Source organism: Xenopus tropicalis, chromosome 1, assembly GCF_000004195.4.
Source record: "Xenopus tropicalis strain Nigerian chromosome 1, UCB_Xtro_10.0, whole genome shotgun sequence".
Taxonomy (NCBI): Eukaryota; Metazoa; Chordata; class Amphibia; order Anura; family Pipidae; genus Xenopus; species Xenopus tropicalis.
Genome location: NC_030677.2, coordinates 81408891 through 81480979, shown reverse-complemented (window position 1 = coordinate 81480979; position 72089 = coordinate 81408891). Strand labels below are relative to the sequence as shown.

At 39.9% G+C, this 72089-nt stretch overlaps 2 protein-coding genes across 2 annotated transcripts in view; both read right to left on the bottom strand.

Annotated features, from left to right (window-relative positions):
• The window catches only part of LOC105945457 (N-acylethanolamine-hydrolyzing acid amidase-like), a 114066-nt gene extending 91898 nt beyond the window's left edge, over nt 1-22168 (bottom strand). The window contains exons 1-4 of the mRNA XM_031903313.1: nt 21821-22168; nt 18844-19011; nt 18364-18490; nt 13108-13198 (exon numbers count right to left, since the gene is read on the bottom strand). Coding sequence (XP_031759173.1) covers nt 13108-13198; nt 18364-18490; nt 18844-19011; nt 21821-22005 — 571 coding nt within the window. The 5' untranslated portion in view covers nt 22006-22168. The remainder of the gene's footprint in view (nt 1-13107; nt 13199-18363; nt 18491-18843; nt 19012-21820) is intronic.
• An 8611-nt stretch (nt 22169-30779) lies between these two features.
• sdad1 (SDA1 domain containing 1) lies at nt 30780-50526 on the bottom strand. Its single transcript, NM_001102472.1, is given in 22 exon segments — nt 30780-31145; nt 32836-32997; nt 33620-33704; nt 35249-35442; nt 36156-36247; nt 36329-36458; nt 37209-37285; nt 37376-37473; nt 38395-38471; nt 40541-40599; nt 41109-41166; nt 42612-42715; nt 43845-43914; nt 44802-44903; nt 45000-45074; nt 45415-45472; nt 46190-46290; nt 46378-46449; nt 47320-47430; nt 48574-48672; nt 48836-48940; nt 50300-50526. Coding segments are annotated over 22 exon segments (2070 nt in total). The 5' UTR covers nt 50390-50526; the 3' UTR covers nt 30780-31094.
• Between the last annotated feature and the right edge of the window lie 21563 nt (nt 50527-72089).

Here is a 72089-nt window from a genome sequence, read left to right as displayed (position 1 = left end):
GCACACTTACACTTGCACACTTGCACACTTACACTTGCACACTTGCACACTTACACTTGCACACTTGCACACTTGCACACTTGCACACTTGCACTTGCACACTTGCACACTTGCACACTTACACTTGCACACTTGCACACTTGCACACTTGCACACTTGCACTTACACACTTACACTTGCACACTTACACTTGCACACTTACACTTGCACACTTACACTTACACTTGCACACTTGCACACTTGCACACTTGCACTTGCACACTTGCACACTTACACTTGCACACTTGCACACTTGCACACTTGCACACTTACACTTACACTTGCACACTTGCACACTTGCACACTTACACTTGCACACTTGCACACTTACACTTGCACACTTACACTTGCACACTTGCACACTTGCACACTTACACTTGCACTTGCACACTTGCACACTTGCACACTTACACTTGCACACTTGCACACTTACACTTGCACACTTACACTTGCACACTTGCACACTTGCACACTTACACTTGCACACTTGCACACTTGCACACTTACACTTGCACACTTACACTTGCACACTTACACTTGCACACTTACACTTGCACACTTACACTTGCACACTTACACTTGCACACTTGCACACTTGCACACTTACACTTGCACACTTGCACACTTGCACACTTGCACACTGCACTTGCACACTTGCACACTTGCACACGCACACTTGCACACTTGCACACGCACACTTGCACACTTGCCACACTTGCACACTTTGCACACTTACACTTGCACACCTTGCACACTTTGCACCACTTACACTTGCACACTTGCACACTTGCACACTTGCACACTTACACTGCACACTTGCACACTTGCACACTTACACTTGCACACTTGCACACTACACTTAGCACACTTGCACACTGCACACTATACACTTTGCACACTTGCAAACTTGCACACTTGCACACTTGCACTTGCACACTTGCACACTTGCACACGCACACTTGCACACTTGCACACTTGCACACTTGCACACTTGCACACTTGCACTTGCACACTTGCACACTTACACTTGCACACTTACACTTGCACACTTACACTTGCACACTTACACTTACACTTGCACACTTGCCACACTTGCACACTTGCACACTTACACTTGCACACTTACACTTGCACACTTGCACACTTGCACACTTACACTTGCACACTTGCACACTTACACTTGCACACTTACACTTACACTTGCACACTTGCACACTTGCACACTTGCACACTTGCACACTTGCACTTGCCACACTTGCACACTTGCACACTTGCACACTTGCACACTTGCACACTTACACTTGCACACTTGCACAACTTACACTTGCACACTTGCACACTTGCACACTTGCACACTTGCACACTTGCACACTTACACTTGCCACACTTGCACACTTACACTTGCACACTTGCACACTTGCACACTTGCACTTGCACACTTGCACACTTGCACACTTACACTTGCACACTTGCACACTTGCACACTTGCACTTGCACACTTGCACACTTACACTTGCACACTTGCACCACTTGCACACTTGCACACTTGCACACTTACACTTGCACACTTACACTTGCACACTTACACTTGCACACTTTGCACACTTACAACTTGCACACTTACACTTGCAACACTTGCACACTTGCACACTTACACTTGCACACTTGAACACTTGCACACTTGCACACTTGCACACTTGCACACTTGCACACTTGCACTTGCACACTTGCACTTGCACACTTGCACACTTACACTTGCACACTTGCACACTTTACACTTGCACACTTGCACACTTGCACACTTACACTTGCCACACTTACACTTGCACACTTACACTTGCACACTTGCACACTTGCACACTTACACTTGCACACTTGCACACTTGCACACTTGCACACTTAACACTTGCACACTTGCACACTTACACTTGCACACTTGCACACTTGCACACTTGCACACTTACACTTGCACACTTGCACACTTGCACACTTACACTTGCACACTTGCACACTTGCACACTTACACTTGCACACTTGCACACTTGCACACTTGCACACTTAACACTTTGCACACTTGCCACACTTGCACACTTACACTTGCACACTTGCACACTTACACTTGCACACTTGCACACTTGCACACTTACACTTGCACACTTGCAAACTTGCCACACTTGCACACTTGCACTTGCACACTTGCACACTTGCACACGCACACTTGCACACTTGCACACTTGCACACTTGCACACTTACACTTGCACACTTGCACACTTGCACACTTACACTTGCACACTTGCACACTTACACTTGCACACTTGCACACTTGCACACTTACACTTGCACACTTGCAAACTTGCACACTTGCACACTTGCACTTGCACCACTTGCACACTTGCACACGCACACTTGCACACTTGCACACTTGCACCACTTGCACACTGCACTTGCACACTTGCACACTTACACTTGCACACTTACACTTGCACACTTACACTTGGCACACTTACATCTTACACTTGCACACTTGCACACTTGCACACTTGCACACTTGCACACTTACACTTGCACACTTACACTTGCACACTTGCACACTTGCACACTTACACTTGCACACTTGCACACTTAACACTTGCACACTTACACTTACACTGCACACTTGCACACTTGCACACTTGCACACTTTGCACTTGCACACTTGCACACTTGCACACTTGCACACTTGCACACTTACACTGCACACTTGCACACTTACACTTGCACACTTGCACACTTGCACACTTACACTTGCACACTTGCACACTTTGCACACTTGCACACTTGCACACTTGCACACTTGCACACTTGCACACTTACACTTGCACACTTGCACACTTGCACACTTACACTTGCACACTTGCACACTTGCACACTTGCACACTTGCACTTGCACACTTGCCACACTTGCACACTTGCACACTTACACTTGCACACTTGCACACTTACACTTGCACACTTGCACACTTGCACACTTGCACTTGCACACTTGCACACTTGCACACTTACACTTGCACACTTGCACACTTGCACACTTGCACACTTGCACACTTACACTTGCACACTTACACTTGCACACTTGCACACTTACACTTGCACACTTACACTTGCACACTTGCACACTTGCACACTTACACTTGCACACTTGAACACTTGCACACTTGCACACTTGCACACTTGCACACTTGCACACTTGCACTTGCACACTTGCACTTGCACACTTGCACACTTACACTTGCACACTTGCACACTTACACTTGCACACTTACACTTGCACACTTGCACACTTGCACACTTACACTTGCACACTTGCACACTTGAACACTTGCACACTTGAACACTTGCACACTTGCACACTTGCACACTTGCACACGCACACTTGCACACTTGCACACTTGCACACTTACACTTGCACACTTACACTTACACTTACACTTACACTTGCACACTTGCACACTTGCACACTTGCACACTTGCACACTTACACTTGCACACTTACACTTGCACACTTGCACACTTACACTTGCACACTTACACTTGCACACTTGCACACTTGCACACTTACACTTGCACACTTGAACACTTGCACACTTGCACACTTGCACACTTGCACACTTGCACACTTACACTTGCACACTTGCACACTTGCACACTTGCACACTTGCACTTGCACACTTACACTTGCACACTTGCACACTTGCACACTTGCACACTTGCACACTTGCACACTTACACTTGCACACTTGCACACTTGCACTTGCACACTTGCACACTTACACTTGCACACTTGCACACTTACACTTGCACACTTGCACACGCACACTTGCACACTTGCACTTGCACACTTGCACACTTACACTTGCACACTTACACTTGCACACTTGCACACTTACACTTGCACACTTACACTTGCACACTTGCACACTTACACTTGCACACTTGCACACTTGCACACTTGCACACTTGCACACTTACACTTGCACACTTGCACTTGCACACTTGCACACTTACACTTGCACACTTGCACACTTGCACACTTGCACACTTACACTTGCACACTTGCACACTTGCACACGCACACTTGCACACGCACACTTGCACACGCACACTTGCACACGCACACTTGCACACGCACACTTGCCACACTTGCACACTTGCACACTTGCACACTTGCACACTTGCACACTTGCACACTTGCACACTTACACTTGCACACTTGCACTTGCACACTTGCACACTTACACTTGCACACTTACACTTGCACACTTACACTTGCACACTTGCACACGCACACTTGCACACTTGCACACTTGCACACTTGCACACTTACACTTGCACACTTGCACACTTACACTTGCACTTGCACACTTACACTTGCACACTTGCACACTTACACTTGCACACTTACACTTGCACACTTACACTTGCACACTTGCACACTTGCACACTTGCACACTTGCACACTTGCACACTTACACTTGCACACTTGCACACTTACACTTGCACACTTACACTTGCACACTTGCACACGCACACTTGCACACTTGCACACTTGCACTTGCACACTTGCACTTGCACACTTGCACTTGCACACTTGCACACTTGCACACTTGCACACTTACACTTGCACACTTACACTTGCACACTTACACTTGCACACTTACACTTGCACACTTGCACACTTGCACACTTGCACACTTACACTTGCACACTTACACTTGCACACGCACACTTGCACACTTGCACACTTACACTTGCACACTTACACTTGCACACTTACACTTGCACACTTACACTTGCACACTTGCACACTTACACTTGCACACTTACACTTGCACACTTACACTTGCACACTTGCACACTTGCACACTTACACTTGCACACTTACACTTGCACACTTACACTTGCACACTTACACTTGCACACTTGCACACTTACACTTGCACACTTACACTTGCACACTTGCACACTTACACTTGCACACTTACACTTGCACACTTACACTTGCACACTTGCACACTTACACTTGCACACTTGCACACTTGCACACTTACACTTGCACACTTGAACACTTGCACACTTGCACACTTGCACACTTACACTTGCACACTTACACTTGCACACTTGCACACTTACACTTGCACACTTACACTTGCACACTTACACTTGCACACTTACACTTACACTTGCACACTTGCACACTTGCACACTTGCACTTGCACACTTGCACACTTACACTTGCACACTTGCACACGCACACTTGCACACTTGCACACTTACACTTACACTTGCACACTTGCACACTTGCACACTTACACTTGCACACTTACACTTGCACACTTACACTTGCACACTTGCACACTTACACTTGCACACTTGCACACTTGCACACTTACACTTGCACACTTGAACACTTGCACACTTGCACACTTGCACACTTGCACACTTGCACTTGCACACTTGCACACTTACACTTGCACACTTGCACACTTACACTTGCACACTTACACTTGCACACTTGCACACTTACACTTGCACACTTGAACACTTGCACACTTGCACACTTGCACACTTGCACACTTACACTTGCACACTTGCACACTTACACTTGCACACTTACACTTGCACACTTGCACACTTGCACACTTGCACTTGCACTTGCACACTTGCACACTTGCACACTTGCACTTGCACACTTGCACACTTGCACACTTGCACACTTACACTTGCACACTTGCACACTTGCACACTTACACTTGCACACTTACACTTACACTTACACTTGCACACTTGCACACTTGCACACTTGCACACTTACACTTGCACACTTGCACACTTGCACACGCACACTTGCACACTTGCACTTGCACACTTACACTTGCACACTTGCACACTTACACTTGCACACTTGCACACTTGCACACTTACACTTGCACACTTGCACACTTGCACACTTACACTTGCACACTTACACTTGCACACTTACACTTGCACACTTACACTTGCACACTTGCACACTTGCACACTTACACTTGCACACTTGCACACTTGCACACTTGCACACTTACACTTGCACACTTGCACACTTGCACACGCACACTTGCACACTTGCACACGCACACTTGCACACTTGCACACTTGCACACTTGCACACTTGCACTTGCACACTTGCACACTTGCACACTTGCACACTTACACTTGCACACTTGCACACTTGCACACTTACACTTGCACACTTGCACACTTGCACACTTACACTTGCACACTTGCACACGCACACTTGCACACTTGCACACTTACACTTGCACACTTGCACACTTGCACACTTGCACACTTGCACTTGCACACTTGCACACTTGCACACTTACACTTGCACACTTGCACACTTGCACACTTGCACACTTGCACACTTGCACTTGCACACTTGCACACTTACACTTGCACACTTACACTTGCACACTTGCACACTTGCACACTTACACTTGCACACTTGCACACTTACACTTGCACACTTGCACACTTGCACACTTACACTTGCACACTTGCAAACTTGCACACTTGCACACTTGCACTTGCACACTTGCACACTTGCACACTTGCACACTTGCACACTTGCACACTTGCACACTTGCACACTTGCACACTTGCACTTGCACACTTGCACACTTACACTTGCACACTTACACTTGCACACTTACACTTACACTTGCACACTTGCACACTTGCACACTTGCACACTTACACTTGCACACTTACACTTGCACACTTGCACACTTGCACACTTACACTTGCACACTTGCACACTTACACTTGCACACTTACACTTACACTTGCACACTTGCACACTTGCACACTTGCACACTTGCACACTTGCACTTGCACACTTGCACACTTGCACACTTGCACACTTGCACACTTACACTTGCACACTTGCACACTTACACTTGCACACTTGCACACTTGCACACTTGCACACTTACACTTGCACACTTGCACACTTGCACACTTGCACACTTACACTTGCACACTTGCACACTTACACTTGCACACTTGCACACTTACACTTGCACACTTGCACACTTGCACACTTGCACTTGCACACTTGCACACTTGCACACTTACACTTGCACACTTGCACACTTGCACACTTGCACACTTGCACTTGCACACTTGCACACTTGCACACTTGCACACTTACACTTGCACACTTGCACACTTGCACACTTGCACACTTGCACACTTACACTTGCACACTTACACTTGCACACTTACACTTGCACACTTGCACACTTACACTTGCACACTTACACTTGCACACTTACACTTACACTTGCACACTTGCACACTTGCACACTTGCACACTTACACTTGCACACTTACACTTGCACACTTGCACACTTGCACACTTACACTTGCACACTTGCACACTTACACTTGCACACTTACACTTACACTTGCACACTTGCACACTTGCACACTTGCACACTTGCACACTTGCACTTGCACACTTGCACACTTGCACACTTGCACACTTGCACACTTACACTTGCACACTTGCACACTTACACTTGCACACTTGCACACTTGCACACTTACACTTGCACACTTGCACACTTGCACACTTGCACACTTACACTTGCACACTTGCACACTTACACTTGCACACTTGCACACTTACACTTGCACACTTGCACACTTGCACACTTGCACTTGCACACTTGCACACTTGCACACTTACACTTGCACACTTGCACACTTGCACACTTGCACACTTGCACTTGCACACTTGCACACTTGCACACTTGCACACTTACACTTGCACACTTGCACACTTGCACACTTGCACACTTGCACACTTACACTTGCACACTTACACTTGCACACTTACACTTGCACACTTGCACACTTACACTTGCACACTTACACTTGCACACTTGCACACTTGCACTTGCACACTTACACTTGCACACTTGAACACTTGCACACTTGCACACTTGCACACTTGCACACTTGCACACTTGCACTTGCACACTTGCACTTGCACACTTGCACACTTACACTTGCACACTTGCACACTTACACTTGCACACTTACACTTGCACACTTGCACACTTGCACACTTACACTTGCACACTTGCACACTTGCACACTTGCACACTTGCACACTTGCACACTTGCACACTTGCACACTTGCACACGCACACTTGCACACTTGCACACTTGCACACTTGCACACTTGCACACTTACACTTGCACACTTGCACACTTACACTTGCACACTTACACTTGCACACTTGCACACTTGCACACTTACACTTGCACACTTGCACACTTGCACACTTGCACACTTGCACACTTGCACACTTGCACACGCACACTTGCACACTTGCACACTTGCACACTTACACTTGCACACTTACACTTACACTTACACTTGCACACTTGCACACTTGCACACTTGCACACTTGCACACTTACACTTGCACACTTACACTTGCACACTTGCACACTTACACTTGCACACTTACACTTGCACACTTGCACACTTGCACACTTACACTTGCACACTTGCACACTTGCACACTTGCACACTTGCACACTTGCACACTTACACTTGCACACTTGCACACTTGCACACTTGCACACTTGCACACTTGCACTTGCACACTTACACTTGCACACTTGCACACTTACACTTGCACACTTGCACACTTACACTTACACTTGCACTTACACTTGCACACTTGCACACTTGCACACTTGCACACTTACACTTGCACACTTGCACACTTGCACACTTGCACACTTACACTTGCACACTTGCACACTTACACTTGCACACTTACACTTGCACACTTGCACACTTACACTTGCACACTTACACTTGCACACTTGCACACTTACACTTGCACACTTGAACACTTGCACACTTGCACACTTGCACACTTGCACACTTGCACACTTACACTTGCACACTTGCACACTTGCACACTTACACTTGCACACTTACACTTGCACACTTGCACACTTGCACACTTACACTTGCACACTTACACTTGCACACTTGCACACTTACACTTGCACTTGCACACTTGCACACTTGCACACTTGCACACTTACACTTGCACACTTGCACACTTGCACACTTACACTTGCACACTTACACTTGAACACTTGCACACTTACACTTACACTTGCACACTTGCACACTTGCACACTTGCACACGCACACTTACACTTGCACACTTGCACACTTACACTTGCACACTTGCACACTTGCACACTTGCACTTGCACACTTGCACTTGCACTTGCACACTTGCGCACTTGCGCACTTGCGCACTTGCACTTGCACTTGCACACTTGCACACTTACACTTGCACACTTGCACACTTACACTTGCACACTTGCACACTTACACTTGCACACTTACACTTGCACACTTGAACACTTGAACACTTGCACACTTGCACACTTGCACACTTGCACACTTACACTTGCACACTTGCACACTTGCACACTTACACTTGCACACTTACACTTACACTTACACTTGCACACTTGCACACTTGCACACTTGCACACTTACACTTGCACACTTACACTTGCACACTTACACTTGCACACTTACACTTGCACACTTGCACACTTACACTTGCACACTTGCACACTTGCACACTTGCACACTTGCACACTTGCACTTGCACACTTGCACACTTACACTTGCACACTTGCACACTTACACTTGCACACTTACACTTGCACACTTGCACTTGCACACTTGCACACTTACACTTGCACACTTGCACACTTACACTTGCACACTTACACTTGCACACTTGCACACTTGCACACTTGCACACTTACACTTGCACACTTGCACACTTGCACACTTGCACACTTACACTTGCACACTTACACTTGCACACTTACACTTACACACTTGCACACTTGCACACTTGCACACTTGCACACTTGCACTTGCACACTTACACTTACACTTACACTTGCACACTTGCACACTTGCACACTTGCACACTTGCACACTTGCACACTTGCACACTTGCACACTTACACTTGCACACTTGCACACTTACACTTGCACACTTACACTTGCACACTTGAACACTTGCACACTTACACTTGCACACTTGCACACTTGCACACTTGCACACTTGCACACTTACACTTGCACACTTGCACACTTGCACACTTGCACTTGCACACTTGCACACTTACACTTGCACACTTACACTTGCACACTTACACTTGCACACTTGCACACTTGCACACTTGCACACTTACACTTGCACACTTACACTTGCACACTTACACTTGCACACTTACACACTTGCACACTTGAACACTTGCACACTTGCACACTTACACTTGCACACTTGCACACTTGCACACTTACACTTGCACACTTGCACACTTACACTTGCACACTTACACTTGCACACTTGCACACTTGCACACTTACACTTGCACACTTGCACACTTACACTTGCACACTTACACTTGCACACTTACACTTGCACACTTACACTTGCACACTTACACTTGCACACTTACACTTGCGCACTTACACTTGCGCACTTGCGCACTTGCGCACTTGCACACTTGCACACTTGCACACGCACACTTGCACTACATAGGAGGTGCATAGCTATTGTGCTTAGCTATTCTTTTTAGAGTAAAATATTTTGACCAATAAAGTTATTTTGTTTAAACCTATAACAATTGCTAGGCAAAATAATTTTTGCAAATAGGAAGGGAAGAAAGATCACAAAAAGTTTCAATATGCCCCAAAACATTCCTTTTATTTACAGGACACATTGGTGTAATTTATAAACTTTTTTCAGTGCAGAATGATTCGCACAATGCACATATAAACCCTGCATATGTTTGTATTTGTAGAGCTGGACAAGATTGGTGTATTATATGTGCAAACATAATAGCGAATTTTTATTTGTGCTGGAAATGTCCTTAAGAGCTTTTTAAATATGTCATGATCACAAAATGCAAATATGATCACAAAATGCAAATATTTTATGTGCACACTACTGGGGTCATTTATAAACATTGCACATTGCACAATGTTATTCGTATACAGCAGTGCTGTCCAACTTCTACGGTGCCGAGGGCCGGAATTTCTCTAGCATACATGGTGGAGGGCCGCTAATGGAAGCCAGTTTTGACCACTCCCCTTTTTGAAACCACACCCACTTCAAACCACACCTATTTTATCACAATGGTGGTAGCACAGCAAAATCCCAAATGCTTGGTCCTTGCTGTGGGGATATCAACCATCATTCATATGTGAAAGAATTATGTCATATTAAGATATACCCTTAAATTCCATATGCCGCCTCCTCCTCCCCTGTGGATAGCAGAGCAACCCCCAGTACATAATTACACACCTTAGGGACCATTTAATGGCTATTTCCAACTGCTAACAAACTCCCACAACAAACCCCTGCTAGGTTCACCTCCCACAAGCAGCATAGGGCTAGCAGAGTATGGCACACACAGGCAGCACTCTGCCTGCCCTACCCTGCTTGTGTGTGCCATATTATGCCTGCCCTACCCTGCTTGTGTGTGCCATATTATGCCTGCCCTACCCTGCCTGGGTGTGCCATGCTCTGCCTTCCCTATGCTGCCTCTGTGTGCCATACTCTGCCTGCCCTACCCTGACTGTGTGTGTCATACTCTGCCTGCCCTACCCTTCCTGTGTGTGCCATACCCTCCCTGACCTATGCTACCTGTGTGTGCCATACTCTACCTGCCCTATGCTGGCTGTATGTGCCATACTCTGCCTACAGCACCTATGTCTGAGGTGTGAAGAAGTGAACAATGGGGGTGATTACAGTCTGAGCCTGAGGTGTGAACACTGCAGGGGGTGAACAATGCAGGTATTAAAAGGTGTGAAAAACACAGGGGATTACATGTTTAAACAATACAGAGGGATTACAGTCTGAATCTGAGGTGAGAACCATGCAGGGGGCCAGTTAATCTCAGTACTGATACCATTTAAAGCTTACTCAAATGTAAGCCATCAAAGCAGCCAGACAGGTGGGGTGCCACACAGAGGGGGGTCGCGGGCCGCCAGTTGGACAGCACTGGTATACAGTATGGTTGTTTTACATGTTTCCCCCTAAAAAATTAAGTTTGTATTGCTGTGTCCAGCTTTCTTTTTTTTGCAAGTAGCGGTGAGATTCACATTTAGGTTGAAAAAAAGACACATCCATCAAGTTCAGCCTTAATGCCTAAATACAGTATATCCTGCCTAACTGCTATTTGATCCAGAGAAAAACAAAAAACCCCATCTGAAGCCTCTCTAATTTGCCACAGAGAGAAAAAAATCCTTCCTGACCTCAAGATGGCAATTGGACCAGTCCCTGGATCAACTTGTACTAAGAGCTATCTCCCATAACCCTGTATTCCCTCACTTGCTAAAAAGCCATCCAACCCCTTCTTAAAGCTATCTAATGTATCAGCCAGTACGACTGTTTCAGGAAGTGAATTCCACAACGTCACACCTAACTGTAAGAAACCCTTTTCCAATATTTAGACGGAACCTACTTTCTTCTAATCGGAATGGGTGTCATCTTGTCTGTTGGAAGGACTTAGTAGACTTGAGATCCATATTATAGAAAGACCCTTTATCTGGAAAACATCAGGTCCTGATCACTCTAGATACTAGGTCCCATACCTCCTCACTCTGCTTTCCATTTAGTATATGTGTGAATTATAGCAAAGATTTAACAATTTCATGCATATTTTCAGACAGACCTAAGTAATTATTCTTTAGCCAGACAACATCATATCTCCTATAAATACATATAACAACATGAATAAAATATCTAGGGAGTTGGATGAATTTTTAATTTGGTGGAATGTGTATTGCCAAACTGTACTATGCCTTCTTAACTCTGTTCTCTTTGCTGAGAAGGTGGTAGATTTAACATTTACCAAAACTGTTGGTGGAAGAAAGGACAAAGCAAGAACACAGTTTAATAATGAAATATTTACCTCGTCCATTTGCTGCCACTGCAAATTTGTTAGGACTTTGCCCAGTAACAATTCCTACATAACCCACAAAGGTGGTTCCTGTATAAGCAATCTGGAATAAAACAAAGCATTACAATTACCCAGATATTAAGAAGAAAAAACAAAAGGTATCCTCATCAAAATCAACAGTTGTGGAGAAAATAAAGGTAATTTACTTACACCAGTGCAGTGTGCAAAGTGCAATGCGAGATGCAATTTGCCATGTAATTTTAATTAGAAGCAGTATTCCTCCTCCCCCACCCCTAATTCTAGCACAACTGGAATGAGGGGGGAGTTGCATCCGAAACAACTGTACTGAAAGTCAGTACTTTCCCTCAGAATAATTTCTGCATCTGAGTGCTGCATGTATTGATGCTGCCCGCTGTGGGAACACTGCAGCTACCTCAAGGCAGTGTAGGAAAATAGTGAAGTCTTGGCTGGAGGAGAGCTAGCTCCTGCTACATTGTTTCAAGAGTCAGAACCACAAAATTTGGTAGAATTTTGGTGTAATTCCAATTCGGTAACGAGATATAGACTTCTACATGTCTACAAAATTAAAAAAAAAAATCACATTTTCCATTATATAAACACACATACCAGAAACAAAAATTATTTTATGCACAAAAATACAACTGATTTCGAAAGTCCCATGTCCCATATATATGTATAGGTTTACCTAAGTATGTGGCATGTAGGGGCCCCAAAGTGAACATACCCCATATGATCTATCATTTCTGTCATTTCAGCTCCTGCAAAATCAACACATTTACATCATTATAAGTGGAATAAAGCTAGTATAAAGTACGCTCACCCCAGAAAGCCATATCTTTTTGGAAAGTACACATTCCCCTGAATTCAAAATGGGTACCCATGTCTATCTACTCCAAAGTACCAAGCCGCAAAGCTTTCCTAAAACTGGAAATTTTGATGACATTTCCAAAAATCCCCTCAAAGCTTCCACTTTGAAGCATCTTATCTCCCACACAGCATTAGGTACCAAGATAAAACACACTGAATTTGAATGCCAGGGGTCCACTGAACAGTTTGATGCTCAGTATGTATAGGTTTACCTAAGTATGTGCCATGTAGGGGCCCAAATGGGAACATACCCCCATATGATGTGTCATCCTTTATCCTTTATGTGGGATAATGCTACAAAAGTACGCTCACCCCAGAAAGCCATATATTTTTGGAAAGTACACATTCGCTCGAATCTATAATGGGTAAACATTTCCTTTTACTCCAAAGTACCAAGCTGCAAAGTGTTCCTAAGTTTGCTGATTTTTATGATATTTCAGAAAATCGTCTAAAAATGTTGCAGTTTGCCGCTTTTATCTCACACAATTTCTTGCGTACAAAGGCAAATCACCCCAAATAGGAACACCTAAGGTCTACTGAACAGTTTGATGCCCAATATGCATAGATATACCAAAGTCTGTGGTATGTACTGACCCCAAAATGAAAATAGCGCATATGGATTTCTCGCCTGTCAACTCAGCTTTTGCATACAGAGCCCCCTGTCAGCGTATTATGTGCTGTAACGCCCCAAAACTATACAGAAAAACCCAGAAAACCATATATTTTTGGAAAGTACACATTCTGACATATCCAACAAGGGTAAAGAATCCTTTCTACACAAAAGTACCAATCTGCAAAGCTTTCCTAAAGTTAGTGGTTATTATGTGCCGTAACTATACAGAAACCCCCCAGAAAACCATATATTTTTGGAAAGTACACATTCTGATGAATTCAAAGTAGGTAAAGTTATTTTTGTACACCAAAGTTACACCTGGCAAAGCTATGCTAAAAACAGATCAGGAACACTTATACAGGGATGAAAATGTAATAAAACCACAAAAATTGTGCAAATCAGCGAAACAACAAAATAAGTCACACAACAGTGTAATTAGTGGTCAGAATATCTGATCCAATAGTCACACTGTCAAAATAAACATTTTAGGGAAAATAAACTAAAAATGAGTGGTAAAATGGAAAAAAAAAATACAAAAAAAAAGTTTGTGTATACACATGTGTACATATGTAAAAGTAGTGTGACAGTATGTGTGTATATGAATGTATATAAGTGTAAAAAATGAAAACAAAAACAAAAAGTGCTAAATTGTGTGCTGTATGTAGGTATAAATGTATGTAAGTGTGTGTAAGTGTGTAAATGCAAAAAATAAAACACACTTACCTGTCCAGAAGCAGGGATCGCATGGCAGTCCATCCTGCTGCAGTCCTGGAGAGTGGGGGCGAAACCAGAAGCAGGGAGCAGGCAGAAGACGCAATGCGATCGCGTCTGCTGCTTAGGGGTCGGCCCTGCGACGATCGCGCCACAGGGCACACATGACAGCCCCCCTGGCTTGTTGCCCAGGGGGCTGTCATTGCTTAAAAAGCATGCCGCTTCTGCAGAGAGAATCTTTATCTGCCAAAAGACGTACGGCATACGTTGTTGGCAGATACAGCCTTTTCCTGCAATGACGTACGCCGTACGTCGTTGGCAGTTAAAGGGTAAACACTTGGGGGCAGATTTATTAAAGTTTGAGACAAGAGCTCTTATCTTATCAAATGGTGAACTCTAACATTCACCCATTGATAAATATGCTTTTAAAAACCGCACCAAAATGAATAGAAAGTGGGTGTCTTTTTTTGCGGCGAGCTCTAGTGTTATATTTTTATAAACCTGCCCCTCAATCTTGAATGCTAATTACATTTATTTCAGTTCTGTTTATTGCATTGTTCCCAGTATTTTATATTACAGTTTAATATGGATCATACATCACTGTGCAAACAGACAATACTAGACAAATAATATGTATACATACATTCTTGTTTTTAATAGTTTACCAGTTTGCTTTGTGGCAAGTAGCCGCACAGAATAAATATACAAAGGCACAGACAATTTCCTCTTTAGATAATGTATACTGTACTGAAATGCTGCTTTTGTAACTGAAAATATAGTTACTTAAAGTGAAATAGCATACTCCCATACAAAAGCCACACACAATTCAATTCTATGGAACATTTCTTTTCCTTACAGTGGGGAATCTGCCAGGTACAAAGGCTCTGCAAGGTAGTTTCTCCAGGCACACTCATATAAGAATTAACTTAAAGGGGTTGTTCACCTTTGAGTTAACTTTTAGTATGATATAGAGAGTAATATTCTGAAACAATTTGCAATTGGTCTTCATTTTTTATTTGTAGATTTTTAGTTATTTCACTTTTTGTCCAGCAGCTCTGCTGTTTTGGCTGCTGGGGTATTTGGCTGCTGGGGTCAGTGACCCCCATTTGAAAGCTGCAAATAGATAAAAAAAACTATAAGAAATAAATAATGAAGACCAATTGAAAAGCTGCTTAGAATAGGCAATAGACATTACCTGAATCACTTTAGACATAATGTAATGGCTTGTTTGCCAGAAGGAGAAAGGTTCCAAGTTATTTTTATTTATCCTTTGTGAAACACAGAGAACTGATTGAAGGAAATGGAGAGAGATACACCCTTGGGTCAGTATCAGTTTCCTCTTCCTGTGATATCTAACATATACTCCAGCATCTTTATTGTCTACATGCCTAACCTTTTATACATTCTAATTCCTGTGCCAAAAACTCATGTGCTGAGGACTAAACGCTGTTGTGAATTTTATAGATGATGAACTTTTGTGTCATTATTCTGACTTCTTCCACAAGAAGACTCATTCAGTATACTACACAGTACACTTTTCTGCATTGTTTGAGTCAGGGATGACATTTTGGGATTTTAACAGAATTTATTATTCATTTTATGCTAATATGTATATATGTATTTATAACTTTGTATGTACGGGTATGGGATCCCTTATCCGGAAACCTGTTATCCAGATTGATTTATTGTCTGCTCCAAGAATATGGGATCTTTCCTTTCTGATATCAGGACCAGGGGGTTTTCGGATAAGGGATCTTTCCGTAATTTGGATTCTCATATCTCCCGTACCTCTATAAGTCTAAAAAAATGCTCCAAGACCATGTGATGTACACCAAAAAAATGAGATATTATGAGACCAATGGCAGATTTGAATCAAACTATCTGTTAGAAAGGCATTATAGCTTTACTCATATGTTTCATATTCATCTGAACCCAATGAACATGTGCAGATATTTTAAAGGAGACATATTGGATAAACTAATATTGTAGGCAATTAAGAATAATATATGGTGCTGGTTTCACTTTGGGCTAAAATTGAATATTGTCTCCAAAAATGGCCCCTTTATTGGAGGTCCCTATAGATCCTCTCAGGTCTCAGCCAGTGTTTTAAAGGAAGGGTGGGCGTGTCCTAATGGTCTCTGCCAAAAGCACAGCAGGAGGGGGATAGCCAATCACAGCCCTGCAGTCATAGAAACAAAGACATGCTTCAGTTCCCTATCAGGTCAGCCTAGCTGCTGATTGGTTCCTATCCTACAGTGCAGTGTACTGAGAGCCGCCAGCTCCCCTGCAAATCCAGAGAATTCAGTCAGCATGAAGTAGAACAGATGGGCGGGACTGGTAGGATTTGGGGGAAAGTCTCAATATATCAGTCCAAAACACAACTTTTTATGTTTAGAGGAGTGTAATTCACTGGTACATTCTTAATTTTTACATGATATGTCTCCTTTAAACGGGAACCATACCCCCAGGCGCAAAAATCTCCCTTAACTATCATTGCCTAGACCCCTCCTCACCTCTTCCTTATTGCATAATTTTAACGTTTACACTCTGTCCCTAACGCTAACTGCTAGGTAAAAAATGCAAAGAAGCACAGATGCGCACCTTGCCGACATCATCTTCTTCTTCGGGTCTGTCCGCCGATATGAACCTGCTTGCGCATGCGCAGTTGGAGGTAGCAGGAAATCAGCTTCAACTGCGCATGCGCAAGCAGGTTCGTATCTGCGGAGAGACCCGAAGAGTCTTCAGTCGGTAAGAGGATGTCGGCGAGGTACGCGGCTGCACTTCTCTGCATTTTGAGCTAGCGGTTAGCGATAGGGACAGAGTGTAAACGTAAAAACTATGCGATAAGGGAGAGGTAAGTGGGGTCTAGGCAATGATATTTAAGGGGGCTTTTTGCACCCGGGGGTATAGTTCTTCTTTAAGGAACCCCTACAACAGTTGTGCAAGTAGAAGAAAGAAAGGCTAAGAAATCTTACTGCAGCTCTCTCACAAGGCATGGTAGAAAATTATTTTCATTAAAAAAACATATTTTGTAAAGAACTGTTAGTTTTTTTTACCTCTCCATTTTTTGTAAAGTCTACATCGATAGTCAGCTTTGCTAATAAGTCTGCAAACAGAAAGTCCATATTTCTTCCAAGGTAAACATTTCCTTTTTCATCTTCAGTTACTATGCTTGTGCAAAACCTGCAGAGCAATAAATACACACAAAAACTTTCTCTGGAGCGTTAATAATATTTTTACATTTAAAACAATATGTTTTTGTGTAGCTTAGCATTTTAGTTCTTTTGGTTCTTTTAGTTGTTTGGTTGAATTGAACCCAATGTTCCAGTTTGTAGTTTGCTTGAAAATGTCGGTTTGAGTAGGACAATTAAAGTAGGTCATATTTCACTGGAAGGAAGCTCAGGCTCTGTGGCTCTGTAGGAGCTTCTAGAATCTTATGACGCTTATTAGCTGGAAATGTTTTAGTGTTACATATTGTTTCTGAGAGAAACAGAACAGATACAATGTGTTATTTCAGGCAAGCACGTTCTACTTACATAGCAGCTTCATAGCCAAGATTTAGGATCACCACTTCCCCAGTGCTCATACCAAAAAATCGGGAAATACCACGAATCTCTCCTGCATAGGATTCATCAGCAAAAAAGGCCAAATACACCTTTGCTAATGGTCGAAGCATGTGTAGGGCCCATTTAGGTATTACTGTGCTAAAAATAAAAGAGCACATTTCAGTTGCTGGTTAACAAAGCAGGAACATTAGTAAACAGACTGGAACATATTTCATGTTTGCAAAAATTCTACATTGCCTTGCAAAGCATTTTAAAAGGGGTTGTTCACCTTCAATCTCCAATCTTATTAAACCACCAACAATGCTCTCAGCATTTTAGAAGCCATTTTTGATAAAAAAGTAAAAAGGTCAATGTAAAAGCTACTTTTTATATCTGTTAAATCATTCCTTCATCTGTCTCTCTGATCAGCTTTCTAAAGGGACGGGAGTGGCCTATTTTTAAACCTGACACACGGAGAACTTCCTATATGCTTACATCGCTTACAAGATGCTGTCAAAGTTCTTATTCACTCTCTCATGCTTGGACTACTGTTACAGTCTATTAATTGGCCCACCACTCCTGTCCATAATGAATACTGCTGCCAGGCTCATACACCTCAGCAATTGCTCCTCCTCTGCCAATTCCTGCACTAGTTCCCACTACCATTGAAAAAAATATTCAAACTTATGACCCTCACATAACTCTACCCCACCCGACATCTTTGAACTCATCTCTAGATACTAACCAAGCCACTTGGTACGCTCCTCTAGTGACCTGATCTTCAACTCCTCTCTTATTCCCTCCTCACACACTTGCATTCAAAACTTTGCAAGATTTTCCCCCCTTCTCTGGAATTTGCTCCTACAATCTGTCTGACTCTCCCAATCATTCTGCCTTTTAAAAAAATCTCTAAAAACACATTTAGAGAAGCTTACCCTAATTAAATTTAGCACAACCTCAGTAGGCTGACAAAAGCAATAACCTGTGCTACATCTCTTACATTGCTTAATTCTGATCTTGCCCATTACCATACCTTGTGCCTTTCCTATCCTAATAGATTGCAAACTTTTTTGGTCAGGGCCCTCTTCACTTCTTGTATTGGTTATTGGTTGCTTTGTTTGTAACTTTGTATGTCTAATATATAAACCAACTTACTGTACAGTTCTGCGGAAAATGTTGGCACTTCATAAAAACATGTTAATAATGTTTATACATTAATGTTTAAACATGTTAATACTGTTATAATGTTAATAATGTTGCTTAACTAGGTCTCTTAATGACAATTATACTGTTCCATTGAGAGGTACTTCATTTCAGGTGACTTACTGTATCCACAGTTGGACTGAGATCAGGGCTTTAACTGGGTGATTGTGGAACATTCATTTTGTTTTTATGTTACACAGACCTGGTGCTTTAGATTATGTCTTGCTAGATAATTGACTTATGTTTACATTTTGGGCCAGATTCAATTTATGAGAAAAGCTTATCTTCTAATTCAATTCCAGACTTTACCATAAAGCCAGATGCAATTCAATGAGAGAAACATCTTACTGTTTATTGCATAAAAACTCTATTAAAGTCTATGGGGGAAAAAAGTGGTAATGAGTTACGAGAAATGTTTTTTCTCCTCAACTTGAATGTTGTCCATAAGTTTTCTCGTGATAAACCATTAAATAACAATTTCTCATGGAACTGAACCTGGACCTTTATTTTTATTTCTACAGGCCTGGAACGGGTTATTTCATTGTCATTTATTTTATTTAAACAATATGCCTCACAGCCAGAGGTTGAGATTTTTGGGGGGCTCATTATATATGAATGTTTAGTAGTTGATCTCTTTTTCAGGAGGCCAAGTTTTCCTTATTTATGCTCATTTACAGTATACCAGCATATGTCACTGTGTGTGTTATTTTTATGGTGTGGGTAGTATTAGGTTTGTGCCAGACATGTTACCTTAAATTTTGGTTAAAAGCTCTGTTTTGGTCTGATACTGTATATCTAGAATGGGACAGTCTTTTGCTTTTTTGCAAACTCCAACAGCCAGAGCTATGCAAAGGCCATTATCAGGACAACTCCTGCCCGGAGGCAATGCTCCACAGGTTACCAGGGATGGCAAAGAAAGTGGCTAAATTATATTCTATAAACAGTAATTTCAGCTATTGTAGTGCAGAGAGCAAAATTATGCTCTCTGAACTAGATATGGCCTACCCTCACCCCTTTAGGCAGGCCCGGATTTGTGAAATGGCCTAGGGCGGCATGCCACCCCGCTGCACCAAAATATTAACGTTTTTCTTGCATACGGAGCAATGGGGACCTCTCCCCCACTGCTCCGTATGCAATTGAAAAGACCTGCGCATGTGCGATCGCTAGTGCGCGCACACCGTTCGCGTGTGGGGCACGGGGAGGGCGACGGACAGGGGGCGGCCTCGGGGCTCCCGGCTTACAAATCCGTCCCTGCCTGTAGGGTTGCAAACATGGCAAGTGTTTGAGGTGGGGGAGGCAACATTGGCATGGTCACCTCAGAGCAGTATGGGGTATAATTATCCCTGGTCTTTCTATGGTTCAATCATACTAACCAAAGAAAAGAAGTCATGTGGTTTATCATGTGAAATCATATGGACAAGATTCAATTTGAGGAGAAAAAAACTTTTCTCCTTATTCAGTCCCAGATTCTTCCTGTAGACATCAATAGAGTTTTCACATGATAAACAGTGAGATAAGTTTTTCTGAATTGAATTACATCTCAGATTGAATCTCATCCATAAGTTTTCACATTTTCACATAATAAACCTTTTTCTCACTGAATTGCCATTCGTATTAACCAAACAATGTTTGGTTTCAATGTTTCAAAATAAAAATGCCACAGAATAGGAAATATGCCCAATGTATAGCTTCTGCTACTTTAATATATACATATGCTAGCTGCCACTCTGCTACCCTCCCCCAAATAAGTTGAAAATGCACTTACTCCAAAATCATCTTCACCTTTTCTTGTATCTCTGTGCGGTTGTAATTTTCTAATACAGGTTCCCAGCGTTTCTCTGGGGGATCATCCAGGCTGATGCTATAGTGAGGGGCTTCTACATTCTTGATGTGGTAGGGAAAAGAGAAAGCACAGGACCCCAAAAAAAGGAGCAAAAAAACCCTGGCCATTGATCATCAAGTGAATGAGAAGTGATAAGAGTTTTGGAGCAAGTCCCGATGCGAAGACTCAATTCTGATTATGGGAAACTGAATGGACTGTAAAAGTAAGGGAGGACTGAGGGAGGATCTTAATGTAAAAGCAACATTCAGGAACAGAGTATTCTTGTTATCTTTTCCAGGTTTGCCTCTTGCCTTAATACATTCAGCAAGTTTCACTTTTCCAGCAGTATCCAGGAAAAGCAGCCACTATGATTTCATTCTAAACTTCCTTTGGAAAGCACTTATGTGGAACAAATAGTTTGCTTAGAAAAAGCAAAATGCTTCGAACCAAAGGCAAATTATGAATTGCTCAAATTGACTTGTATTTTCATGACAGTTATGCTGAATATTTAAGATCATTTAACCCCTAGCCAGCCACAGTATAAAATGTTCCATTTTACCTACAGCTGTTTGCATCTGCTTACATTCATGTGAATAGTTCATGCAAAAAGATTTTTCAACACAAATAAAGCCATGGGCTCCCACAGAAGGGTAAAAAAATACTTTGCTCCAATGTTTGGTAAATAATTATTTTGACTATAAAAACATTAAATGTTAAGTTACAGGAAAGAAGTTCCCTGAAGGTGTTTTGGCACTACTAGTGGAGGCAGCGTGTCTGAGATTTTTAAACATACAGTTAAATCAATATGCAGTTTAATGCCTGGTCTTGCCTGTGTTTTATGTGGTTTTATCCCATTCAGGAAGACTAATTGGCTCCTGATAAAAATGACCATGAAGATTGCTCCACTGGGGCAGGGACTGGAGATATGTGATGAATATCTGAGGGAATATATTGGTTGGCTATATAAAGCATAATCATTAATATGACCTCTTTCAGTGTGTACATCCTTCAAATTAGTAATAGATTATTGCCTCTTCCAGTATGTGTATCAGTACATTTCCAAGAAGCTGCCTTTAAAAGACTCTCTCCAAGAGGCACAGCAGCGAAGAGGAAGAATGACCCCCTAGGGTAATATTAGATGAAACATTTCAACATTCAAGTGGTTTTAGGTTTGATGGTGGCAAAACACTAAAAGGTAACCCTGCATAGGCTATGTAGCCTATAAAGGCTATTAAAATGTTATAAGTGCAAGTCTTAATACTAGATATGCATATCAAATAAAAGACTTTATTAACGGTAAGACAATGGGAGTAATCTATGTGGCTAAGTGGGATTTTCCCAATATGTGGGCAAAACATTTATGGAATTGCAACATATGGCACCTTTATAGATTTCAAGGAGATGCTGTTATTAAGATATAAGCAGAATTTTTCAAATTAAAATTGAAAGGCAGTAAGATTCTTTGAAATATAAAATGTAAGCCTAGGGAGCATAAAAAAAGGTATTGAGAAATTATTAAAGAAAGAATGCAGATTGATTTATAGATTGAAATTAGGAGGCCCCTGGAGGTGTGAATGAAGGTTTCCCCTTTTATCCAAAAAATGAAAAAGTCTTTGTGAGGTTTGACATATCGTATACTCTTATACTCTGAAGCTTAGAATATTATACTCCATTTTAAAATGTATCTCCATTTTGTAACTGCTAACTGCAAGGCTTGACATCCCGTAATAGTTGTTTCTCCCAAGTAGTACCCTTGCATGACTTGCACCTTACGAAATACATGTTATGAAAAACTTTATCTTATCTGCTCGCTGATGCATCCCATACTCCCTGTTTACTCCTTACATTCCTGCACTGGTCATCCTTGAAGCTAAGGTGGTCTCTTTCTATTTTTTGCAATACATTCCTTTGTATTTGCACATACACAAAAGGTATAAAAGCTAAGAGCACGCAGAAATAAATTGAACAAGTTTGAACTGCCTCCGTGGTTGTGTCCTTTGTCCTGGCAGGAGAGCTCCCACAGGTCCCTACACTTTGGGGCACATTTACTAACCCACGAACGGGCCGAATGCGTCCGATTGCGTTTTTTTCGTAATGATCGGTAATTTTGCGATTTTTTTCATATTTTTGCGTTTTTTTCGGCGTCTTTCCATTTTTTGCGTAAAAACGCGAGTTTTTTGTAGCCATTGCGAAAGTTGCGCGAAGTCGCGATTTTTTCGTAGCGTTAAAACTTGCGCGAAACGTTGCGCCCTTCAAGTTTTAACGCTACGAAAAAGGCGCGACTTTGCGCGCAAGTGTTAACGGTACCAAAAAATCGCGACTTTGCGCAACTTTCGTAATGGCTACGAAAAACTCGCGTTTTTACGCAAAAATCGTAAAGACGCCGAAAAAATCGCAAAAAATACGAAAAAGTCGCAAAATGTTCGTTTCCAATCGGAATTTTTCCAATTCGGATTCGAAATCGTGTCTTAGTAAATCAGCCCCTTTGAGTCAGGAACACTAACAGTGGTGAGAAAAATGATGAAGTATATGATTCCTGCTAAAACAAGAATTTTACAGAATCGACAGCCATTGCCGGGGGGCAAAGACAGGGTAGGGCCACAAGGGTGGTCATCATCCAAGGATGGAGTAGCCCGCACCGGGGCCTTCTTTAGGCGAGTTTCGTGTATCCATTGGTTGCTGTCAGACGTCAAGATGGCTGTGGTAGGATCTCTGTAGGGGGTGTTCCACCTTTCTTTGGATGGAGTCTCCGTATGAGCATGATATCTCCTGGTTCATCCGGATGTGTAAGTTCCTGTGAAGGAATAGAAAATGAGAGAGAAACATCATCGTAGTGACCATTCAAAACCTTTCAATTCAGTTACATATTGTTCCCATATCTGATCCAAATCGCCTGGTACAATTACCATGGAAGTCCTTGTCCACGAAGTGGGAAAGGGTCTACCCATTAGAATTTCAAACAGGCACAATTTGGTGCTAGCATGTGGAGTCATGCATATCGCAGCTAGCACAGCAGGTAAATATTGCTCCCATTTTTTTAATGTTCCGTTTGTGCATTTCCTTTACTTGTCTTTTATTGTTCTATTCATCCTTTCGACTACTCCTGAACTAGATGGATTGTTCAGAATGTGGAGTTTCCAAGTTACTTGCACTCATTTTACTAAATTCTTTTTAGCCATAGAAGTAAATGCCGGCCCCTGATCAATATCTATAGTGTTGGGACATCCCCATCTGGGAATTATTTCTTTGCAGAGATTTTAGAATCTGTTTTTAAATCTTCCTTTCTCGTGGGGAAGAATTCAGGCCATCGACTGTATCTGCCTACTGTGACAAGGAGGTATTGATACCCTCCAGTTGTGGCGTATGAGTAAAATCTATCTGTAACCACTGAAGTAGCATTTGCGGTGGTGGTAAATGCTGATGTTTCACAGGACTGGGTGTAATGTTATTCTGTTATACACCTGTCAAGTTGCTAGTTCATCATCTGTTTCAAATCTAAAACACAAAAATGTTTCAGTATTTCGCTTACCATTTTCCTATTACATGTCCTACATTGCGAAACTGCATGATGAATAGTGGTGCTGCATGTTTAAGGAGACCTATAATCCTTCCTTTTGACCAGAGACCATTTTGGTTGATGGTCAACATGTTTTTCTGCCAGTATGCTAAATCTGCAGATGTAGCATGTAACTGGAGCTCATATAAGAGCTGGTAATGATGGGGGTACGCATAAGGCAGGGGGATGTTGAAGAAAGGGTGCTGATCATGAGAGACATCCAGCGGGTGGGCAGCTGCCCCTTGTGCAAAAGCATTACCCTTAGCTATATGGTCACCAGCAGTAGAGTGCCCACAGCACTTAACTACCACTGAGGTGCAAGGAAGCATAAGGGCTTGCAACCACTCCTGTATATAAAGAGCATGCCATAAGGTTTACCATCAGCACTAGTGATGCCCCTGTGTAACCAGATAAGGCCAAAATCATGCACAACCCCATAATCATATCTGCTGATTGTATAAATGGCAGGCTCTGGTTACCAATTCTGCTACTTGAGCGGAGGTGGCTGTAATAGCAGATGCTGCATGCACAATATCAGGTTATTGAACAACTGCATATCCTGCTAGATATGTACTGTAGTTGGGACTTGAACAAGAACCATCTACAAAAAATTCAAGACCTTCGTCTAAAGAAGTGCTTTGGAGGTCCAATCGAGGGGAGGTCTCCTAGTGTATAATATCAAGGCATGAATGCTCATCGACAGGGTCTGGGCCCTCGCCTATGGGGCGAGAGAACAGGACGTGCAAAATGGGTATGGGACCGGACGTAGCAGAAGCGTACTTAATGCTGAGGTTGACTGTAGATGTTAAAATAACCTCATTACCAGACAACCTTTAAATTTTTTCTTGGGATAGAGGATATTGCTTCTGGTAAGTTGGTGTGAGGGTCTTTAAAAATAAATAATACTTCTGTTTTAGATGTAGCCCACACGGAAGGGTTAATTTGATCAATGGGAATATCACCGTTTTTGTAAAGGAGCAAGGGTGAACACACATTTAAACCTCTGTGTTGGTTTGTTGCAACAGCCATTTGATGTCAAATCCCTGCCTAACAAATTAATGGGGAAGTTTGTGATGACATGAAATTTATGTTGTATGAGTTCCTTTCCAGTAGGGTCAAAAATGGGACTGGGCTTAGTAATAAAGGTGGGTGTGGGAATCCTGTTAATACCTATAGAGAGATCACTTGGTGTGTGAGGACCATTGTAATCAGCAGCCTTTAAAGTAGATAAGGTGGCTCCGGTATCCACAAGGAGTGGGAGCTGGATGCGCTGATTATGGATTTGTAAAGTCAGAAGAATTATCGGACATTGTCTAGGGCTGTGTGTAACTTTATACCAAGTGATGGGGTTTCCCTCAAGGCATCCCTATTGTGTTTTATCAGCCCATTTAATGGGATACTTAATGGGAGTGGGCGCAGCAGCTCCTCCATAATTCTCCCTTCCTCTGGCATTGCCCTCAAGTATAACACAGCAGTCGCACTGCCAGTGCCCTAACTTGCCACACCTAAAGCAATGCGAAGTGTGTCAACCAACTCTATCAAAGTCAAAGCCATAATTTGGGTCATTGCCTAGGGTGGCTTCTATTATAAGCCTTACATCCTCGACTCTCCGTGCACTTAAGGTCATACACTTAAGGTAATTGACCGTAGCTGTTGGGTTCTTTCTGGGGTTAGGACAGTTAGCCAAAATGGCATTAACTGCCTGGGCATCTAAGGGTTTAATTATCATAGAGTTTCCAGCAGTGAGGAATGGATACTTGTTGGACTGTTTTTCCCTAGTTTTTTAAATCAATTTTATTACGTTGCGCTTTGAGGTTGAAACTGTGGGACTACGTGTGGATGGAGGAGAGCGTAGTTCCTCCTTATTGGTGGCTTTCTCTGCAAATTCATTGCTAGACTCTACGTTGGTTGGGAGAAGTTGTACAAGGCGCCAAGCTGCAATAGCATCCTCTGTCCATACGTCGCCTAAGGCTGGATACAGAGGATTACAGGCATTTCTCATTAAATTTAGTATCCCTTCATAACGAGGACCTAATGTTACCCATACTAATCCACACTCACGCATATATATCTTATCCCACTTAGGATCACTGCTATATCATGGCCACTGGGCAGTGTCCCAAAGACACAAACCTTTGATCATGCGCAAATAAAAATCATCAAATGAACCATGACTGGGGAAGGAGTCGGAACCTTCATTCCTTCCGTCCTTCCTGTTAGCTGTCGATTAAAAGGGTCAGTATAGTAAGCCCCTGAAGTTCTCTCCACAAATTGTTTCACCTATATTGGGCTTAGGGACAGATTGTGAGGCAGTCTTATTGGCTGCAGATGCGGGAACATCTTTATTACCCTAAATAATTTTGAGATCATTTTCTCATATATAAACATGATCCAAAAACATATCTACCTTCTCTACCAAGCTCTGGTAAGATGGACTGAGATGAATTGGAAAACTGTCCTGTGGTCTAGGAAGGCACCATTATAGAATGATACAAACAGGTTTTGGAGTAACATACGCTGCTATCCAGATGTCTTTCTCTGGGAAGGCCCTGCTTATTTCAGCAGGATATGGAAAAATGCATTCTGAACGTATTACATCAGCATGGCTCCACAGTAAGAGAGCCTGCTAAATTGACCTGCCTACAGTCTAGGTCTATCAGAAAACATTTGGGGCTTTATAAAACGCTCGGGGGAGGACTTCGGGTGGGGGACCCTGCAGGGGGTTAAGGACGTGGCCTGCAGGGCCCCTGGGGTGGAAGCCCCAGTGGGCTCTGCACCCCCCAGTCCGACCTTGGAAGAGGTAATGCAACATAGTGCATAGTGAAATGTGTTGCTGGCATCAAATTCATAATAAATACATATTTATAACAAAACAAAAGAATTTTGCAGTTTCAGCATTTAATATATTGTTCCCATTCTCTTTTTTTTTGTTTTGGAAATGGGCTTATAGAAGGCTGCTTTTCATGCACGTTCTTAAAAGGCTACAGGCCCATGGAAGCTCTGCAAGACTCAAAGGAAGTGAAATTTAGAAGAGGTTCCAGTATGGAGAGCTGAAGGCCTAAAAGTGGTATAAAGGTTTACGTTTCCTTTACGTTTTAAATGTAACAAGGAGCCACAATTAATATATTCTTTGGTCTCTATGTTTTAAAGTTTGTGAAATAAAATGTTAATGTGCATTAACTTTTGCAAATATGTTGGTTTTTTTTAACACCAATTCCCACAATACAGGTATGAGATCCATTATCTGGAAACCAGTAATCCAGATAGTTCCGAATTACAGAAAGGCCATCTCCCATAGACTCCATTATAAGCAAATAATTCCAATTATTATGTTGGGTTGAAAAACCCAACATACTGTTCTTCGACTTATTCTTCCGCCTTTTTTAAACGCTACTCCTCCTACACTCTCCACACTTCCTATAGGACTTCGCCCTATAGAGGAGCAGGTCACTTGTGCTTTTCTAAGCAATCCCGCCCCCCCGTCTTTTTGTGGCGCTGCTCTAAACATTCCAAATTTTTAATTGACTTTGACAGGGAAGATTTTCAAACTGCTGCCACTCTTACAGCTTTGAAGCTACACCCCCCAAACTTGAAAAACATAATAGGGTTACCCCGAATGAAACAGCAACATTTGTTAGATTACCCAAAGTGGGAGGGACCAACAACAGCCAATCAATTTTCACCAATTGACTTTAATTGGGAAATTGAAACTGCTGCCAATCTTACAGCTTTGAGGCCACACTCACCAAACTTGAATCACATAGTCATGGGGTCAGCCTGAATGAAAATATGATGACTGTTGGAAGCCCAAAAGTGGGCGGAGCTGTGAACAGCCAATCAGATTTTAACTATTGACTTGGCGGAAATTCAACCTTCTGCCATTCTTACAGTAATAGCACCAGGGTTCCCAAACTTTGTAGAGTCAGGCACCAGGTAACTGCACCCCAAGGTTAGAAAAAGTGGACGGGGTCACCAACAGCCAATCAGATTTTACCTATTGACTTTCAATGGGGAAATTCAACCTGCTGCCATTCTCACAATATTAACACCAGGGTCCCAAAACTTTTCACAGTCAGTCACTGGGTGACTATGTACTCAAGGTTAGAAAAAGTGGGTGGGGCCACCAGAAGCCAATCACATTTCTTTCATTGTTTTCAGTAGGGAAATTTTAACTACGGCCATTCTCACATGTTTAATGTCAGGGTCCCCAAACTTGATGGAGCCACCAACAGCCAATCAGACTTCACCTATTGAATTTTTTTGGTTTAAATTTAAAATGCTGCCTTTCTCACACTTTTTATGTCACTGGCTGACGTATTCAGGAGTGGAAAAAGTGGGCGGAGCCACCAACATCCAATCCATTTCCACCCATTACATTTTATTGGTTTATAGTTAAACTGATGCCATTATTTAAGTATTAATTCCAGGGTTGTTAAACTTTGCAGAGTTAGTCACTGGGGATTTGCCGTTCAAAGGTAGAAAAAGTGGGTGAAGCCACCAACAGCCAAATCACATTTCACCTATTTACTTTCAATGGTGAAGTGTAAAATGTTGTCAGTCCCACAATTTTTATGCCTGAGTCCCCAAACTTTGCAAAGTTGGTCACTAGGGGACTGCAGTTCCAGCTCCAGACAAAGTGGGTGGAGCCACCAACCGCCAATCAGATGTCACTTGTTGACTTTCAGTGGGGAAATTAAAATTGCTGCCATTCAGACACTATTAAAACCAAACTTTAAACAGTGGTTTTTACTATATAACTGTGGCCCAAGGTTAGAAAAAGTGGGGGGAGCCAACAGATCAGATTTCATTCAGTGACTTCACGTTTTTCAGACCAACATGAAGTTTGTTCTCAAACTTCCCTTTCTAGTTAAAAATGATTTTCTTTTTCTCTGTAATAATAAAACAGTACCTTGTCTTTGATCCCAACTAAAATATAATATATTGGAGGCAAAACAATCCTATTGGATTTATTTAATACTTAAATGATTTTTAGAAGACTTAAGGTATGGAGATGTAAATTATGGAAAGATCCCTTATCCATTAAAACTCCCAGGTCCCAAGCATTCTGGATAACAGGTCCCATACCTGTAGCATCTTACAACTTTTCACTTACAAAATTAACGTGTAATTTTGCAAGGGGTACCTAAACCTTTAAATTCAACTGTATGTGTATATCCATAAATAAGCGCAAGGAAAACTAAAATGGACAATTGGAAAACTGTTCCTAAATGCCAGCTCTCACAGTTGAGATTAAGAAATGATTATAGCAGAAACAGTAGATATATTTCAATAAAATGTGCATTAATACAGCATTTCTTTCAAACAGATACCAAAAATACTGGATGATCTTATTCAAAGTATTTTAATTTAAAATACAGTTATAATATGATAGAATCAAGCACTTTCTTTGTATAGCCTTCTGTCAAAAATTCATCAGGTGATGTGTATTTGGAAAGAAAAAAAAAAAAGATCTTGAGGGTTTTACTGTTTAGTTATTAACACCAGAGATTGTATGTACTGATTATTTCCCAAGGTACATTTGGGAATAGCAGGTAGGCAGTCCACTCCTGGTGCTCATAATCCAACTGAAGTCCAAGGTATACAGAACTTTATGATGAGATGCTTTACAATGATAAATCTATTCTCTTCTTCTACTGCAACTTATTTCATGAGCCTTTTCCTTTTCTTTAAAAGTGAATCCCGCAGTGCAATCTAAAAGACAATAAGGAAACAAATGCTAAGTATAATCTAAAATGCAGTTGAATACATGGATAAAATAAAGCTGCTCTCTGGATTTACTAAAAAATGAACTATGCAAGAGACAACAGGGAAATTTCCTTCCCTTGTATGATTACATTCATACATAAACTCAGGAACAACAAAAACACAATGGAAGTTCATTCTAAAACTAGATAACCCCAATAACAGGAAAACCATTTAATCTTGAGTTTTATCCTGCTGATTTGGTTCCTTCAATACATATATACAATCCTTATATGCGGACAAAATTAAAGGGGTGGTTCATGTTTGAGTTAACTTTTAGTATGTTATAGAATATCCTATACTTAGTAACTGTGCAATTTGTCTTCATCATACCACTGCCTGGTTGTAGAGCTGGGCGGTATGACCAAAAATTTATATCACGGTATTTTTCAAAATTATATCGGTGTCACGGAATTGGACGGTATTGTTTTTTAGGTATGCAGCTGTTCACAAAGAGATGTTCTCCATCCCTTCAGGAACATTGACTGGGTATTCATAATAAGGGAAATATTCTTTCCTTCTGGTCATTTACTTAGATGCAGGTTTATGAGACCTTTCGTCAAAGAATTCTGCTTTGCAACGCATTATCAAGAATTAATGGGCTTGGTTATGCTGCTGATTATGTTTTTTTTAATGTTCTTAGGCAGTCTAAAAGAGCACTGCCCTCATAAAACTAGGGTCACAGGTGGAATGTAGCAGGGCTAATATGAAGAGTAATGGAAAAAATCCACTATTTGTGTTCTCTTCTTAAATGTCATGGTTTGGTAAATGGATTTCTCTACTTTCCTAGGAGTGTGCTTCTACATTAGTCTAGCAGCAGTCGCAGCTGCTCTCTCCCCCCCACTGCTGACCTCGTGTCACCCGTGTGCTCATTTCTTCGCCTTCTGCCCAAAGACAGGCGGAGACAGGCCCTTTTATATACCCCGGTATGGGGGTATCAGTTTTTTTTAAAAAACGGTATTCGGTATATGGCGGTATACCACCCAGCACTACCTGGTTGTTAGGGTAAATAAGACTCTAGGAACCAGATAGCTGCTGAAATACCAAACTGGAGAGCTGAACAGAAAGCTAAATAACTGAAAAACTATGGACCAACAAGCTTTCTCAGAATTTCAATGTCTACATCATACTAAAAGTAAATGTAAAAGTAAACAACCCCTTAATACACAGATGTATTGTTGCACACAGCATCACAGTATCTGCCCTGCCTCCTGTACCAAATAAAGCACAATCTAACAACACAGGGGAACCCCAGCACGACACACTATGCCTTCATGCTTAACTATACATAAGAAAAAAAAAATTGATTGGAATATAAATTACGGAAGTTGACGGGGCTTATTTTTTGTTCACTGTTAACACTCCCCAGACATGTGTAGCTCTGATTTCCACTAAAAACTTAATAAATGACCACATACTCGATACGCATTGCAAGTTGTATGTATAGTATATATTAATTGATATACTTCTATACACCGTGCTATACATTTTAACAGACAGAGGGAACAAACATCAAAATAAATAAAAAAATAAATAAAAATAAATATACACAGTTAAAGCGTGTTGCATGTTAGAAGATACAGGATGAAGGAGGTCACTTTTCCCACTATGTAAACTGTACAGTTGCTGCTACACTTACCTGCTTGTCACGGAAAGAGCGCTTGTTTTTAGAACGAATATTTTGGCTGTATCGCATCATCATGAAATTTTTATTTTTCTTCTTTTCCTTGTTGGTGGAGCTGGCATGAGGATTCATTTTTGACTTTTTTCTTACAAATTCCTTTCTGTCTGTTCTTCCAGCCTAAAAAGACAGACACATTACCACATTTTTTTTTTTTTTTTTACAAAACCGAGAAGCAGTCAAATTTTCTCCTGATGGGAAGAATAGTAAAAAACCATGCAAATTAAGACCAGGTAAGTCAGTGTATACTATTTAAAATTAAGCATAGTAAATTCTGTTGGGTGTGCCACTTAAAATATATTGTGTACACGCTGAAGTGCATAAAGCCACAATGCTCTGTTGGGAGGAGGGGAGAGCCTTAACAATTAATAAGGAATGCAATATTGGTAAGATTTTGCTAAAGATGGACATTCCTTTTTAAAATTAAACTAACTCAGGATGTCAGGCTCAGGGGACCATGGCAAATTAAGGAAAAAGCCCCAGTCTAGGTGGTTGCTGTCCAATGCAAGGGGGCTGGAGGGAGGGAGTTGGCTATTTTGAGATCAAGTCTTGGATTAGACTGTATTTGCATGCAATATCTCTCTTATTTTAAAGGCACTGTAGAACAAGTTGGTGCTTTTAATCAGCTTAGATGTCACAGGTCTTCTCCTACAGTACAATCTTGTCACTACTGCTAATACCAATAAATGGCTCAGGTATATAATGCAGTATGCCATCTGTTTCCCCAGTATAAAGGACTCACCATAACTGTAGCAAGTCTTGTTTCTTTATCAGACTTTGGCTTCTTATGTAAATGCTCAATATCTCTGAGTGAAAGTAACTCTCCGCTATGATTAAACACAGAAAAAAATTAGGTGATTTCAGGAAAAAAACAAGAAAAAGTTTGTCCCTAAAACCCAATGGAAGAGGAAATGTTAACATAAAATGAATAATATCATTTATTTTGGAAACATTTTATTTTCTTCATTTGAAACAAACATCCATTAACTTTTTCAGTGCACATTAACTCTACCCACTCCTCCCCACTGACTTCAGAGTATAACTGTAGTAGGAGAAGGGGGATGCCACTGCAACATCAATGTTCAGACTGAAAAACTGAATAAAATGTTTATTATACTGATGGGAATCAACTGGAAGGGAGACAGAGCCAAATCTATCAAAAAATTAACAGATTTGTGCATTAGTGTTGAAAGAATCCATGTTGTATATGCAGTATACAAACAGTACATACAGTACATCCCACATATGCACTAAATTATTAAACATCTTTTGCTTTCAAATGGGTCACCCATGTTACTTTAAGAGAAGCCAGAGACTGAAAGAGAGAGATTCAGCATGTTCTGCCATAGATTACATTAGATTTATGTAAATGTTAAATGCCAAGGAGAAATCTTTAGTTCCAAATCTGTTTGTACAACACTGATGTTATACAAGATGAAGTTCACCCTTAGTATAATGTGACTGTCAAAATCTAATAGAATCTGTTTCAGTGTTTATTTTTATTACAAACACCACACCTCTAATTAAGTAAATTATCAATGTAAACTGAAAGATTGTCAGTGTTATGGGTAACAATGTGGAAGTACAAATTGCATGTTGAAAAGTGGAGAATAGGTAAGGGCAGTGGTACACGAGGAGATTAGTCACCCCGCGATTTAGAATGTAAATCGCCGGTGGGATGACATACGTGTTGCTGCGATGTCCTGCAGTCGCCCGAAGTTGTCTTGAGAGGAAACTTCGGGCAACTGCGGGACATCACAGCGACGTGTATGTCATCCCACTGGCGATTTAGATTTTGGCCGGTGGGATGGCATTGCGGGGAGATTAGTCGCCCGCGACAAAGAAGATTTGTCGTGGGGCGACTAATCTCCACGTGTACCACTGCCCTAAGGTAAAAAAAACACAAATAGTTGCAAAATTGCTTTATCTAGCTGAACAGAGCCACCTACAAATTAATAAAGGCTTTTACAAATGTTAATTACCCATTTAAACTTATTTCCTTAGCAGTTGTCACTCCTAAAACTCAGACGATACTGGAGAAATAACTGCTAATTTATGAACAAATATGCTAATTTGCAGCTGTGCCATAGCAACCACTACTTAACACCTAATTGGCAGTTTTTTGATTCTTGCTAACTCAGGATAAATAGGCAATAAGCTATTACTGCATTTGAGCTTCTGTAGGAGATGCATCATTCTATGCCTTCATTTTATAAATAATTATAGGAGAGGGCTCTGTAAATTGACATTTTACAATACAGTTTTACAGACTTCTGCCCTAACCAATGACAGCATATATGTACTGTGTTTTATCACCACTGATAGAAATCTTAACTTGTGTTGTGAATTGTTGGTTATTTGATAGACTAACCTTCGCTCCTCCTCATCACTGTCAATTTCGATGTTTTTTCTTTTCACAGATTTTCCTGGTGCATTGTTCATTTCTTTGGCCAACTGTGCAAGACGAATTTTCTTGAAATCTTCCTGAGAGAGAAGCCTGCTGGCACTAACTGTGGCTGCCTTGGCTTTTCTTTCTTCGGCTGGCATGGCCTGGATTTTGTCTGCCTTTAAGTTCAAGGTAAAACTGTGAGTTACAGGGTAACATTGCCTACATAAATCTCTTGTGAGACTAATGTCATAGCCCTTTTTATGATTATAGCGAATTTAGGCCTTACATTCATCCATAGTTGTGAGCTATAAAATGTATGTATGTATGTATGTATGTATATATATATTATTAAATGTAGCCAAACCTTTTTTTTTTTTTTTTTTTTTAAAGTTTTGCACAAATGCTTAAATTCATATTATACCACACTTGTTAACTCTTCCAGCCCAAGCCTGTATTTCTAAGAGTAACTGACAGGAGAATACCTTAAGTTGTGGTATGGAAATGGTTCACGGCTGTACAGTGGCCTGCACAACAATTCTATCCACTGTTAGTGTTAAAATCACATAATGTACTTTTTGAGCCCTGGAGACCACAACTGTATTTTACATATTATATGGGGGCATACCTGTTCTTGAAAAAAAGACAAACATATACTATCCTCCTACAGCTAAGGCTAGTATCTTTAAGTACCTGTTTATAATTGATTATGATGGTAATTCTGATGGATACCTTCCTAGTTCATCAGAAAACCCATATATCTACCTCAATTTCATTTTGGGTAAATGCATTAGGATAATATTTATCATGTTTCATGTACAAAAACCACTTAAAAGTGTGATCTGTTTGGAGGGTTCAGAGTACCATTCTCACGCCCTACATTACTACTCACCACTTCTTGCTGTTCCTCATCAGAAGAGTGATGAACATCTATCCATTCTCCATCCTCATCATCATCACTGAGACTGGCACTCTCCCAGCCATCTGTCATAATAGGATATCACAGGCTATGAATGCTGAAACAACAGGGACTGACAAACAAACTGAAAAAGTCCAAAGGCTCACCATCTTCTTCTGGCTCTTCTGTTTTCTCTTGTTCAACTTCCAACACCTCTGCACCGGGAATATAGTCCTTGGCATCAAGCTCTCCATACGCATGAATCCGTGCCTCTTTGGAAGCTTCTGTAGGTTTGCCCTGTCAGCAAAGTTTTTATAACAGACTATATCAGGAGATCTTTGCTTTTATAACACAAAAACCCACATACTTCCATATACATCCATATTTGTCATACATATTAACATGGTTGCAAAATGTTCTCTTTTTATGCTTTTCCCTGCTTTGTTGAATGTATTTGTAAATAATATAAAGGCAAACTAATCAAATATAAACTCAGCCATGTGAAAAAGTATTTACATCTCATGTAGAGTTTTTTTCCTTTGTTAACATATGTGGACATATTAATATTTGATCTCCATTCAAACAGTATATAAAATAAAAGGTTATGTAACTAAACAAGAAAATCAAGGAAAACTTGACCATTCAAATCACTTACTTAATAAAAAACATAACAGATATGCCATTTCCTACTGTGGAAAAAGAAAGTATTGGCATTTGCCCCTTTGGATGAAACAACCTCAAGTAAGCTTTTCTAATAGCGGTCTACCAGTGTCTGACATCAACTGGCAGACATTTTTTACCACAAGGAAAATTTGGTAAAAAGGAAAGGGCACTATTGCCTTAAATGGCAATACTCCTTTACATATAGTTACACTGGGGTGAAAAAAGACCAGAGTCCAAGTTCAACCCTTCCAAGTAAACCCAGCACACACAAACCTATACTGACCTATTTATACACTCACATACGTAAACTATATATACACATTTAGACAAACCTGATCTAAAATAACGTATATTAAACAAGAGAAAAGTAAACCAGCTACTCACTCTGAATTTCTTCTGCAACATTTCAGGATTTAGTGAGCGGAACAGTTGAATTAAACTTCTTGCGGACATGGAAACATCTGTTTAATACAAAGTGCAACACTTGAAAATGTCCCTATAATAGCTCATATAATTGTGCAATATTATGATTTGCAGTATGACAAACTCACTTTTATCCTTATGAGTTTTATAAAGGGCAAGATCTTGTAGCAGTTCTTCGGTCATTGCTAGTGGACATCTTGCAGTAAGTTCTTTAATGGCATTTATTCTACAGAATAGAAAATATATAAAAAGAATACAGATAATAATCATTTATTATAAAGGCACATATGTGTAACAGTGCTACCTTACTATTCTCTAAAAGAAACCATGAGGAAATACACTTAAAAGATTTATGATTCTGCAAACCCCTGACAGTCAGCATTTTACAAATAATACTTAGCCATGAAGAAAAACGGTCAATTGGCTCTGGTTCACACCATTTTAATATGTGCAAGTATAAGAGGAGTTACCTTTTTATAGGTAGTAAGCAGGTGGGGGTATACTGTTTGCATTGGGGATGGAGTGGTAATGGGTTGCTGTAGCTCTAAGAGTAATATGATTCTGTCAGGCAGAGCAAGATTGTACATATACCAGTGGCTGATTAGTCAGAGAACATGTGGCTATGAATCATATTCAACCAAAAAAATGAACTTGTTGGTATCAGAAAGCTAAAATATACTTTGAAGACATATCTTGAACTTATATTTGTATAATATAAACAGCACAGCTACTATTACTACCTAATGTACTGATATATATATATATCTCCATAAATATATATATTGCAGGAGTAATGCCAGCACACACAGGGTTTCATACAAATTTATATAAAATGATATTTATTGAGAAAAAAGGAGCAAAATAAACATAGTAAGCTGCCTTGCTCCTGCAATATTTAAGTTTATATGGCTCTTGCACCCAGGTTGTATTTTTTGTTAGTGGCATGCACCATTATGATCGCCATAAATATATATATATATATATATATATATATATATATATATATATATATATATATATATATATATATATATATATATATATATATATATTAGTTAACTAGTAACGGGCTTTAGATACAAATTAAATTGGGGTTAAGAAAACAAGTAATAGGGTTGCTTTACATTTAAAGTTCTGTTTTACATACCCAACTGTCATCACTTCTCCTGAATTTCTGTCTGTAACAAAGTTGTTAGCAATGGTCCTGAGAACAGACTGAGAAATCTATAAAAGAGAAAATTTAAAAATGGTCAAGAACAGGAGGTATTCATGGTAAAATAGGCAATCTCTGTCTGACATGGCTTTTTATTATACCATCGGCCAGAATCATAGGGCTTAAACAATAAACAGTTCAGGAGATTTGCATACAATGAACTATAAATTTATTTTGAAGCTGGGCTTAACAGGACACATTTGTACCAAAATCTGCTGAAATACTTCTACCCCCCCCCCCTTTTTTTTTAACCTTATTACAAACATATGTGTAACTTTATTTCTAAAGTGATACAAGGATATGCAGTGCGATACAGTCTTACAATATATAAAATTACACATAGGGAGGACAAGTAAATACAATAAATAAGTATAAATACACAGAGATCAACTGCCATGTGGTATGAGACACAGTAGGAAGGAGGTCCCTGCCTTAAAGAGCTTACAATTTAAGTACTAAAAAAATCTTCTTAATACAATCTGCAAACTACAGCTGTAAAGATCTAAACACCCTGCAATGTTACAAACTATGAGTTGGAGATCAGATCCCTTACTGCTGTGGTCAGAATATTATGCAAAACAGAAAAAAAAAAATGATTATTCCATGTGCAAGTACAATTGTTAAAGAAACTACATTTTCCAAAACGGCTCCAAAGCATGTGCCTCAGCTGTGCTGGAAGTATGTTTTAAATCAGTGATCCCCAATCAGTGGTTCGTGAGCAGCATATTGCTCACCAACCCCTTGGATGTTGCTTCCAGTGGCCTCATTGTAGGTGCTCATTTTTGAATTTCTGGCTTGGATGCAAGTGTTGATTGCATAAAACCCAGTGTAAAGCCAAACAGAGCCTTCTATAGGCTGCCAGTCCACATAGGGGCTATCAAATAGCTAATTATAGCTCTTATTTGCAGTCCCAGGAACTTTTTTCATGCTTGTTTTGCTCCCCAACACTTTTTCCATTTGAATGTGGCTCGCGGGTATAAAAGGTTGGGGACCCCTGTTTTAAATGGTGCTGAAACAACTGCATATTGAAAGCTATGTTTGATATGTGTTCATACAAAAGTGTGTGCAACTTTTTTGTATTAAACATTATAATTGCCTGTACAATCTAAAGTTTTATGAAGCACTTACCTAGAGCTCTCAGAGAAGCCACTTCCTAAAGGGGTGGGCAGCCTCTGTGAATGAATATTTATAGAGTAGATACTGGCCACCTGGTGGCAGCATATAGTGACTGGGGGCTATGAAAAGCTGCAGACTGGTTTCTTTTGCAGTCTGTGTTAAGCCTTTGTAAGAGGCAGTTCTAGAGCTCCAGGATTGTGCTTGCAAGGTTACTGTTCACCCCCTGCTGGAAAAAAATGTATACTGCACCTTTGCAGTTACATTGTGTTTTTCCTGCATTTGCTAAAAATAAAGCATAACATTTCCAATGAAGATCTGTCAGGCTACTGAACACTCACGTGCCCAGTGACAATATTCTTTTAAAAAAAAAATAGACCAAACCTGGCAAAACAAAATACCTCAAAAAATAAGAAAAACAAGGTTGGCACTAGAGAAAACTGGACCAATTAACCAAAAGTGATGCAATTCCAACAGCCTAGGCTGTTTATGTTTGAGATTTGTTTCTTTAAATAAAACAAACATGTTTTAATTGCACCACTTTTGGTTAATTGGTCCAGTTTTCTCTAGTGCCAACCTTGTTTTTCTCATTTTTGAAGTATTTTCTTTTGGAGTTTTTCCTGTAGGCTGAAGGTTTTTTTTAGGTTTGAGCACCTGGACCCCATATACTAAAGGGTGAATATACCCTTAAACTAGTCCAGTTGGAACTTTGGTGCATGCACATACCTGACAAACTTCAGTCTACTTGCCCTTACATTTCATTAGAGCAAGTGGATTCTCCTAGACCAATTCCAAACAGTGATTCACTAAATTGCAATGCCAAGCCAACTGACAAAGTTACAGCAAATGTTGCCATGAAGCTACTGGAAGCAGCCTTTATAGTTGCCCATTATTACCATGTTTCTAACAACAAACCCCTCTTTATTCTACCACAAGACAAATGTATTTAAAAGACAATAAACCTTACTTCAGGAGGAACTAGGTGATGGGTTGCTTGTGCAGCATACAGCAGAATCTTGGTCACCTCTGCATGATAAAATATTATTAGTGTAAAGGTTTGCTTAGATCTCTCAAAGCTTACATTTCAATGGGCAATTAAAAGTTTTACTGAACTAAATATTATTGGTGAACTATAAATAATATCATGTTTTTTTTAACTTGTTAATAACATAAATGCTAAATTAGTGATTCTTTCCTGCAGAATACTGTTTAAGCGACCACCTCAAAAATTAGCAGTTAACCACAAAGGAAAAACAAGTAAGCTTTTTAGTAGACTTTATATCTGGTAGGGAGAACAAACTTGTTACAAATATGATTTTCCTGCCATTTAAATAAATATCATAAAGATCATGGTGTAAATGCATTCACATATATAGTACTTATAGTTGCTGGGATTTAGAACATGGGCAATTTGAGGTTGAGGGCACCCCTATTTTGTGTCTAGTCTTTTACTAAGCATCCCCTACCACCAACCTATTTTCTTATTAAACAATGCAGTTAACAACTATACAAACCATACATTCTTTTAGGCATACCTCTTTGGTGCGGCTGAAGAAATCTTTGTACAAAAGGGTAGAAGTTGAAAAGGAACAGCTATAAGAAAGAATTAGATTTGCAAATTATGAACTATTTCCTATATATAAATGTATACATCTATATAAAATGCCTCTAAGCAGTATGCAAACAGGTCTGCTCCTGCCATGAGGCAGGTGACAGAGTGTCCAAATTACCAGGGCTGGTTCACCTTTAAATTAACTTTTAGTATGTTACAGAATGTTTTATTGCAAGCAACTTTTTTCTTTTTTTTTTTTTAATAGTTGTTAAATTATTTGCCTTCCACTGCTACAGCTTTCCAGGTTTGAAATTTGGGTCATTGAACGAGGAGGGCAAAACACTATTGTTCTATAACAGTGCTGTCCAACTTCTGTGGTACCGAGGGACGGAATTTTTCCGACCTACGTTGTGGAGGGCCGATAATGGAAGCCAGTTTTGACCACTCCCCTTTTTGAAACCACATCCACTTGAAACCACACCCGTGTTATCACATGACCATACCCATATTACTGGTTGTAGTACAGCAAAAACCTGCCATACTCTGTCTTCCATACCCTGCCTATGTGTGCCATAATCTGCCTTCCCTACCCTGCCTGTGTGTGCCATACTCTGCTTGCCCTATGCTGCCTGTGTGTGCCATACTCTGCCTTCCCTACCCTGCCTGCATGTGCCATACTTTGACTGTGTGTGCCATACTCTGCCTGCCTTACCCTGCCTGTGTGTACCATACTCTGCCTGCCCTACCCTGCCTGTGTGTGCCATACAGTGCATACAGTGACACAATGCTGGCACTGCTCCTACAGTCTGCACAATAACTATATATTAAAAAACTTTTTAATTGCAGTACCACCTCAGTATATGTTCTTTTTGTAGTGTGCAGGGATTAATTTATGGGTTTCTACTGCTCCTACAGTCTGTCTGAGGTGTAAACAGGTGAACAATGTGCCTGAGGTGTGAACACTGCAGGGGGTGAACAATGCAGAGATTAAAAGGTGTGAACAACACAGGGGATTACATTTTTAAACAATGCAGGGGGATTACAGCCTGAATCTGAGGTGTGAACCATGCAGGGGGGGGGGGGGGGCAGTTAATCACAGTACTGATAACATTTAAAGCTTACACAAGAGTAAGCCATCAAAGCAGCCAGACAGGTGGGGGGCCACACAGAGGGGGGTTGCGGGCCACGACAGCACTGTTCTATAACGTTACAATTTTATTGCTAACATTACTTTTTATTACTTATCTTTCTATTCAGTACCTCTCCTATTGATATTCCAGTCCCACATTTAAACCACAGCCTGATTGGTGAACAAAACCCTAGCAACCAAAGTCATTCTGAAATTCCAAACTGTAGAGCTGCTGAACAAAAAGAATATCACTGTCTACATCATATTAAAAGTTGATTTAAAGGTGTTACTGTTTCTTTAAGTCTTCAGTCTGAAAAACACTGTTTCTTTAACAACTGTCTTGAAACAAGAATATACCTCATGAATTCCAACTAGCCTGGAGATCAGGTCCATGTGCATGAGCTTAACCTCAAATCTTTCCTTGGAGGCTTCCAACTGCTTCAGCAGCTTCTCTGCAAACTCTACAAAAGTGATTAGAGAGATGAATAAGAGGGTTGTGGGATGCTAGAATTAGTAGTCAAAAATGAGATTGAGGGAAGTAGAATGTAAATTTCAGTCCCTGGGAAGCTGCAAAAGTAACAGTGCTTTAAAACATTTTCAGACCCCTGATCAATAGCCTCATTTTACTAAATAATGAAACCTACATTGAATTAATTTTTTTAATGTGACACTGTTTAAGGCCACAAAAAAAATAATTTGTAATAAGTATATACTATAGCAGTGTTCAGGGATTATTGTTGTAAACCATCCTTCCTATCAGATTTGCTTCAGGTTAGTCAGATGACTCCAGTGTACCTCATTGTTTTAAAAAGAAGGTGAGGTCTTTGAGTTGGTCACAGAAAAACAAAAAACACCTTTTTGTTCCTGAGCCAACGCATTGTTACTCTGACCCTGAATTTTGGATCATTGTCCTGCTGACCTTTCTCTCAAGGTTCAGTTTTTCATAAAGTGCCCTTATCCTAGAAAAATGCTGTCAGGGAATGTAACTGAATGTAACTCAAATATACATAACAGATTGTTATTGTTAATATACATAACAGATTGTTAACGGATTTACAGTTATTTGTAAATGTATTTGCTAATTAAAAGCAGCAATCTGTCAGGCTGATTACATGTTCTGTACATCTGGTTCTGAATCCTTAAACAATATTGTAAACAAGGTGATTAAAAGTTTAAAGAGAGTTTAAAAGAAATAGGAGATTGGACTCCTGTTATATTGTATTAGGGGACAAACCTAGCACAAAAGGATAAACAAAATGCTTCTGACTGAAAATTACATTTTCAAATAACTTAAGATCACTGGAAATGTGTTATTAATGCATAATGAAACTTATGTTAGACATTTCTTTCAATTGTAAAAAAAAAAAAGTATTGCATGAAGGACCACTTTAAAAATGTAATTTTTTTTCTTCTTTTTTTAAATCACAGTATCACTTTTAGACTAAAAAACTTTGAATCAAGTTTTCTTCAGTCACATGAGAAAACAAGTGACACACAACAACAACTAACCATAGAAATATTCATACAATGTCAATCTGTTTTAGTATCTTACCACTTTATAACATGTGACTGATATCTGATTATTCTTACCTTGGGGATCATGCACCAAATGAATTGCTGAAAAATTAAACACCTCTGGTCTTTTCTTCTTTTTATGTTTCTGTGTGTGGGAAAAAAAGCGTATATCTTTAATACATGAAGGCTTCTTAGCAACTGAAGAATTTGCTACACACAACGCGATTAAACTGGAAGTCAGATCAGTTAAGCTACTTAGAGGACACATGCTATCTATGCAATTGTGACTGAATCCCCAACATATTCAGACTAAAGCCAATTTTAACAGAAGAAAAAATTACTAGGAAGGCATCTAAAGAATAAGGATTACATTTGAAAACACAAAACAATATGATTTTAAACTTTAAAAAACAGCGGATTATTTGCAAATTTTCAATTGGTCTTCATTTTTAATATCTTAAATTTTTTTGATTATTTTTCTTTCTTCTGGCTCTTTACAATTTTTAAATTGGGTTCACTGACCCCTGCTGCCAAAATACAATTGCTATGCGAGACTAGTTTTATTGTTATTGCTACTTTTTTTTTTACTTATCTTTCTATTCAGCCACTCTCCTATTCCATTTGCAATTTCTCACTAAAACCAGTGTATAGTTGCTAGCAACCAGATATCTACTGAAATTCCAAACAGGAGAGAGCTGCCGAACAAAAGCTAAATAATAATATCAGCCAAATGAAAAATTGGATATCCCAATTCCTGAAAGTATGGTCCTCTTGGGAACAATTCTCTGAGCAAGATGGACAATGAATGGAACATCAAGCTGCAAAAAAGGATCACTTGGCTCTAAAACTTCCTTCAGTTATACCTCTTTGACTCTATGGGAGATGGCCTTTCTGTAATTTATAGTTTTCTGAATAACCAGTATTTAGATAAGGGATCTCACACCTGTAATAAATTTATCTCACTAAAGAAATTTGTCACCATTCAGTCTTTACTAAGCCTACTTAATATTATTAATAGTATGAGAAACAAACCTTCAAAACTTTCATGGCTTTTTCTAGCTTTTTTTTGTTCTTTGTGTTCTTCTTTCCTGTGGAATATCTCACCATAAGGTCTCTGGCAGTGGGGCCTTCATCCTTCAGAAAATAAATTAACAGTTTATTTTTTTTTTTTGTTTCAGCAATTTTGCACTGAAAAAAAATAACCAACACCACGCCACTAAAAAGTCTGACCTCTGATTCTGAATCACTGTCCTTTTTCTCCTCCTCATCCTTTCCCAAGAAGAATTTCAGCGCAGCGACTAAAATCTGGGAGAATAAATAAAACTATGACATTCAACAAGTAATATTTCAGTTCTTTATAATTCTGTGTGGTGTTTATGCATCACCCATGTGCACCTTTATAGTTTTCTCTGCAGAGAACAACCTATTAAATCCGGAAGTATACAAAGCAAAATGCTATAGCAGAGGCCAGCTGCAATGACAAAATGTCTGGTACTTGATCAAAGCAAAGTCTATAAAAAGTACAGTGCTAGGCAAAGCAATACAAGAATTAAGAACTAGCTGGACTATTTGGTGCATAAGTAATACCTACACAATTTAGATTTTTTTCAGCAAGATAATTTTTGCATCATTTTTGCATCCTTACCTTTGTGACTTTAGAAAAACAGGAAGTAGATATCACATTGACTGTTTTGGCATCATTCCTGTTAAACAAATCAAGTCACATTTTGATAAAAAGAAAACTCAAACATAATGTATTCTATATTATTATTACTACAGAATCAATTATAACTATCCAGTAACAGTCATTATATATAACAGGCATTTCTTGCACAGCCAGTTTTTAAATAACTTATATTTCAGTAAATTACTTAAAAAACCACAAACAAAAGCAAACTATGTAATTATATCTTCATAATATAAGTTGTAGGGTAGTGTCATACTTAGACAGTTTTGTGCATTTTCTCTCTGCCGCCTGTTTCAGCAAAGTCTTACAGACAAAAGCCAGAAAAGTGCCACAGATTACAGATTTACTTACTTAAAGTGAACCCCTTGTAGGATACAAAGACTTATCTTTAAAAATTCTTAAAAACTGTTAATATCATGTAACTTCAAGTAAGATTCTTCCAAGAACCTTTTAATAAACCCAAACGACATGTCCCAAAAGCTGCATTAAGGGACAAATGAGGGTCATTTGAGGAGGTTAAACTTGATGGCTGTTTTTTTTCCCCCCAACATTAACTAACTAACATTATCTATGTAAAACAGTGGTGAATGGAATGTCAGTGTAAAGGACTTATCAAACCAGTTTTCATATTCATTATTAAAGGGACTGTTTTGGTGAAAAAATATTAGATAAACTTTGAGAGTTTTTAGTTTCCAATACCATTCTTACAGAATGCTTATTGCGGTATACTCACCAGATGTTCCGTCTGTAAAGCTCAATCATGACATCAAGGGATATCTTTGCAGCAATGGCATTGTTGTCTCTTACCATGGTGTACATAAAATTCTGCAGAGTCTAATAATTAAAAAAACAGAAGCTTATTATAGGTTTTACAGAACTTCCCTCATAAAATACAAACATCACTTCTTCCACAACACTCACCGTATTCACTTTGTTGTTCTTGTGTTTGGCATTTATATTCTTGATGTCCGTGACAATATGAGTGTATAAAGTCTAAAAGAAAATTCATACTTTAGCACATAAAAAGGAATTAGAGCAGGTGTCATGCCTTGTCTTCATTTTCTCTGCTCATACACTTTCTTGAGAAACACCCAAAATACTTTAACAAGCTTTACTTTCCATATTCAATGTACAGTGAATAACATACATACATTATATATATGAATAGTTTAAATGGATGGATGCATTTCCTTGTTCAATTTTATATACACTCCTTACAAACAGTAAGGAGTGTAAAAAAAAAAGTTACATTTTCTTTATGGTTTATTCAAAAAAAGCAATAACATGGTGAGAACAATTAAACTTTTAGCTCAACACTAAATATATACAATACTTTATATTAAAGTAGTGCCATATAAGTAAAACTATTTGTACAGGATTTGCAGAAGAGGTTCTGGAATGTTTAACACCGTTAAAATGCAACCAAATACATTTTTGCTTTCTTAACTTTATGTCAACTGATTAAAGCTAACTGCTGCAAAAAATAGGCTGCACACCAAGTGCTTATAGTAGAGCAGAAGCTGTAGGAAATTCTCTACCCCTATAAACATGACAACTTGTTCAAAGAGAGATATGGGGTTCTGAATAAAAAAAAATATTTTGCTCTTTTAATAAGTAGACATTCATTACACAGATTAGTTTCATTTTCTTAAAAGGCAAAAAAATATGTTTAGCAAAAAGTTCTATTTCATGAATAAAGGTGTGTACTGACCCTTTTATGTTTTTAACTATGGGTGTTTTCTGGTACACCATTTTCAAACTCCAAACTCAAAATGACTCTGTATGAAGCAGATCAGGGAGTTTTGCAAAGCAAAATCACAAAACATATAGCAAACAAAATAGCAATAAAATGCTAAAACTCACTTTTCGTAGAAGCTTATCTTGGCATCTCAGAAGCTCAAAGAATAGTTCCAATAGAACTGACGGGCTTATTAAATTCTTATTCCGCAATAAAATTAAAGCTTTGCACAATGTCTATAAGATGAAAAAAATAGCATTTCACATACACAATTTATACAAGATGCAAAATTAAATAACCAGATAAAGAATAATTCTTAATGGCTATTTCCAATTGGCTAAGCAAAAAACTAGACCACTTTATGTATTTCATAAAAAACAATTTATGTACAAGGACAATAATTATTATTGACTTTTCTAGTTAGAAAATATTTAAATGCTTTTTTTTTTTAAAAAAAAACAACAAAACAAAACACATCAGTTAATAGACCTTCTTGAGCAGAATCCTGCATTGAAATCCATTTTTCAAAAACACAAACAGATTTTTTTATATTTTGAAATTTCACATGGGGCTAGTCATGTTCTTCATTCCTCAGGGTGCCACAGCCATGTGACCTGTGCTCTGATTAACTTCAGTCACACTTTACTGCTGCACCGCACGTTGGAATATCATAATCGCCCTTCCCTTTCTCCAAGAGCAGCCGATTAGTAGAACAATGGTAAAGCAGCAAGGTAGCAGCTCCCAGAATAGCCCTCAGTAGTAAGAAATCCAAGTCCAGTTTGGGACTCATCCAGTTACATGGGAGTAGGAGAAACAATATGTTATCTGAAAGCAGTTCTAATGTGTAGTGCTGACTCTGGAGGCTAATGTCAGACGAGGCGTAGGGCGGATATTTTCGGCAAGCACAAAAGCGCTTGGCGAAAATACTGCCCTACGCCTCTTACATGTAGAAGCACCCAAATGAATGGAATACGCTCGGGTGCAGGCACATGTAGCCGAAATATGCATAAAAACACGAGACTTTCAAACTCTCGCGTTTTTATGAGTATTTCCGCTACATGTGCCTGCACCCGAGTGTATTCTATTCTTTCAGGTGCAGGCACAAGTAGGAGGCGTAGGGAGGAATTTTCGGCAAGTGTTTTTCCGCTTGCCGAAAATATCCGCCCACCGCCTCGTCTGACATTAGCATGAAATGGAAGAGTGAGTTGTTTGCTAATAAAAAGTATACCACAAAAATCACGACAGTATACCTTTAAGTAAAATAACATTTTGCCTACATGAATTTAAGGGTTTAAGGTAGGTTTTCTTTAAAACTTAAAAGTGTAAACATGATAATTATTTATTTATTTTCTTGCACAAAATATGTGTCATTTAAATACCATTCTCTGATCTGGATCCATCACGGTGTGATGTACACGTAGCAAAGATTTCAACTGCTCTGGAAAATCTTCCAGATATTGTGGAAAACAGTGTGCCGTCTGGAAAAATATAAAAAAAAAATATATATAGAAGGTATGTCAGTTATTTGCTAATTGATGCTTATATTACACCAGACAGTAATTAAACATGGCTTTTATTTTAATTGTTTCCATTTTCTTTGGATCATTTAAATTAAGAAGATTGAATCATGCAGTGGCTTACCTGTGCCATAAACATAACCAAGGTAGACAATTCTTTATTTGGCTTGTCTGGCTGAAGCTTAAAAATTTCAATAACAGAAAGGTAGTGCTTATACTGCTGCAAAAACTGTAGAAAGAAAATACAGAAAAGAGATTCATAATTTCATCGGTGGCTGGAAATAAATGCTAAGAGAAGAACATAAATAAAAATAACAACCTTGTTTACAATAAGTGGATTACTTGGTCAGAATATAGAGAATTCCATTTTAACCTAGTGAATGTCAAATATATAATCACTGGTAAGTTGGGGCAGAGCGCCAAATGGCGCTACTTGCCCTGATTTGCTTCCTACTAAAATTAATGAGATCTGTCAGTGAACTGTGGCATTTCCTATTCAAGTGAAAATGAAGACATCTGGGGACAAAATGCGGATTTCAGTCACCACAAGCAGCAATTAAAACACTACGAAATCAATGTACGTTTGAGTTTGAATACTAAAAATTTGTATTTTTTCTAAGTTTTAGAACTGTGCATATTTTTCACACTTTGCTACAATTTGTGCGACAAAATCGTATTTGTGGCAACGAGTACAATAGTTTCGGAATTCATTCAAGCTTCGGTATTGTGACTTTCCTTTGGCCAGGTTGGAGCTGCAGAGTGCCATTGAGTCCTAAGGGAGGCTTCCAAAAACATGCACTGAAGGTTCAAAGTCAGAAAGGTTTTTGCGCCGCTTACGATCGTTCGGATACGAAAATTTCGGAAATTCAGGTCGTACCACAATATTTTTATACAAGCATAACGCGACTTTTCGCAAACTTAATGCACATCAGAAATGTTCGTATTTAATGCGAATTGTCGCAAATCGTACTTTAATCAATTGGCCCCTACATGTACCATAGCCCCCATACTTAGTGATCAGTATAGAAAATGGCAAGCGTTTGGGCTACTAAAAACCAGGAGGGCTTAGGTACACGGGGAGATTAGTCGCCCGCAACAAGGCAGATTTGTCGCAGGCGACTAATCTCCCCGATATGACATCCCACCGGCAAAAAATGTAAATCGCCGGTGGGATGGCGTATGCGGCGGAGGAGGCAACTTCGGCGATTTCCATTTTCGCCGGTGGGATGTCACATCGGGAGATTAGTCACCCGCAACAACGGAGATTTGTTGCGGGCAACTAATCTCCCAGTGTACCAGAGCCCTAAGAGCCTATAACAGTCCAGCATTGACTAACAATGAAATGGTATGACAAGAACTGGCGCCAGTCTTGAAGAGTATTTACCAACTTCAAATGGGTAATTATACATTGCATAAGATAGTGGTCCCAGGGTGCCCAGGTGTGGGGGGTCTCAGTGTAATATGTCCATGCGTTATGTCAGAATGTAGCCCAGAGGGAACTCAAAGAGGGTGTCCATGCACTGTATGAGAAAGTGGTCTCAGGGTGCCTGGACATGGAGGTTCATTCCCTACTGAATAAGAATATTACCTCTTCCCTGTAGGAGGTAGGATCTCTCTTTATCAAGTTCTGCAGCTGCGGGAGATTGGTCGGCAGCTTGTTATTATTCCTTCCCGACATTGCCGCGGAATTGATGTCAGCACGTACACAGAAATCGAAGTAATCCTCAGAAAAACACAATCAGTTCTTAATCAGTACGGTATAGCTTTCACTTGTTTAAGCAGTAACTAGACAGGCACACGTGAAAACACTCCATGGGAGCCACCATATTGGATTACGTATCCAACAAGTATCGGCAGTACGGAACAGCGATACAGGACAAACTTCCTGTTAATGCGAAGTATCTTCGCACACGCGGTGAGACGCTGAGTCACGTACGTCTGGCCTGGTCTCTTACGCCAAGGGCTGCTTTGACGGCGTATTTAAGTGCACATCGTGGCGCTTGTAAAACGTAAAGCTGTAATTTATTCATCATCGTGTCTCCTCATAGTTGTTCTGGTTACACCAATACTCGTCTCTCATTACACTATGCTCCTATAACAGTAGAGATATAAATAGTGTCATAGTAATTATGGGAGATATGTTTATGATTTACTACTATAAACAAAACATAAAATTATGTAATATAGCCCTTATTGTACCATATGCTTCTTTTAGACTGTAAGAGGCACATTTATCAAAGCATGATTATGTATGATTGAGAAAAATTCACATTTTTTTTCTAATTTATAGAACCTTGTGTATTTCCCACAATATTTTCTTTAATTTCCAAAACTTTTTTTTGTGTGACAAAATTGTATTTGTCGCACTGAGTACGAAAGTTTCGGATTCATTCAAGCTTCAGTATGGTGACTTTCCCTGGGCCAGGTTGGAGCTGCAGAGTGCCATTGAGTCCTATGGGAGGCTTCCAAAATCATGCACTGAAGGTTGAGTCAGAACATTTTTTGCGGCGTTTAAGACACACACCATGATACGATTTTTCTCGCAATTAGCGCACATCCGAAAATATTGTATTTACTCCAAATTTTTGCCATTCCTACTTTAAAATAGGCGAAATTCAGACTTCGGAATTCTGACCCTAAATATATGTGTTGTTAGGTATCGGACCCCTTATCCGGAAACCCATTATCCAGAAAAATCCAAATTATGGAAAGGCTATCTCCCATAGACTCCATTTTAATCAAATAATTCACATTTTTAAAGATGATTTTCTTTTTCTCAGTAATAATAAACAGTACCTTGTAGTTGATCCCAACTAAGATATAATTAATCCTTATTGGAGGCAAAACAATCTTATTGGGTTTAATGATTTTTTAAATAATGTTTTTAGCAGACATTAGGAGATCCGAATTACAGAAAGATCCCTTATCCAGAAAACCCCAGGTCCCAAGCATTCTGGATAATAGGTCCCATACCTGTATCATTATATTCTCACCCCTCCATTGTGTTTGCAATTCATAGACCTTTCTTATAGAGATGCACCGAATCCACTATTTTCTGATTTTGCCGAACCCCAAATATCTTTGTGAAAGATTCGGCCGAATACCGACCTGAATCCTAATTTACATATGCAAATTAGGACAATGTAGGGCTAAAGGGAACCGTGAGTGCATCAAAAAATGTTCAACTTTTGTGTTTATGTGACAAAAGTGACATGATTTTAAGGATTCCGATTCAGTTCAGCCAGAAGCATGGATTCGGATTACAATATAAGCAAAGGTGCTTATTTCTTACAGTGTTATTATCACAGGCAGGGTGGAAGCAGTAGGCAAGCATTGAATGGGGAGTGAGGTCAATGAGCACACAAAGATGTCACAAAGCATAGTGAAAGGGAAGGAGGAAGAGTGAATGTCAAAGTGGGAAGGGGAAGCTAAATGTGTAACTGCACCATGAATAACGTGTTTACACATTTTAATTGGATTAGGGCTAGGACTTTGACTTGGCAATTCCAGAACATTCACGTTATCCTGCATATTGAATTTTATCCCATTTCTCCATACAGAACAGCTTCAGCTCTTGGATGGTGATGGGTTTCCTTGCATGAACCTGTTGCTTAAGGTCTTACCAAAACATTTCAATTAGATTAAGGTCAGGACTTTGAGTTGGCCATTCTTTTGTAGAACGAATTGTGTGTTTAGGATTTTGTCTTGCTGCATGACCCACTGTTGTGATTCATTTCACAGATGTCTTGACATTTCCCTTTAACATTCTCTGGTATAGTTCAGAATTCATTGTCCCATCAGTGATGGCAAGCTGTCCAGACTCAGATGCAGCAAAACAGGCCCAAACCAGAACATCCCCACCACCATGTTTCACAGGTGGGATAAGGTTTTTATGTTGAAATGCAGTGTTTTTCTTTCTCCAAATGTAATGCTCCTCATTTAAGCCAAAAAGTTCTATTTTGTCTTCAATCGTCCACAAACCATTCGTTACATTTGTCCACATGATCTTTAGCAAACTGTAGACGGTCAGCAATATTTTTGGGGGAGAGCAATGGCTTTCTCCTTGCTACCCTGCCATACATACCATTGCTGTTCACATTTGACATATGAACATTAACGTGTGAGACAGGCCGTCAGTTGCTTAGAAGTTACCCTGGGTTCCGTTGTAACCTCTCGGACTATAAGATACCTTGCAGCTGGCTTTTTTTTTGATGGTCAACTACTTCTGGGTAGGGTAACAACGGTCTTGAATTTCCTCCATTTGTACACAATCTGTCTGACTATTGATTGGTGGAGTCCAAACTCTTTAGAGATAGTCTTGTAACCTTTTGAAGCTTTTTGGGCATCAATAACTTTTTTCTGAGATCCTCAGACACCTCCTTTGTTCGAACCATGATACACAAATGTGTTGTATGTGCTTTGCTGGAACCCCGCTTTTTTAAATAAAACGGTCTCTCACTCACACCTGATTGTTATCCCATTAACTGAAACCAGCAGATTTCACCTTCAAATTATATCATAATCCTAAGGATTCACTTAATTTTGCCACATGCAGATATGTTATTGGATCATTTTTTCAATAAATACCTGACCAAATATAATAATTTTTGTTTCATTTTGTTTTTCATATAAAAATATAGAAAATGTTAAAGAGTTCACAAACTTTTAGCACCAATGTATGAGTCCAAAGACTTTCAGCACACCATATCAATTCAAATGACCTTGTGTCATTGATTACTTCAGAAGTGGATACAGATGTAAATCATTTTGAACAAAAAACAGTTAAGACTTAACATGCCTTAATTCAAAGTCTATAACTTATGTTTAGTTAACTGAGAAAGGAAAATATCTGGTAGTGGCAAATATGCACAATTAGATTATAAGATCTAGGGACCAGATACCTTCTTTTAATTCTGTCTTTTAAAGGAACAGTAACACCAAAAAATAAAAATGTTTTTAAGTAATCATAATACAATGCACTGTTGCCCTGCACTGGTAAAATTTGCACATTTGCTTCAGAAACACTTCTATAGTTTATATAAAAAGCTGCTGTGTAGCCATGGGGGCAGCCATTCAAGCTGGAAAAAGGAGAAAAGGCACAGGTTACATAGCAGATAACAGATAAAACACCATTGTATTGTACATTATCTGTTATGTGCTATGTAACCTGTGCCTTTTCTCTTTTAAATGGCTGCCCCCATGGCTACACAGCAGCTTCATTTACTAAACTATAGTAATGTTTCTAAAGCAAATACACCAGTTGCACCAGTGCAGGGCAACAGTACATTATACTGTAGTTCCTTTTATACACTTTGATTTTTTGGTGTTACTGTTCCTTTAACACAATGCACTTAATCTTTTTAGCTGTACATACAGTATTTATTTTATTTGTTGCAGCTCTGTACCATTACTGTAGTAAAATGTGTAAAAATTTGCAGTACTGTATGTGGATAAACATACATACACATGCTGAAGGAATATTACGTAAAGCTTGTAACAGTTTTGGTTTGTTGTTCTGCTGCTTGTCACTTCCCTACATTAATCTCATAATGAATATCCAGCCCATGTATTTGTAATCTGTGGGCAAGGGGAAAGCCTGAATAAGCTATTTATTTTCTGCAAATAAATCATTTGGAAAAGCCATGAAACCTCAAAGGGCATTTTGCTTTCCGGTACAAATATACTGCTTTATAGTTATTTATAGAATAGTCTCCCCTGGTAGTGGCATGATGTGGTGTGGCAGAGTGATACCACAATCAAATCTTGTGCTATATGTTAAAAAAACAATACTTGTTCTTATTTCACAGGAACAGAGCTTTAACAGTGTTTATAATTTATTCTTTTTGCTTTGAAAATATGTTCGAATTTTAGTATCTTTTTTTCCAAGAATGCTTCACTTGACTAAGTCAGGCATCATTAATTTCAAAAGTGACTAATAAGGTTCCAACAAAGGCCTATAGATACATAAATGCAACATGCAGTATCAACATCAACTCATATGGGGGAATTCACAAAAGTGTCGGATAATGCAGTTATTGTGAAAGTGTCGTGCAACACTTTTAGAAATGTCAGTAATCCGTCAAATTCAAGAAGCTGGTTCCCTGCTATGAATTAGTCGTAAAGACCAACATAGAGGAACCAAATTAGTATATTATATCATTTTAATGGCGAAAAATTAACATCAATCTAATTTAATTTTTCAAAAATTAGGACAGTGGTGTTAAACCCTTAAAGTGCCAGCAGAATTTCACATTTCAGTTCCTCTCAGTGCAAGACGTTTTCTTAACATTTTGTGCTCTCTCATTTTAGGGGCATTTACTGAGCCTGAGGTTTTGTGTATTTCCACTTCTGGAACAAGATTTAAAGCTTGAAATACAAAAAAAAAAGAAAAAATGCTATTTTTCATCATATAGGGATTTATACCAGAAACATATTTTATTTTATGGACAAAAATTCAACTGATTTGGAAAGCCTCATGTCTCCTGAATGTGCTTATACCTGATATGTATAGTTTTATGGAGATTTCTGACTTCTATAGATCAAAAACTCCCAGCAGTAAATTATCAAATTTTCAAAGCATTACAGCAGATTACAGCATACTTTAGATTCCAAAGCCAAAAATCCTGGAACGTTAGGTTTACCCCAGGAGACCATATATTTTTGAAAAGTACACATTCTGACGAATCCGAAATGGGTAACTATGTCTTCCAACTCCTAAGTACCAAACAGCAATGCTTTACTGAATTTAGCAGTTTCTATAAAAAATTATGAAAATTCTAAAAAATCGCCTCAAATCTTCCACCAAGAAAACACACCCTAAATATGAAAGCCAAGGGTCCACTGAACAGTTTGATGCCCATTGTGCATAGGATCACCGATGTATCTGGCATTTAGAGACCCCAAAAGGAAGTTAGTGCATAGAAATTGCCCTGGAGATCTCTTAAGCTACTGAAAATTCAACACGTTTACTGCATTTTCTGTGGGGTAAAAACACAAAAAAATACATTGACCCCCCCAAAACCATATATTTTTGGAAAGTACACATTCGGGTGAATTCAAAATTGGTACCCATGTCTTTCTACTCCAAACTACAGAGTCGCAATGCTTTCCCAAAATTGCTTGTTTTGGATGAAATACCTGAAAATCACATCACATCTTCCACTTTAAAGCACCTTATCTCCCACATAACATTAGTTACCAAAAAAACACAACCTAAATATAAAAGCCAAGGGTCCATTGAAACGTTTGATGCCCATTGTGCATAGGATTACTAAAGTATCTGGCATTTAGAGACCCCAAAAGGAAGTTAGTACATACAAATTGCCCCGAAGATCTCTTTAGCTACTGAAAATTCAACAAATTAACTGCATTTTTGTGGGGAAAAAGCACAAAAAAATACATTGACCACCCAAATCTATATTTATAGCAGACAAAATGTCCATGGGCAAAGACAAGTAACAAAGAACAATGCGAAATGCAATAAAATTGCAAAAATTCAATAAAATCAATGTTTTTTATTTCACCTAGTGAAATTTTAGTTTGGGAAAATTAGTTTTACAGTCAAGCGAACAACAGCTATGCAGAACTGAAAATGCAATAAAATGTATTTTGTACATTTCTTGCTATTTCAAAAAAATTTTCTGCAGTTCTCCAAATTTATCAGCAAAGACACAGATTTCCTCGTCACTACTGCATATTTAAAAAAATTATAGGTATTCTACTAAAACTGGTTGGGCTTAAATGTCTTTTAATTTAAATTTACATGATCAGTTATACACATTTGGGTTTGTTCCACACTTAAAGGAGAAGGAAAGGTAAAAACTAAGTAAGCTTTATCAGAAAGTCATACGCACTCATAGATCGAGTCCTCTCCTTTTTTTTTAAACATGTTGTTCGGGTTTAATAAAGTGACAGATATGTCAAATTTGAAATTGTGCTAACTAAATTATTACTTAAATTGTGAAGGGCAAATAGGTTTTGTGAAAGTCTCTAATAAACTTTAGAAAAATCCTGTTTTGCTTGTACTCGATAGCTCCCTTCAGCTTGTGAATAGTATTTAGTTCTTCTTCATCCTCACTTTAAGAACTGGATAGTGGGAGATTGCTTCTGTCATTCATATCTGGTGAGGGTAGATTGGCACCCAGCAAATTGTCATCCAATTGTTTATCCAAAAGATTTATTTTACAAATAGCTGTAAAACAAATGATATAATTATCAGTTAATTTATTTAACATAGAGAAAGACTACAATGTCTGTGTGCAAATTCACCCACCGAACCCCCCCTGATTCTGATGGATTCTGTTCTCAAGCTAGCCTTTTAGACAGAGGCCACCTCTTTGACAAAAAACAGTTCCTTGCTTTTTGTGCTGTGAACTGTTATTTCTATGCACATATACTGGTAACACCTATGCTCTTATATTTTTTATGATGTATGCTTCTGTCACAATGTCTATATAAACCCTGTACTGTCTTTGTTCTGTAGTTTTGACCCATGGCTTTGTTCAGAACCCACATATGTTCAAAAAATCTATTTTTCCTTTCAATGACTTCTTGTATTTCCTCACAACAACATTTTAAACTGCATTTACCATTACTAGTCATGGGACATGATTTTAATTGTGCACACATAACAGATTATTTTTATAGTATTTTAAAAAAAAGTACATATACACATTCCATAAGTGTCACTACACACAGCTGAAGAGCACAGAATCTAAAGCATGTTTTGGTGTGTCCACAACTGCCTATGAACAAATAGGGCAGCTCTCTTAAGGAGGAAAATGGGGTATCAGATCGTTAATGTAAAAGTATTGTGCAAAAACTTTTAAGGCAACATTATAAATAGCATGCAAAGACAATATTATGATTTTAAAAAAAGGTTAATTTTAGGTTTTAGTATCTCTTTAAGTATTCTAATGTAATGATCAATTACAATGTATTAGATACTTTTCAATGTTGCTAAATTTTTCCAAACTAATGAATAATTCACACTTTCACATGCTTTATGGCTTGTTCAAATGAGACAAATGCTTATGATCATATTTACTTGGTTGCGATATTTTATATATTGAGGGGTTAGTTTCTCTACCATGGCAGTGGGCACTAATGGGTTAACCCCCTCGCAATGCGGAATGACAGGAAGACCAATTCAAAAGAATCTTCCCTCCCCCCCACCTCATCTCTTTCAGTGTCCGAGCCCTGGACTAATAGCAAACAGCAAAATATACCCACTGCCATGCTTCAGTCCAGGAAAAGAAAATTACGGTAAGTTGGATAGAATTTTCCTTTTTTCCTGTCCTTCCGCATGGCAGTGGGCACTAATGGGACATGCCCCAGCAGTAATTACAAAGCCAGGAAGGAGTTTGCTAAATTTATTAGGTTAACACCACAGAAGAATGAACATCCAACTTATACAAACGACAAAAAGTCGACACTGAAGACCATGCCGCTGCATTGCAAATCTCCTCTGGAGTAGCCTGAGCTCTGAATGCCCAAGATGTTGCCACCACTCTGGTAGAATGAGCCTTAATGGGAGGAGCCTGCAAAGCTCTGAGCTGATAAGCCTTTTTAATACAGCCATTTCTCTTCCTCCTCATTTGAGGGATTGGGAAAAAATGCTGGCAAGACAACCTCCTTACTAGCATGAAAAGAGGATACGACTTTTGGAAGGAATTTCTCTGATAGTTGTAGCACCACCTTGTCCTGCTGTATCTTGAGGTATGGATCACTCCTCAGCAGTGCTTGGATTTCCACCACTCTTCTTGCTGATGTCACCGCAATGAGGAAGGCTGTCTTCATTGACAATAGCTCTAGGGCAGGGGTCTGCAACCTTTTGGGTCGGAAGAGCCAAAAATTACATTTTACTAAATTTCAAATTTTTAAAGAGCCACAAAATTTTTTCTTGATCAATGATCAATATATTACTTAAAAACCACTTGTCCACACACGGGCATAGTGGAACCAATCATTACACATGTCTCAATTCAAAGAGACAGCGTAAAAAATAGTAAAATTGGTGGACATGTAGAGGGGAGAGAGGGGGAAGGAGAGAGAACAGCAATCAGGGGAACAAGGACTATTAATACATCAATAATCCAACTATCACCTTTATTCGGTCATTCATGGGAATCAAATTCCTTAGTGTGGATGCCCTGTGTATTATTTATGATAAATACACTGACATAAGCTCTCAAATTATCCTGTGTTCTCTGCCAGATAATATTGCAAACCAGGCAAAATCAATTAATCATTTTAGCAAGGTAAATCGAGGGTTACGTGTAGCGATCTGGTCACAGCGTCCTCAGCAGCACTCTTAACATCAAGTATATACCATACATCAAGTGTGTCAATATTACTATAGAGGCGCTTACTCACAAATCAGCGCTCCTAATACCGCGCCGCCACTACCAACTGTGCATGGTCCGTACCAACGCCCACCCCCTCACTTGCATTCCGTGTGCAGAGCCTGAGCGCTCCCTTAAATTGGCCAGCCAACGGCGTCGGAAGCTACGAATCTTCCGATGGACTGACGACAGTGACGACGCGTGTCACGGGGGAGGGGTGTGGTGAAAAGCGAGTACAAGTGGCTGAGAGATAGAGTCGGTGCCTAATCCTCGTTAATCAATTCAGAACGATTTTTAAATGTTTTTTTTTTTATAAAATAAATAATATTTATGTATGGAACTAAAGAGCCGCAGCTTCACATCCAAAGAGCCGCATGTGGCTCGCGAGCCGCAGGTTGCAGACCCCTGCTCTAGGGGAATAGACTCTAGCGGCTCAAATGGTGGTTTTGCCAGTGCTTGAAGGACTAAGTTTAAGTCCCAGGATGGCACTACAGGCCTAACCTGTGGCTTCAATTTTTTCACCCCTTGTAGAAATCTAGACACTAGCGGCTGGTCAGCCCACTTAACCTTAGTCAGTGCTGACAGAGCTGATGCTTGCACCTTCAGAGTGGCCAAACTAAGGCCTTTTTCTAAACCTGATTGAAGAAAATTGACCACTGCTGATTCAGAAGGTGAAGAGAAGGAGACTGCAGACTGCGCACACCAGTCCCTGAACTTCTCCCAAACTCTGTGATAAGCATGTTCAGTTGACGGCTTCCTAGATACCAATAACATATGGAAAGAGGAATCCACCAAGCCTAGTCTTGACAATTCTTGCCACTCAAAAGCCACTCCGTCAAAGCCCAGCTGTGAGGGTTCGGGTGCCACACTTTGCCTTGCGTCAGCATTCCCTGACAATGTGGCAGTCTGACTGGCTTGGCTACTGCCATCGAGAACAGCTGTGTGAACCAAGGCCTCCTCGGCCACCATGGTAATACTGCAATGAGTGTAGCCTGATCCACTCGGATCTTCTCCAGTACTCTGGGAATAAGCGGGAAAGGGGGAAATATGTAAGCCAGGTCGAAACTCCATTCCTTACTGAATGCATCCCAGAACAGTGCTTGTTTCTCTGGGAACTGCGAACAAAAGATTTTGACCTGTCCTGTTCCTGGCTGTAGCCATAAGATCTATTTGGGGACATCCCCAAAGGTTCACCAGAAACTGGAACACTTGTTGAGACATTTCCCATTCCCCAGGATGGAGGTTTTCCCGACTCAATCTGTCTGCCCAGACATTCTGATGGCCTAGGATATAAGATGCTGACAGATCCACCAGGTTGGCTTCTGCCCACTTGAAAATCATCAGAGTTAGTTCCAACAGTTTCCTGCTACGTGTACCCCCCTGCTTCTTGATGTAGCTTACTGTCGTCATCATAGGCGGATTTTCAATAAGGCTTGGGGAGGCTAAGCCTCCCCAAACCTGCTTTGGCACCTTAAAACTTGGCTCCGTTTCTGCACTGCCCTGCAAATCTTCTCCGGGTTCTGCAGAAATCATCTGTGCTCTGATTGGATCTTTCTTCTTGTGGATTCTCCAATCAGAGCACAGCTTTCTTGACAGGCAGTAAAATTGACCAATCAAGGCGCAGATGCAGACAGGTATCGGGAGATTTTGCAAACTGGAGGTAGTGCAGAATTGAAGACTAAAAAAAGAAGAATCTGCGGGCTGTAAACTTTACCCAAGAACCAACTTTTGCTGCAGTATTCATCCCACAGGTACTATACACAGGTACTATACTGTATATGCTCTAAAGACTGGCCCACTATGAAATTAAATTGTTTTTTGTCACCTGACATCTATAATATCCCTATCCCCTACCCTAACAGATGGAGGGTAAGTTAACTTTTCCCCTGACAAAGCTCATTGTGCTTTTATATATTTGTTATGTTTTTTTGCTCTTTCTATTTTTCTTTTACTTTTGTCATTGTTTTTTGCATTTCTAGTTAGTTACAGTGGAGCCAATGCTGTGTATCAGTGCCAGTGTTAGAGTGCCAGGGCCTGAATATCTGCCATCAGTACCCACTGCTCGGCATATAATGTGCTGGTTTTGTATATAAAGACTGTGTTTCACTGTATATAACGTGCCTGGGATGTCAGTACCTGCTGCCTCGATCTCTATAAAGCTTATAAACTTAAACACATCTAAAGGGGTGGTTCACTTTTAAGTTAACTTGTTATATGTTATAGAATGGCCTATTCCTAGCAACTTTGCAATTGGTCTTCCTAGTTAATTTTTTATAGTTTTTGAATAATTTGCCTTTCGCTTCTGCCTCTTTCCAGCTTTAAAATTAGGGTCACTGACCAAAATGTATTGCTCTGTTAAGCTATAGTTTTATTTTTCCATACAGGCCCCTTATCTATTCATATTCCCATCTCTTGTTTAAACCACTACCTGGAGAGCTGCTGAACAATAAGCTAAATAACCGAAAAACCATTAAAAATAAAAGAGGACCAATTGCAAATTGTCTCAGAATATCAATGTCTACATCATATTAAAAGTTAATTTAAAGGTGAACTACCCCTTGAAGCTAACTGATCACAAACACAAATGTATAGAGAACCCCTAACAGAAGTGCACGTATGAATGCTTTTACATCCTAAGCATTTTAGGGTTAAAAAAAGCACCCCCACCCACACTTTTGAGCAGTATCCCTGGGAGTCAGTGGGAACAGCAAGAGGTAGTTGGGAGGTTAATTTTTTACACCAGCAGCGAATCCACTAAGTCTCACATTAGCTATAGGTCAGTCTGTGTACGGCCCATATTTAGCCTTCCCAAACAAAAAAGTCACCCTCCGCCTATGGTCGTCAGGTTGTCGGATTGAACCAGGACTGTCGACCCCTGAAGTGACCGTTTGAACCCGTACAAGGCCTGAAGCACTGTGCTCAGCTCCCTGAAGTTGGATGACCATGTCACCACCTCCGGAGGCCAATACCCCTGCACCGTCAGTTGGCCAGTATGCGCTCCCCAACCAAGGCTGCTGGCATCCGTGGTCACTGTTATCCACAACGGGCTCTTGATTGGTCTGCCTTGTTCCAAGTTCCCCAGGTTCAACCACCAGGTCATGCTGTCTAGCACTTCTTGTGACAGGACAATAATCTGATCCTGGTGTCCCCTTCTCCATTGCCTCAAGAACTCGAATTGTAAGGGGCAAAGATGGACCATCGCCCATTTGACCTCCTCCTTTGTTGCCACCAACTTTCCCAACATCTGTTGGCATATTCGGGCCGTCGTAAATGTGGATTTCCTTAGGCTGCAAACAAGGCAAATAATGTCCTCCACTTTGTTCCGTGGGAGAAAGAATTTCATTTGGCGAGTTTCTATGCAAACTCCAAGAAACAGCATTTGCTGAGCTGGTACGATCTGAGACTTCTGGTAATTTATTAACCACCCATGTTTTGTTAACACGTCTAGGGTGAGATGTAGATTCTGATTCAACTCCTGAATACTTGCTGCCTTTAGTAACAGATCGTCCAGATAGCTGAAAATTTGTACCCCAAGCAGGTGTAGCCGGGCTATCACAGGGGCCAATACTTTCGAAAATGTTCTGGGGGAAGATGCTAGTCCAAAGGGAAGTGCTTGGTATTGGTAATGATTCCCTTGTAGCGCAAACCTGAGAAATTTCTGGTGGAATGTGAAGATATGCGTCCCGAAGTTCGATCTTTACAAACCAATCGTTCTGACGCAAACTTTGACCAATAATCTTCAGAGTCTCCATTTTGAACGACTTCACCTTTAGAAACGTGTTCAAATACCTGAGGTCCAGAATAGCCCGAAATTCTCCCGATGTTTTTCATTCTGAGGAACAGGAACAGAGGAGAGTAGATTCCTTGTCTTCTTTGATTTGTTGGTACTGCTGAAATCACTTTTTTTAATATGAGGTCTGATATAATGTTTGCCATTGCTGACTGTGCTTCTGCAGTTTCGGGCCATCTCGATACTCGAAAAACATCTTTGCATGGTTTCTTTACGAACTCTAAGGGGCTGATTTACTAACCCACGAATCCGACCCGAATTGGAAAAGTTCCGAATTGAAAACGAACATTTTGCGACTTTTTCGTATGTTTTGCGATTTTTTCGGATTCTTTACGAATTTTTCGTTACCAATACGATTTTTGCGTAAAAACGCGAGTTTTTCGTATCCATTACGAAAGTTGCGTAAAAAGTTGCGTATTTTTCGTAGCGTTAAAACTTACGTGAAAAGTTGCGCATTTTTCGTAGCGTTAAAACTTAAAAGGTGCAAAGTTTCGCGTAAGTTTTAACGCTACGAAAAATGCGCAACTTTTCGCGTAAGTTTTAACGCTACGAAAAATGCGCAACTTTTTACGCAACTTTCGTAATGGATACGAAAAACTCGCGTTTTTACGCAAAAATCGTATTGGTAACGAAACATTCGTAAAGAATCCGAAAAAATCGCAAAACATACGAAAAAATCGCAAAATACCGATCATTACGAAAAAAACGCAATCGGACTCATTTCGACCCGTTCGTGGGTAAGTAAATCAGCCCCTAAGTGAGTGAGTGATACTGTCCAACTTAGGACCGAAGAGCAAATCGCCTTCGAAAAGTAGGGCACAAAGATTAAACTTGCAAGGGGTGTTGGCATGCCAATGTTTCAGCCACAACATCCTCCTAGCAGCTACCGTGTATCCCATGTTCCTCGCTGCTAGCTTAAAGGAACAGTAACAGTAAAAATTTTTATTAAAAAAATTAAAAGTACACCTTCTAAATAATACCCATGTCTAGCTGCATTGTATTTAATCACCTACTATTTAGCCAAAAAATCATCAATAACACTCCTCTCCACACTATGGACACCTTTTTGAAGAAAGGCGATATGGCGACTCACCACTCTGTACGAGCGCGCCCCCGACGTCTCTCCTCTTCACATGACAACCGGCCCTAACACGCAAGCTCAGTTATGGCTGTGAAGAGGAGGGGGAGAGACATCCTACTGGAACAGCTGAGGGGGGGGGGGAAGGCTGTTGAAGGGAACGAGGGAAAGAGCGCTGGGTGAGAGGAATGCAAGGGAGTTCTGGCAGACACGCTGGGGTTAAGGCTGCTAAACGGAACGCTTGGGTAAGTATGCAATGGGGGAAGGGAGTTGTGGCTAGCACGCTGGGGTTAAGGCTGCTGAATGTACCTGCGCTGGCTGAGCAGTATCCGAAGGGTATGGGACTTTTTGGCAGACACGTGGGTGGATGGTTTTAGAAGGGAAGCCGGTAGCAGAGCATTAGCTGGTTGCTAAGCGACGCGATGCATGGAGGCGGGATTTTCAAAAGCAAAACCAGGAAGAAGCTGACGGCAGCGCGCACGTAGTGGAGAAGCAGTTTTCAGGCCCTGCAAGATGGCGAAGACCCTATATACTTCACAGGAAAGTGGCGATTTGGATTTTTTAATGAGGTATTACAGGAAAGCAGCGTGCAGCAGAGCATTTGAACTAAAAACTGTAAGTTGATTGATTGGGACTGGGATGTATAAATGGTGTTACTGGTCCTTTAAGCATATCCATAGATGCTTCGGTAACATAATCTACCGCCACCTTGAGGTCATCCACGGTGTGAATCAGCTCATCTTTATCTGTTCCAGTTTGAAGCTGAGTCTCCAGCTCCTGCAGCCATATTATAGCTGCTTTAGTTATGCACTCTGATCGATGGTTTGTACAACAGACCTGAGACCGAGTACGCTTTTTTCAACACCGTATCCTGTCTTCTTTCAACAGGATCCTTAAGGAAAACGCCCTCATCCACTGGCAGCGTGGTTTTACAGGCAACCCGCGTGATAGCCGCATCAACCTTAGGTGGGCTTGTCCAGCGGCTAACATCACTCTCCGCATAAGGATACATTCTCTTAAACCGTCTAGATATGAAGAATTTTTTATCTGGAATATTCCACTCCTCCTTAACCAAATTCTTCAGCACATCATGCACGGGAAACACTAAGGCTTTCTTAGAGGACGACTTAAAACATTTTATCTTGCTTCGTCTCCTGTTCCGGATCCTCAAGATCCAACACTTTGCGCATAGCCTTAATGAGAGGTTCCACCATGTCCATATCAAATGTGTTCTCTTCGTCTAGAACGATTAGTTCCTCCTCTTGTTCTGAACTATCAGACTGAATATGTATAGATGCTGGAGGCTGAAAAACTTCTTCACCTGTTGCTTTCACATTTGAACCTCCAGCCACAGACGAAGAGACCTTTTGCAGAACACTCTCAGTTACAGTGCTCACTAAGTCATTCACTGACTTAGACATGAATTCTTTGAACCATTGTTCATCCATTCTCTTGCCGGACATGGCCTCCCAGCACATCTGGCACACTTTCTTGTTGTGCATCGCAGGATTATTGCAAACGGAGCATTCCAACTCAATGGCCTTCCTGAAGTGATGACTCTACTAAAATAACAGAGGCAGTCACCACCATGTACTCACCCAAGCTCATTACTCTCTCTCTCTGTAACTTACCCCCCAGAAGCAGAACGAGACCTGCAAAACAAAACAAATGATATGCTATCTATCTTCTGACATATCTAAACATATTTCCAGGAAGACCAATTCAAAAGAATCTTCCCTCCCCCCCCCCCCACCCCATCTCTTTTTTCCTGTCCTCTCGTCGGACCTGTTTCCCCCATAGTTCCGGTGGGGATCTCTGCTTCTCTCTGCCTCAGCGAAGCGGCCGGTTCAAACATAGCCGGTGGTGCCCTGGGACAGGCAAAGCAGCGCGGTAAGTCACGGTTAGCGCAGTAATTCGCCGGCAGCGCGGTTTATCACAATGGCGCGATTAGGCACCTTGGTAGACTGGCATGCATTGCATTTTGCATTTGGATTGTTTAAGACCAGGAACATGAGCCTGCTTTCTGTATGGAGGCTGAGAAAAACAGATCATTACCCTAACCCAATGATCCCCAACCAGTGGCTTGTGAGCTGACCAACCCCTTGGATGTTGCTCTCAGTGCCCCCAAGCTAGGTAGTTATTTTTGAATTCCTGACTTGGTGGCAAGTTTTGGTTGAAAAAAAACAAGATTTACTACCAAATAAAGCCTTCTGTAAGCTGATAGTGTGCATAGAGGCTACCTAATAGCCATTCTTAGCCCTTATTTGGCACCTCCATGCTTGTGTTGCTCTCCAAGTCTTTTTACATTGGACTGTGGCTCACAAGTAAAAAAGGTTGGGGATCCCTGCCCTAACCCAATGGCACACTGTGGCTTTCCTTCACTCAAGTATAATCACTGAATGAAGGGGAGGCTGAGGCGCTGTCTTTTGCCAGGTCTGTGTACAGTCATGGCCTAACTGGATGCTTGTCAGTGTATCCCAAAGTTTAGTGGAATGGTACAAATATAAAAGTATTGTTTACCTCTTCTATTAGAATAAGTAATTCTTCAAAAGCAAATCTTTCCTGTTTACTTTTACTGGAAGTATTGTCAGTAACCATTTGATTTTTTCTGATGCATTTTGATGCTCTTCATTCAATGTGGATTCATTTTGGTCACCTACGTTATCATCCACACTTGGCATTGGTTTTGATATACAATGAGATGTTGATCCATGTTTTTTTTTTTCTTTTTTACTTTTTAGAAACGTGGTATTATCACTTTTTGCTTCTACGTTACATTGCAATTCTCTATTTTGCCAAGGTAGTAGATCATCAAGATTGAGAGTAAATACATCCTCAGCATAATTAGTCCTCATGCTTTCACAACCTGCATGCTTATTGCTACTTCCGGAATGTGTTGTAGTTTTTATCTTACGTCTTTGCTCTTGGTGAATTTTTTTCCACAACTCAAATTCACCATGCTCTAAATTAATCTGCATTCTATTTAATTACAAAAGAAAAATTCTTATCAGGGTTGTTATATAAAGCCTTAAACATTGGCAATTGCAGATAAATAGCTCTATCACTATGGTAATGCATTTAAAACAAACATCACCTACAAATTAGAAAACAAAAGCAAAGATCTGCATGGTTGCTATGGGCAACATCACCAGTGAGGTAAAATGACACACTCTAATAGATATGCCCCTTAGTGTAATGTAACTTGCATACAGCATGTGCCTGGTAACCCCTCACACCCCAGCTATTATATAAGTACCCAAGGGCCAACCCCTTTAAAGCTGCTACCCAAGGCACACTTTTAAAAGCAGGAACAAAAAAGAGAAGTAAGATCAAAAGAAAAAAGGCAGATAAAAAAACAAGACATGGTTCAAGACTTAATGGAAAAGTTCAGTGTAAAAATGTAACTAGGTTAAATAGATAGTCTGCAGCAAATAAAAAATATTTCTAATATAGTTAGGCAAAAATGTAATCTATAAAGGCTGGAGTGGGAAGATGTCTAACCTAATAGTCAGAATCATTGACTTGAGGGGGGGCCATATAGGACATAACTGTTCAGTTAGTTTGCTTTTAAATTTGATCTGGTTGCTCACAAACTAACTCTGGCTATTATGCAAAAAAGAGGGCCAAAAAACACAATAACCTACTGATGAAAGAAACACTGCAAAAACAAGAGCATCTTTCATGACGAAAGAAAAGATGGTAATGATGGTGAGGCTAATAGAAAAATTCCATTACGATGACAAAGATTATTTAGAAAAAATGCCACCTTTTTATAAAAGAAGAATAATGAAGAGAATTGCTAAAGTTTAGGATGAAAAGAGAAGTAAGACAACTTCAAAAACGATGGTCTAACCATAAATGCAGGGAAAAAAGCAACTGCGAGATATCCGAACGCAAATAAGCAAATGTAATTTTTATTTTTTGAGTTAATATACCTAAGCAGTTATCATTTATAACTAGTTCGGATATTTAGTTTGTTTTTCTTTAAAAAGGGGAAGGCATGCTTAAGAGGCTATTAACAAGACAGAAACTAAATGGTATGTTTTTTACTTCATGCCATACAATGTTACAATTACCTTAGTATTAACATTATGCAAGGTTAGGCAATATCATTTCATATCTGCAAAAGAGACATTACATTTTTAATTTTTTCTTGGGCCAGTAGCAAAAACAATGCACATTAATACTGAGAACTATATTTTACAAATTAATCTCTCTTGTTTTTTTATCCTGAGGCAATGTAGCAGGCCCAAGTCAGCCACTTTAAGTTAAATGCACCTGTCACCATTATTTTGGTTCCCCCACTAGAGGTGTGGCCTAATAGAGCCCGCACTCTAGTTGGGGGATACAATCCACCCCTACAATTAAAAAAAATATTATGCCCCATGCCCAACACTGTTTGTTTTTTAGAAACACAATAATGTTGCTTATAGCCTTGTTTAAAAAAAAAAACAATGAATAGGCAGATAACCTCCTTAACTGAACAAACCATATATTCATGTAAACATTTCACATCACTACTTTAAAACCACATACAAAAGACTATTAACATTTTATGCAGGCCTTTCCTATTAGTGAGATATGTACAACATTCAATATAACCTTCTTCAATACTAGCAGATTGGTGCCTTAAATTGACAACACTGTTCTGCTAATAAAACATTCATAAAAAAAATCCAATAGAATAGAGATTATACAGTAAAACAAAACATTGTGCTTTAGCAGCTTTTAAAAGTGGTTGTTGGAAAAAAGACACGTTACCACCAGAATAATTTTTGTCGGAAAGAATATGTCAGGGAAAAAATGTCGGGATCATTACACATTCACAATCAACAAGTGTCGTTATAAAAGACATTTAGACGCCATGCTAATTTTTAAATGACAGATTTAAAAAATGTCGGAATGGTCGGAAAATTGGCGGAAGCATGTTCTGTGAATTAGTCTGCACTTTTATCTGACATTTTAACAACATTTTCACCTCAACAATACTTTTGTGAATTTGCCCCATATTCTTTGTACCCATCTCACCAAATGTTTAAATAATTTTAGAATCAATAACAATTTAAAAGGGAATTAGAGCAAATTTATTAATTTCTCTATGCAGGTATAGAACCTGTTATCCAGAATGCTCGGGACCAAGGGTATTCCGGATAAGGGGTCTTTCCTTAATTTGGATCTCCATACCTTAAATCTACTAAGAAATCAATAAAACATTAATTAAACCCAATAGGATTATTTTACATCCAGTAAGGATTAATTATATATTTTAGTTGGGATCAAATACAAAGCCCTGTTTTATTTTCACAGAGAAAAAGGAAATTAGTTTTAAAAATCTGAATTATTTGATTAAAATGGGGTCTATGGGAGACAGGCTTTCCGTAATTCAGAGCTTTCTGGATATCAGGTTTCCCTTTCCGGATAAGGGATCCCATACCTGTACAAATAGTTTCTATTAAACCTAACATTTTTCTACACACCTTTCTGCATTAAAAACACCACATTCAGCTCACCTTGCTTCTGGCAGTCCTAAAACCTCCCTGTCAGTGCCTTGAACATTTGATTCATAGACCAAACCTTTGACTCCCATCTAACTGCATGCATTCTCTTATCTAATAAGCTTATCTTTTGTAAAAAAAATTTCCGGGTGATACTTTCAGGTTCCTGTCAGTGAGAGGAATGCTCAATTAATAAAATAAATGTGCATTGTTTTCACATATATAGAATCACTGATACGAAGTGCTACTGCACAAGTGTGTGCTTGTGGGAATTCCAGTTTGCATGCTTTATTTATATCACTTAGCACTGACTCAGTGTAGAACTTGTTAGTCCTCTTCACACAACCAGGCCTGTTTATGGCCCACAGCGTTTGCCCAGGACATGATTATATATCAGTGCTCCCATTCAACATAAAAAATAAAGAAATGAGCTCCTTGTTTTTGTAATAGTTCAAAGCTCAAATGAATAAACATGCTAGTCCAGGTGTGGCAACAAAAGGGGAAAACCATAATGACCTCACTCCCTGTTCAGTAATGCATTTTATTATACAACTATTTTGTGGAACCTTTTTCTCATATGCTTCCAGCAGTCAGGCTTAACTAGATATCTAACTAGATATCTATCCATCTTTTAAACTTCCCCCTGAACCATATTCACCAACTGAAAAATAAGTCTTGCTTTTAGTCTAAATAGAATTTTACAAGCAAATATCTGTCTGATATAGTATAGTGACTTACATCAGCCAGCTACTAACCAAATGGATTTTAAGAGATATTTAAGGAAAACACACTAAGAAAATTCAGTTGGGCATATGTATAAAAGGTGCATAAACACTAACTGAATTTTCAAAAATAAATATAAATGTATTACACATACATACTGCACAGATTAAAGGAAGCAATAATTCTCTGGTGAACAATTTACAACATCTTTGTAATGCAAACCCTCCTTCACCTTGTTCATTTGTGAAGTGGTTCATTCTGTAACTAAAAGTCACTCTGCTTCCCATAGTAGGTGGTGCAAACATTCTCTGGAAAGCGGACTTCAAGTTTCAGAATCCAAGGGGTGCATTACACTATGGGCTTATGGGGGATAGGGAGCTTGTCCCTGCAAAGAGAGATAGACAATCTCCAAACTATTTTTATTCTGTCCTTGCTCAGCCCCTTTATTCTAACTATTTCCCTTCTATGTTTCCATATAGAAATAGCAAATGGCCATGAGACAGGCCAAATAATGCAGAGCAGGAATTTTCCTGGTATCCTGATGGGCCAGTCCAGCTCTGTGGGGAATCAGGTATGTAAAAAATATATATTTATTTTTGGAACATCAGATAGAATTTATGTAAACTTAAAGTACATAAGCACTGCAATGTTTCATGTGGAATTATTTCATGTAGAGCAGTGCTATCCAACGTCTGTGGTACCGAGGGCTGGAATTTTTCTGGCCTACATGGTGGAGAGCTGATAATGGAAGCCAGTTTTGAACACTTACCTTTTTCAACTGCACCCACTTCAAATCACACCCATGTTATCACAAGAGCTTTTAAGACCATCCCCACATTAATGGTGGTAGAGCAGCAAAAACCCAATGGTTGGTGCTCACTGCAGGGATATCGCCCTTCATTAATTTGTGAAAGGGTTTTATTCAATTATTCATATTAAGACACATAATTAAAGCCTCCCCAGCACATAATTACACACCTTAGGGAACATATAATGACTATTTCCAAATGGTAACAAACTTCTAGAATAAACCCCTGCCAGGTTCACCTCCCAAAGGCAGCATAGGGCAGGCATCGTATAAAGCACAAAGGCAGCATATGGTAGGCAAAGTATGGCACACACAGGCAGCATAGGGCAGAAAAAGTATGGCATAAACAGGCAGCATAGGGCAGACAGAGTATGGCACAAACAGGCAGCATATGGAAGGCAGAGTATGGCACACACAGGCACAGGCAGCATAGGGCAGACAGAGCATGGCACAAGCAGGCAGCATAGGGCAGGTAGAGTATGGCACACACAGGCAGCAGAGGGCAGACAGTATGGCACATACAGGCAGCATAGGGAAGGCAGAGTATGGCACACACAGGCAAGGTAGGACAGGCAGAATATGGCACATACAGGCAGGGTAGGCCAAGCATAGTATGGCACACACAGGCAGCATAGGGAAGGCAGAGTATGGCACAAACAGGCAGCATAGGGCAGACAGAGCATGGCAAACACAGGCAGCATAGGGCAGGTAGATTATGGCACACACAGGCAGTAGAGGGCAGACAGTATGGCACACACAGGCAGCATAGGGAAGGCAGAGTATGGCACACACAGGCAGGGTAGGGCAAGCATAGTATGGTAGACATAGACAGCATAGGGAAGGCAGAGTATGGCACACACACAGGCAGCATAGGGCAGACAGAGCATGGCAAACACAGGCAGCATAGGGCAGACAGTATGGCACACACAGGCAGCATAGGGAAGGCAGAGTATTGCACACACAGGCAGGGTAGGGCAAGCAGAGTATGGCACACAGAGGCAGGGTAGGGCAAGCATAGTATGGCAGACACAGGCAGCATAGGGCAGGAAGCGTATGGTACACAGAGGCAGGGTAGGGCAAGCATAGTATGGTAGACACAGGCAGGGTAGGGCAAGCATAGTATGGCAGACACAGGCAGCAT